Genomic DNA, 68,715 nt, shown 5'->3' with positions numbered 1-68,715 from the left:
TAAACCCTCAGCTGTCACTTCTGCCTTTTGTTGTTGTTCCCATAGTGTTATAGAGCCAATGCTGATGTACTGTATATAGTTTGATGTGTAATGTTGTTTACCATTTCTGAGACTATGATGTTTGAAAGCGCAACGGGACATGCCCACCACGTATGAATATATGAGCATTGCTGATTACGATTTCTCCAAAATTTTGTATCATTTCTATTTGCTCTCCTTGCCAGACACTGAGGGCCTTGCTAGACCAGGCGTTAGCGTGGTGTGAGGCCCGGTTTCCCTCCTGTGCATCCAGATGATGCACAGGGGAATCCGGGGTGAGGCCATGCTAAAACGTGCCTTAAGCTGGCATAAGCGAATTCGCTTATGGCCTGGCTTTTCTGCAGCCCCAGCCTCAGGCCAGGGCTGCGGAACATCTAGCAGGGTCCGTGGCTTTTTGCGGCTGCTCGCTTACTCGCAAGTAGCTGGGAAAAGCCACGGGCACAGCACAGCGCTCTTATGAGCGCTGTGCCCATCGGGCTGGGGGGGGGATCCCGGGGGGGAGAGAGGGGCAGGGGGGAAGGCCGGACCCGGCAGGAGAAAGGGGGGGGAGAAGGCCGGGCATCGGGGATGGGGGCGAGGGAAGGAGAGCCGGCGACGGGGGTGAGGGAAGGAGAGCTGGGCATCGGGGACGGGGGAGAGGGAAGGAGAGCCAGGTATCGGGGACGAGGGCAAGGGAAGGAGAGCTGGGGACAGGGGATGGGGGCGATGGAAGGAGAGCCGGGCATCGGGGATGGGGGCGAGGGAAGGAGAGCTGGGCATCTGGGACGGGGGCGAGGGAAGGAGAGCCAGGCATCGGGGACGGGGGCGAGGGAAGGTGAGCCAGGGACAGGGGATGGGAGCGAGGGAAGGAGAGCCGGGCATCGGGGACGGGGGCGAGGGAAGGAGAGCCAGGGACAGGGGATGGGGGCGAGGGAAGGAGAGCCGGGCATCAGGGACGGGGGGAGGATGGCCGAGCGGGCAGGAGGGGGATCAGGAATTGTGGGGGGGATCAGGGGCAGGCGGAGCGGGGGAGGCCTTTTTTTTTTTTTTTAAACCACTTACCTTCTCTGGCGGCTCTCCGGCGCACATGGCCCCTTTAAACAAACAAACAAACAAAAATGGCCGACACTACAGGGCTTCCCGTTGCCCCGTCGCGTCGTGCATCTAGAAGCCAGCGACGGCGTGTGCTAGCTCTAGCGCGCCGTCGCCCCTCCTCCCTGTCGGCTTATCCAGCAGGTCTAGCAAGGACCTGAGTCTGAGCCTAGCAGTTTCAGATTCAAGCTCCAAGAGTTTCAAGGAGATCAGCAGAAACAGTCATCAAGCAAAAGGCACGGTCTCAACACTCCAGGTCAAAGGCTTCCAGGCTCCAAGACAACAGAGCAGACAAGGAACAGGCAGAAGGAGAGTCTGAAGTACGCACACCAGGAACCAGTCAAGGAAGCACTCCGTAGCCAAGGGAAACTGGATTCAGGAAGGTTTGGGCCCTTTCTACACCTAAGGATTATCCCAGGAAAATGGAGGGATCATCCCTTCCTGCTCCCGGGATCCCCTGTGTGTTATTTGCATGCACAGGGATGACCTCGGGATGATCCCTGGAAAAAAGGCAGGTGTAGAAACGGCCTTGGTCTATGTTGCTCCCAGAAACTCTCCCAGACTTACCATACTGTTTTTATGCAGAGGCTGTCAGAGCCACACCGAAGCCCTATTTTGCCTAACCAATGGACAGTTGCCCTAGCATCGGTATCTGAAGCGTCTATGGACCTCAAGTTACATCTTATTCAGTGAAAAAAATTGTTTCGGGTCTATTGGACTCCACAATGCCTTTTCAATAAGGGTTTGTCTAACTTGCATAACTGTTGGAGATGTAATGCATCTAATGCTTCTTTAACTCATATGTTTTGGCAATGCCCCATAGTTGCCCCTTTGGGGGAGGAGGTTATAATAAGGATGAACTTTGTACTGAAGCAATCTATAATATGGGATAATGTGCATCTCCTCCTAAATTACCTACCAGCTTAGGCACTCCTAAAGTACCTACCAGCTTGGAAGTTAACTCCTGGTCAGAGCAGATGGATCTTCAGAGCCATTATGACAACCAAAAGACTCATATTATCACATTGGAAGGACAAATTCACACCTCCCATAATGCAATGGATCGAGGACCTAATAACGTTATCAACTTTTGAAAGTGTGTTATATAGATGCAACTTGCAAGTGGATAAACATACGGATATCTGGTCTGCTTGTCTTGAAACCTTTGTAAAATACAATGAAAATATAAAGGTTGATGCGTTTAGCAGGAACCACATGAAACCAAAGGAAGATTTCTTTCTGAGTACAAGAAATGACAATGGATAGATTCCAACACCTTGGATAGCTCCTTTAGACTTTTGGCTGGTTGTAACTAAAATCCAAAATGGACACTCCACTCCCCCAAACCTGGATCCACCCACCTCCCCTGGACATAAGCAGACACCAACAAGTGCTGGTCTAGGTCAAGAGTGGGCAATTCGTGGGCCCCCAGATCTTTTGGCCTACAACACCCATCATCCCTCACAGTTGGTGACTATGGAAGATAGGACTTGTCAGCCAAAACATCTGAAGGGCCACAAGTTGTCCCATTGTGGTCTCGATGATCTCCAAGATAAGAGGGAGAGAGGAAAAATCCAAGATGTGCTCAAAGATGACTCACAAAAAAAGGATAGACGCAACATTTTATTGTAATTTATATCTAATCTCCGAAGGACTCTCAAACATGATTTATAATAAAAACAACAACAAATAAACATATCATTACAATAAATTAAAACCTTGGACCAGAGAGATATCTATCAAAACATAACCTCAAAAAGACCAACCCAGACACACACACACAAAGAAGGGGAGTCTTACAGCTCATCTGAAAAGCACTGAAATAGTTGATAGGTAGAACAGCAAGTAGGTGGCCACTTACACATCACCAAAAAAGAGGAAATCCAAAAAAGTAAAGAAAAAAACAGGACAAAAGAGAACACCAATTTGCGTAAAATTAGCATATGTTCATTTATATGTGTAGATGTAAATGTGGAAAAATTACTATATTTTCAATAGAAATACAATCTATCTCACCATAGAGGGGAAGAATGTGACTAGTAAGTGTAAGGTGATGCACGTTGGGGCAAAAAAAACCACCCCAACTTCAAGTATGACCTAATGGGATCTGACCTGGTGGTGACCACACGAGAAAGAGATCTTGGGGTTGTGGTGGACAGCTCGATGGAAATGTCCACCCAGTGTGCTTCTTCACACAGCACAGAGTTAAATTATGGAACTCACTACCACAAGATATAGTGATGGCCATCAGTTTGGATGGCTTTAAAAGGGGGTTGGATAAATTCCTGGAGCCAAAGGCTATCAAAGGCTACTAGCCCTGATGGCTGTATGCTATCTCCAGAATTCAAGGCAGTAAGCCTGTGTGGACCAGTTACTGGGGAGCATGGGTGGGAGGGTGGTGTTGCACCATGTCTTGCCTTCTTGGTCCCTGGCCGATGGCTGGTTGGCCACTGTGTGAACAGAGTGCTGGACTAGATGGACTCATGGTCTGATCCAGCATGGCCCTTCTTCTCTAAATGAACTATTTAGAGCATGCACGTGATTGGCTACTCACAGAAGTTCATGGGCCCATTACACATCAGCATCCCCTTGAGATCGCAGGTTCAAATAAACAGAGATAATATGGGAATATCCGGGAAATTGCATGATCTCCCAGTGTGTAATCTCGGCATTGCACTATAATTTTATTCATTTTATGATATTTATACACTGCTCCCCATCCAAAGATTTCAGAGTGGTGAACAAATGGAATAAAATCAGAATAGAACAAAATAAAAACACATTAAAAATTACATTTAAAAGGAAAAAAAAGTTCATTCAGGGAAAGCCAGTAGATGGCGCTGTCTCATTGGAAGTGAATGGAGCAGGCAGAGAGAGGAAGTATTCAATTTCCAACCCTGTGGCTGCCTGTGTAATGCCGCTGATCATAATCCCATAAAGAAACTGGATTCAGAAAGCCATGGTAAGGCAGCGCGGGTTTTTTTTTTAATGTAGAGATACTCTAGGTGACCCATGTGACTGCTCAGTCTGCTGTCCAGGTGCAAAGTAAACTGTTGATGGGCACCTTCAAGGGCCCTCCTTTCCCTTCGTATATGTATTTATCATCAAACTGGGCTAGGACTGGACAGTCCTCCAAATAGAGGACTGCCCCCAGTACAGCAGAACATACATCTACCCCAACAGCAAGGGTTTTAATGCAGTGATGATCATTCAGGCTCTAAGTGCAGAGCAGGGGTAAAAATCAAGAAAATGATTACAGGGAGCAAATAATTGCAAAAGGAGAACACAAATGAAACAGTCGAGACACTCAGAATTGGCAAGATCTCTTTTTTTAGAAACATTTTCAGCATGCTTATGATGATCCAAATTCTATTTCTACAGCATGTAAAAAAAAAAAAAAAAAGTAAAGGAACCTCTCGTGCAAGCACTGAGTCATTACTGACTCTTGGAGGGACGCCAGCTTTTGCTGACGTTTTCTTGGCAGGCCTTATAGCGGGGTGGTTTGCCGTTGCCTTCCCCGGCCATGATTACCTTTCCCCCAGCTAACTGGGTACTCATTTTACCGACCTCGGGAGGATGGAAGGCTGAGTCGACCCGAGGCGGCTGCCTGAAACCAGCTTCCGCTGGGATCGAACTCAGGCCGTGGGGAGAGTTTCGGCTGCAGAAACTGCTGCTTTACTGCTCTGCGCCACACGAGGCTCTACAGCATGTAAAGGAGGACCTTAAAAATATGAGCTGACGTGTAAACTACAAACATGGTTTCTTTGAAAACTCTGTGTGGAAAGTGGGCTACAAAAATCAGTTTCACATTCATTGTTTAACATTAGACTTAGGCCTTAGCTAGACCTAAGGTTTATCCTGGGATCATCCCGGGGTCACCCCTGTTCATGTAATAAAATAACACCCAGGATATCCCAGGAGCAGGCAGGGACAACCCCGGGATGATCCCAGGATAAATCTTAGGTCTAGCTAAGGCCTAGGTAAAACTGATGTACTGGCACCAGATGGACATTAGTTGCAGAAAAACTGATAATGGCAAGATCTACATGATTGCTTTATAATGGTTTATAATGGTATTGACAACTGTTGGAGCCCAGGACACATCCTATCTACCGTTTTCAAACCATTTTCATAGGGTGACCATATGGAAAGGAGGACAGGGCTCCTGTATCTTTAACAGTTGTATTGAAAAGGGAATTTCAGCAGGTGTTATTTGTATATATGGAGAACCTGGGAAAATTCCATCTTCATTACAACAGTTAAAGCTGAAGGAGCCCTGCCCTCGTTTATATCTGGTCACTCTCATATAGCTCCTGCAGCTTTAACTGCTGTGATGAAGAGGGAATTTCACCAGGTTCACCATATATACAAATGACACCTGCTGAAATTCCCTTTTCTATGCAACTGTTAAAGATACAGGAGCCCTGTCCTCCTTTTCATATGGCCATCCTAATTTTCAAAGTCTTATATTCTACTAGTTGTAGATATTGGTAGTGTGAATTTGATATGCAAGAAGAGTAGGTGTAGCTTTATGATTGATATTTATAGCTTCTAACCAGGAAATAACTTTTCCAGGGTTCTCCTTCTTCCATTTACAAAGATTTTTGGAAGGATGTAGATGTCAACTGAGTAGGAAACGTAAAGGAAAGCCTCAAATTATTATTATTATTATTATTATTATTATTATTATTATTATTATTATTATTATTATTATTACTATGAGCCTCGTGTGGCAGAGTGGTAAGCGGCAGTTACTGCAGCCGAAACTCTCCCCACGGCCTGAGTTTGATCCCAGCGGAAGCTGGTTCTCAGGCAGCCAGCTCAGGTCGACTCAGCCTTCCATCCTTCTGAGGTCGGTAAAATGAGAACCCAGCTAGCTGGGGGAAAGGTAACTGCGACTGGGGAAGGCAATGGCAAACCAGCCCACTACAAAGCCTGCCAAGAAAACGTCAGCGAAAGCAGGCGTCCTTCTAGGAGTCAGTAGTGCTTGCACGAGAGGTTCCTTTCCTTTCCCTATTATTATTATTTATTCATAACTCCCTAAACCCTGTTCCTAACTGAATTTTGTGAGATATTTGTCTTGGGTAACACTTACGATGCATTCTGTTTTCATACACATTGAGCAAAAAACTGCAGGAGTGGAAGTGAATTCCTCCCCTGCTAATATTAAAAAAACAACAACTCCATGCCCCCTTGCACCTCACTTTTGAAATTGAGTTATTTACCCAAGGGCACCTCTAAGATTTTACTACATTGGTTCAACATAGAAGTAAAATCAAATCCCTGAAATTTTTACATATTCCACTTGCACAAAAACACCACTCCAAAATGTAGGATGTGCGGCATTCTTTCTCCCCACAGAAAGGCAACGATGCTTCCACATTTAATCATCTCCTGACTTGCTGACTATAATGGTCTCATGTCCCATTATAGTCTATGTAGCCTTCTGATTTTCTGAGGAGAGATGAGGTTCCAGATTCCAGAGATATAAAGTAGAATCTCACACAAATTTTGTTTTCAGCTCACAAGTCTAATAAGTCTGAATCTCATTAAGATTCAGGTTGTGATAAAGTGAGGTTGTAACTCTTTTATTTTGAATGTCCTGTGGCTGTTCCAGCTTCATCAAGCAGTTGTCATCATCAACTAGTTTTGGGGTGTGATGTATTTGGTGGGAAGAGATTTGTTAGAATAGCATACAAATGTGTTCACTCTCAAGGCATATGTTACCACCATGGTGATAACATATGCCTTGAGAGTGAGCATGAAATGAACATAAAATCATGCGCCATCTTACAGTTTCAATGTTAGATTCTTAGGGTGACCATATGAAAAGGCAGACAGGGCTCCTGTATCTTTAACAGTTGCATAGAAAAGGGAATTTCAGCAGGTGTCATTTGCATATATGGAGAACCTGGTGAAATTCCCTCTTCATCACAACAGTTAAAGTGCAAGAGCTATACTAGAGTGACCAGATTTAAAAGAGGGCAGGGCACCTGCAGCTTTAACTGTTGCAATGAAAAGGAAATTTCACCAGGTTCCCCATATATACAAATGACATCTGCTTAAATTCTCTTTTCAATACAACTGTTAAAGATACAGGAGCCCTGTCCTTTTCATATGGTCAGCCTACATTAGATGCTCTTTGTTATTCAGATCTGGCCTCAGTACAATAATGTAGCATTTGGGAATGAAGATGCAAACCAATAAGCCCAGACAGGAAGCCAAGATAGAGAAGACCTGCACAGCTACCATGTATTTCCCTTTGGTGCTCAGGTAGGCCGGCACAAAGGACACCCAAACACTGCAAAACACCAACATGCTGAAGGTGATCAGCTTGGCTTCATTGAAGGCCCCGGGCAGCTTCCTGGCTAGGAAGGCCACCATGAAACAGATGGCAGCCAGGAAGCCCATGTAGCCAAAGGCAGTATAAAACATGACCGCAGACCCTTCGTTACATTGCAGGATGATCTGACCAGGCTGGGAATGCATGTCAGAGTCTGGGAATGGAGGAAAGATTCCCAGCCAGAGAATGGAGATGCCCACCTGGACACTGGAACAAGAAATCACAATGGAGTTGGCCACACTCTTCCCCAGCCACTTCCTCATCCGGTTCCCTGGCTTTGTGGCCATAAATGCCACCACCACCATGACAGTTTTGGCCAACAAAGAAGAGATGGCAACTGAGAAAATGATGCTGAAGGCGGTTTGTCGGAGAAGGCAGGTCACTTTCCGGGGTCGTCCGATGAAGAGAAAGGAGGACAGGAAGGAAAGCAGGAGGGAGATGAGGAGGACGTAGGTGAGGTCCCGGTTGTTGGCTTTGACCAATGGAGTTTCTCGGTGTTTAATGAAGATGCCTAAGAGAAGGCCAGTGGTTAGGGACAACATTGGGGCAAATAAAGCTAGGGTGATTCCCAGAGTTTCTTCGTAGGAGAGGAAGCTGATAAGCTTCAAAACACATTGATCTCGGTCCTTGTTTGGATGCTGGTCATCCGGACACTTGGTGCAATGGTCTGCATCTGAAAAGTACAACAGCAGCAGCAGCATTTACGTAAACTGCTTTCCACCAATTATAGTCTGTGGTTTATTACATTCCCTAAAAGAGGTGTGGTGCTCCTCTGACCCACTGTGGTTTCTGCAGGCCCCACTTTGTCTCCGAAACCGGGGAAAGCACTTATCTTTTGGAAGTCGATAAATAGCCACTGAAACTGCATTCCATCTATGCACTTGCCAAAAATGTCACCACTACTGATTAAGACTAATCAGACGTAAGCCGGAGTCAATCACTCAGCAGGACTTTCCAATAACATCTCAAATACCAAGCTGTTTGCATGCCTGCTCAGAAGTAAACAAGAGCAGCATGTCCACCCGTACATCAGCAGATCAAGCCTTTGCATTTCTACTCACATGTAAGCAGGGCAGGTCTCTGCAGGATAAGCCTCAGACATAAGCAGGACTGGATCCCTTGCTTATTGAGTTATGTGGGGCAGCATTCAATATTACCTAGGGTGACCATATGAAAAGTCGGACAGGGCTTCTGTATCTTTAACAGTTGCATAGAAAAGGGATTTTCAGCAGGTGTCATTTGTATATATGGAGAACCTGGTGAAATTCCCTCTTCATCACAACAGTTAAAGGTGCAGGAGCTATACTAGAGTGACCCGATTTAAAAGAGGGCAGGGCACCTGCAGCTTTAACTGTAGGGTGACCATATTTTGGAAACCAAAAAGGAGGACAACATGGTCCGTGTCCAGTACCAAGGGGGCGTGCCCACCCAAACATAGCCTTGGTCACATGTCTGATTTTACAGCACACATTTAAGACAAATCTGTTCTACATAACATCTTAATGTTAAAATCACTGAAATAAAGAACAAGTGAGAGATTCAATGTATCTGAAATTAACTTCACTCAGTCCTACTTTTGTAGGTTTTGCTGTACTTTGAAGCTTTTGCTATACTCTGTGTGTTACATTCTCCCCTTCCCTCAAATATCTTTTCTGACTGTATCTTCACTCATTGCAAGCTGCTGTTGTTGTTAACAGGGTTTGCTACTGGCCCCAGATCGATTTCAAATTTGGTATGGCTAAAGCGCTACCTAAAAGCTATCATGGTGCCAACTTTCAGTTCTTTATCTTTAAAAATGACAGTTTTAAAAATAATAATTTTAAAACCTCATTTTTAAAAAAATTCCTAAAAAAATCAATGGATGAACGGATCTGTTTCAAATTTGGTGTGGCTAAAGTGCTACCTAAATCCTATCATGGTACAAAGTTTCATCTCTTTAACTTTAAAAATGACAATTTTAAAAATAATAATTTTAAAATCTCAATTTTTTAAAGATTCCTAAAAAATCAATGGATGAACGGATCTGTTTCAAATTTGGTAAGACTAAAGCCCTTCTTAAGAGCTACCATTGTGCCAAGTTTCATGTCTTTATCTTAAAAATGACGGCATTATAAGCATTTTTGTTAATTCCCATTTAAGCTGCTCTTTGAGAAAAAAATCCGGATTTCCCCTCCCCCCTCCCGGATTTGCCATCAAAAAACCAGACAAATCCGGGCAAATCCGGTCATATGGTCACCCTATTTTACTGTTGTGATAAAGAGGGCATTTTACCAGGTGCTGCATGCATACCAATGATAGGGTGACCCTATGAAAAGGAAGACAGGGCTCCTGTAACTTTAACAGTTGTATTGAAAGGGGAATTTCAGCAGGTGTCATTTGTATATTTGGAGAACCTGGGGAAATCCCCTCTTCATCACCACGGTTAAAGCTGCAGGTGCCCTGCCCTCTTTTATATCTGGTCACTCTCGTATAGCTCCTAGCCACATGCGAGTGGGTGTTTGTTCTATTTCTCAAGGGCAGCTCCTTGCTCTGGAGTCTCTTACCTTCCTGGGAGGAGATGTCTCCTTCAGGACATGGGACACAATCGTAGCAGCAGATGGGTTCCCCTTCCCTAATTGTCTTGGTGTATCCAGGCAGGCAACTTCTAGTACATCTAGAAAAAGGGACTGTCTAACCATATAAAGAGAAGGTGCATCAAGCATAACGTTGTGGAACGGGGGCTTTATTTACAATTGAAAATGATTTATATCATGGAGGTGACCCTATGGAAGGCAGGACAGGGCTCCTGTGTCTTTAACAGTTGTATTTAAAAGGGAATTTCAGCAGGTGTCATTTGCATGCATGTAGCACCTGGTGAAGCACCCTCTTCATCACAACAGTTAAAGCTGAAGGAGCCCTGCCTAGTGTGACAAGATACAAAAGAGGGCATATTACAGGAAGCTGTTTACCATAGGGGCAAATGGTTTATACATGCCACCATTTATTAATTTGTTTTATTCATTTAAAACATTTCTTGGTCATCTTTCATCGTGGAAACCCTTGCAAGGTGGCTTACACCAATACTGTTCTTTCTATCTTTCATTTTATCTTTCATTCTAACTTTTATTCTATCTTTCAGAGTATATTGAAATTATATTTTTGAGGAGGTGGCTTTAAACATTAGGGGCAAATGGTTTATACATGCCACCATTTATTTATTTGTTTTATTCATTTAAAACATTTCTTGGTCATCTTTCAGGGTGGAAGCCCTTGCAAGGCAGCTTACACCAACACTGTTCTGGTATGCCATTTAAGCCCACCTACTTAATAATGCACTTTCATTCTATCTTTCAAAGTATATTGAAATTATATTTTTGAGGAGGTGGCTTTAAAGACTGTACCAGTACCAGAACACATGAAGACCTCCCGCCACCCTCCCCACGGGAAGATCACTAGTAAAACTGACAGGGGGCATAATTAGGGTGACCTACTATTAGGATATCCCTGGATTTTTCCTGCTTTTTGTTCTATCCTGGGAATTAGGGGGATTTTCTGTAATTTTCTATAATATCCTGGAATGTCATGCTTTCCCCTTTAAGGCTGCCATTAGCAGGAGAGAGTTTCTTGATGAAGTTATTTACCTTTGAGCCTCATTAGTTTACCTTCTGTGAAATTGGTGTTCATGCAGAAACGAGTCAGTTTAAAAGAGTGGCAGTTTAAAGGAGATAGTGACAATTTAATGAGGTGTTGTGCCCAGTAACGAATGTGCAATAAAATGCTCATCTGATGGAGCGCTCAGTGAGGCCTACCTGTGAGTAGAAATGGCTAAGATGGCTAGATATGAAAGGGAGCAAAGGAAACGAGTGGTTTCCCCTACCTGGTTAAACGTTCTGGGCCACGTAATGGCATTCTGATCAATGGCGAACTTTATCTCAGAGGAGGACAGTCTCTCTATACTGCCAACGTTCACTCCAGCAGTGGACTTGTTGGGAAACATCACCCAGTTCATGATATCAAAGTTGGCTGCCAGATCTCCATTTTCATCCAAATAAGCTCCGTCCATGGAAGTATTATAAAGCTGAAAGTTTCTCAGGAAAGAGTGAAGCTAGAGTGACCAAAAAAAAATAGAGGTGGGGAAGAAGTTGTTATACTGCAAGTCCCATCAGCTCAAGCCAGCATAACCAATGGTGGGGATGATGGGAGTTACAGTCCTACAACATCTACAGAGCCACATGCTACCCAGCCCTGTCACAGAGAAGCACGTGCATTTAGGAAACATCTCAGCCTGACTCATTAGGAGGTCTCATCACAACCAGTTCTTCCAAGCTCATAGTGGCTATGAATTTTGTTTTCATTATTTATGTTTACAATGCACCTGAGATCCCTTTCTAAATTTCCTTTTTCTGTTTTGCCATTTTGGGGAGGTAATAAAAATGTTCTATAAGCCTTATTTGGCATCCTAAGGAGAGTTCTGACACCAGGGGCTGGTCCTATTATTAGGAAAAATGGGGTAAGTTTATAAAGCCATCAAGGCAGAGATTTATCAATGACTGACCAACCGCATTCCATACCTCCATCCCCAGATTATCAGCATCCCATCCAGGGCAAAAGAAGGAGAACCAGAGTGTGTCCTCCTGCTATGTAAGTAAGTCTGATATCATTTGGGACAGTCCACCGAGGCCATGAAGTCCTGGGCCACTCCCAACAGGGCAACCTGTTCAAAAATTTTAAAGTGACCCAACCCAATCCATTTAGGAGGCTGCAATACGAACCCATCTCAGACCACACCAGCTAGTTGAGGTAATCAGGTTGTTGAGGGGAGGACCGAGAGCATCCTCATACTGTCCCAGCTGCCTTGCCCCATTCTGCTGGGCAACTCAAACCTGGATTGCTCATTTGGGCACCTCACAGACCCCCGCAACTCTGCCACATCTGCCTCTCCTGATGCCTCTGCCTAGAACAAAGCCATTAATTAGGTCTGTGCACTGCCTTGCATCCAAATTTGGATCCTGTACCTAAGCAGGCCAATTCGGCCCTCCTCAGTCTATATCTGGATTGGGCTGCAGTGGAGGGGACCAGGCCTGAGGAGCTTCTGGAAATGGCCCTTTACAGCTGCTGTAGTTTGAAATTAGATCTAGGAAATGGATGAGCTGCCATCTTTCTTAAAAATGGCAGCTCTCATTGAAGACAGGCAGCTTCCAGATGGGTCAGATAAGTCTCATGGGAGGAGAGATGCAAAGGCTCTCTCGGTTCAGGAGGCGAACATAGAGGGGGGAATGAGGAGCAGGAGCATCATAGAATCATAGAATAGCAGAGTTGGAAGGGGCCTACAAGGCCATCAAGTCCAACCCCCTGCTCAATGCAGGAATCCACCCTAAAGCATCCCTGACAAATGGTTGCCCAGCTGCCTCTTGAATGCCTCTAGTGTGAGAGAGCCCACAACCTCCCTAGGTAACTGATTCCATTGTCGCACTGCTCAAACAGTCAGGAAGTTTTTCCTGATGTCCAGCTGGAATCTGGCTTCCTTTAACTTGAACCTGTTATTCTGTGTCCTGCACTCTGGGAGGATTGAGAAGAGATCCTAGCCCTCCTCTGTGTTACAACTTATCAAGTATTTGAAGAGTGCTATCATGTCTCCCCTCAATCTTCTCTTCTCCAGGCTAAACATGCCCAGTTCTTTCAGTCTCTCTTCATAGGGCTTTGTTTCCAGACCCCTGATCCCCTGATGAGTGGGGAGAAAGGCAAACATGGAGTCCAATGGAGTCCTGGTCGGCCTTGTGCCTGGGAACACACAACATCTGACCTGCTTCAGATGTTCGGATCTCACTTCAGCTCAGGAACTGAAGTGGGTCGCACTGGGACATAAGCTGCTCGAGGTAGATTGGGACTGATTTGGAACCTCCAACGCAGCCTCTGAAGAAATCAGGAAGTCTCTGCACAGCCCTATAATGAATGGTGATTTACAAAGGAACTCTCTGTGAAGGAGAAGGAATACTGTACCCTTTGAAGACCCAGCCGGTCTCCACCCACCATCCCCATCCGGTTCAAATGGGATGAGTACGCAGCATGTAAGGTCCAGGCCACAGCCTGGATGGAATTGTAAATACTGTAGGTGTCTTGAGAGAGGATACTTTCAATCACATCCTGGGGCAGGTTGTCCCAATTCTCTTTTTCTCTGCATCTTTTCCAGACTTTCACAGACAACATGTCTCTTGAATAGAAACAATGAAATGCTTTCGTGCCAAACTGCTGGATAGCCAAGAGAAGTGCATCAAAATTATCGTGTCGTGTCCTTTTGTGTGTCTTGATTAAGAAGGACAAAGAAACATGAGTGTGCTGGAGATCAATCATCCTGTAAAACATTCTCACGCTGAGGTCCTGCAAAGTTGTTGTAATACATACTTTTCCTACAGTTGATTTTTTCACCTTTTCAATATTTTGCATGATTAGTGCTAGAATTAAGATGGCATTGGTGTCCACTTGACAAACAACTACATTAACTTGAGTGTCCAGCAAATATAATATCAGGTTGAAATGTCTTTCCCATTTCAGTGTCGCTGGGATACTTTTGGAATAGGCAACGCAAATACCACTGTTTATGACCACTGGCATGAAGGTGCTCATGAATCTTTCTCCACTGTCATTCTCTGGAGCAACAAGACCAATCCACGTCCATCTGAAATGGCGGAGCAGTTTAACAATCCCCAGGTAATGAGGTTCTGATTTTGGGATCATCCGGTAGATAAAAGGAAACTGTTGCTTGTCCTTAGGGATTTGACTAACAAAACCATAACTGACCTATTAAAAAGTGAAAGAGATAAGTGTTTGTCTGGCTTTTAAGGACAACACTCAATTGTTTACTAATCTAAAATATCAGTAACAGCCATAAATTGCCACTTAGATACTGTAAAATAATAATCCTTCCTGCATTTTAAAATGCTTCGAAGGTTTGTTTCTCCCACCTTGTAAGTCATTTGCAGGCCCGTTTTATAGCACTTTGCCCACACATTATCTCCTCATTTAAAAAAAAAACCCCTGGGTATTCCTACCCCACAGCAGACCCATCCCATCCGGCCTTTTCTATCTGAGTTACTATATTTGATAACTGAGTTACGTACACAAGATTACATCTTCCAAATGTAAAGGATAAAGGACATTTTTAATATAACTCATATGATAGGGTGACCCTATGAAAAGGAGGACAGGGCTCCTATATCTTTAACAGTTGTATTGAAAAGGAAATTTCAGCAGGTGCCATTTGTATATATGGGGAACCTGGTAAAATTTCCTCTTCATCACAACAGTTAAAGCTGCAGGTGCCCTGCCCTCTTTTAAATCTGGTCACTCTAGTATAGCTCCTGCAGCTTTAACTGTTGTGATGAAGAGGGAATTTCACCAGGTGCTGCATGCATACAAATGACACCTGCTGAAATTCGTTTTTCTACATAACTGTTAAAGATACTGGAGCCCTGTCCTCTTTTTCATACGGTCACCCTATATGTCATATGAGGTATGCTCATTTAATATTTCCAATTGACATATTCGTGAACATAAGTTTTGCAGCCCATTGAGACCCTCCAGAAGTCTCAGTGCAGTGGAGCGTGCTTCTTGCTGACTTATTTCAAAGGTAGGGAACCTTTTTCAGTCCAAGTGCTGAATTCCAATCTGGGAAAGGTCTCGGGGCCAGTTGGAGAAAATACATCTACTGGTGTGTTGACTCGTAGGCAATTCTGATGGTGCCCAGAATTCTTTATTTTTTTTATTATTTATTATTATTTATTTATATAGCACCATCAATGTACATGGTGCTGTACAGAGTAAAACAGTAAATAGCAAGACTCTGCCGCATAGGCTTACAATCTAATACTTTATATTCTTGGGAATAATTATTTCCAGTCTTATATCTCAATTTATTAAACTAAATTTGAATAAGTTGATTAATATGATTGCATAAGATATAGATAGATGGTCATCATTAAAACTGAGTTTGTGGGGCATGGTATTAACACTAAAAATGAATACCATGTCTCTGTTTATGTTATATATGGGATTACTTTATTAATATCTGGCAAATATTTCCATAAACTCAATGCTTTGCTTCATACATTTCGTGTGTTTGTGTTGTGGGGGTGCTCTCCACCACAAATATCTCTGAAACAGATGCAACTTCCAATTGAGGACCTTGCTTTATACCATCAGGCTTATTTGTTTACCTCTACTAGTTTTTGGTCTTTTCCAGTTCATTTCGATTTTCCACCCTAATCAGTTCTGGAATCTTTCTGTTTGGACCCTCTTCCCAAATGGATGGCCCTAGGTTCCCAACATATTCGAATGGACGAAGCACCTCCCACAATTCTGGCTGTTAGAGAGGCATGGCATGGAATATCACCTCCATTACAATTCGACCCATTTTCTCATGCCCAATTGTCTTTATGGGAAAATCCTGATTTAAAAATTGGAAAGGAAATGCTTCTGTGGCAGACTTGGCTGGATGATGATTTTTACCCTGATCAATTATTGGGTTTGGACTACGAGTTTCTGTCATTTTCTGATTTATAAAAGAATGAGGACAACACCCATACAAATATGGTAGAAATTCAGGATAAAACAATACAATGCAATTTCTTGTTCTAACAGCCAATTTTTATGCATAGAGCAAGAAATTGCATTGTATTGTTTTATCCTGAATTTCTATCGTATTTGTATGGGTGTTGTCCTCATTCTTTTATACTAAATAATGGATTTGCAATTTATTTGTTTTAGCTCCTGAGGAAGGATTCCTTTGAATCCGAAACGTTGAGCCATTTTAAATTTGGAAACAATAAAACGTTCATTGTATATCAACCACAGCACCAGAGCCTGTCTCTCCTTTCTCTCCAACTTCCATTGGTGCGATTCCCTCTCACCCTGCCACAAAAGCATATGCCATGATGAATCTAACGTGCAGAATGGAGAACCCACTCCAACAGGTTGCTGTCATTCGAGAGAATAGTTGACTGCAATTTGAAAACAGAGATCTCTAGTAATAATGCATGCACTCGGTCCTTGTTTACGTCTACTTACATTTGAAATTTTATATCCCACCCTTCAGTTTTATAGCTTCCAGGATGGCTTACATTAGTCTTGGTACATTAGTACATTAGAGGTTGTATTGCCATTAAAAAGTTAAGTCATGGTTACAATGGGACTTAGGTGTGATAGTTTGGGTCTGGATATAATTCAATATCGAAAGCTATATCATACCCGAAATCCCCATGCAGAGCTGACAGAAGAGCCTGTATATTCTAGGGGAAGTTAAACCTCTCTCAAACCATATTCAGCTCTTTTGAGAAGTGCTGCCTTTCTCTGGCCTTACTTGGTGATGTCCACCCAGGGCCACCTTCTGGACTCTTCTGGAAAGATTGCAAAGTGGCAGCAGACTCAGTCTACATCCCCCACCCACCCCGTTCCTACCTGTGGGATTTTGTAGATGCCCAGCATGGTTGAAATCTGGTTGGAGAGTTCAAAGTTGGCCCCTTCAAGGACCGCCAAGAGTTTATTCTGTCCTCCACATCTGTAGTTTGGAACATGCTGCTGCCCAAGAGACATCAGGTCTACCGTGGCCTCGTAAGTCATTCTTGGGTTGAAATAGTTCTCATAGATGTTGTAGCCCAGGGTGATATTGGGCAAGAGCCTTGGATTCTGGTTGATCTCATGAATGGCAAACAAGAAGGGAAGGATGTGCCACTGATGCATACCTTTTGCACTGCAACAAAAACGGATGCCATCAGATTTTTATCCTTCATTCCATAAAAACAGATAACAATTCCTGCAACACTTATTAAAGTAGAAATCTCTTAGAACCATACTCCTATTCAACTGATGTGAATGGGAATTTTCTTCCCACTGCAAATCACAGGGTTAGGGCAGCAACGTTTGTCAACACCATGGCAGGGAGGAAAAGGGTTCAATTCCCCCTCCCCTCTCCAAACCAAGGAGTTTTGAGCCTGATTGTCAACACTTCCCAGCATCTGTTTGTTTGGGTTTTTTAAATGAACCCATTAAATGCGGTGGGGGGGGGGGACACACATTTTGTGTAATGTTTGGTTTAGCCTTCATGCTAAATCAATCTGAGAGCATAAAGCGTCAGAGCTGATCCCAACATTATTGGTTGTGCCTAATGGAGAACCGCCTGCAACAAGGCCCTCATCTATACGACTTCGATAATGCTGCACACTGCGGCATGAGCTGGGGCACAGCTGCATTGACACTCCTTCCCAGCATCTACATGGGAAGGAGCGCAGTTGAGGGTTTCCAGGCACTGCTGGTGATGCACCCACCCACCCAAGTGCTCCCGAGGCTAGTCAGGGGGTGCCTGGGAGCATCCGTGCTGGTTAGTGGGGGGTTTAATGGGAAAATGGGGCTGACATGGGGGCTTGGGGGGCAGGTTAGCTGTAAATCTGAAGGATTACATTTACAGCTAACTGGGTGGAACAAGGGGGGAGGAATGGGATGCGCTCTCCCTGGCAGGATTTCCAACCCCCCTTTAAAGTTTATTTATTTTTCCTTAACAAGGCTCTGCAGAGGCGCGAAAGCCTTGCTCTGATCTAAAAAAGTCAGGGTAAATCTCTGACTTCTTTAGTGAGGAGCTTCGGGGCTTTGCCCCTGGATTGATTCGGAGTGGCGGCTGCATCATGTCGACAGCGTGCCGCCACGCTGAAGCAATCCAGGGGCAAAGCGCCTGTGTGGACAAGTCCAAGGTGTTGTCATAACCATTTGCCTCTTACCACAAGAGCAAGCTATACACCTGGAGAGGGCAACCATGTGGACTATCATGGAAAACTTCCCCTCCTCTTGCTGCTTGTAGACCTGAAGGAGACACATGGTATAGGACCCTCTACTTCTTCACACTATAGAAAGTTTAACTATGTTGCAGATGTAGTGATGCCCACTGATTTGGATGGCTTTAAAATTAGACAAATTTGATGTGGCAGATTGTGCACTGGCTAAATGGTGTCTCAGCATTTCTGCATCCTCCCCGGGAGCAGCTTCCACAAAAGAGAGATTCGGTGTCCCTGCTTAAAGACGAAGAAGAAAAAGCGACACCTGGAAAGCATGAATTCAGAGTCAGTCGGGCACCTGAACACTTACAACTTAAAACTGTTAGAAGGAGGCTTGAAGAAAACATATGGCTTAAATACTGTATTTGTGGTAGATATAATTCCACTGATCAGGTAGTCTCCTAGCCTGTAATAATTAAATGGATCGTTCCGGTCACTTCTCACATGCAGTGGGCATTTGGTTTTTCTCATTCCACAGGCAGGGCAGGGCAGCAGCAGCAGCAGCACAAAAATTAACAGCAGCCACCGTATCATGCTGGAGAATCTCTCTCTGTTTGTGCGTGTCTCTCTCTCCTACACCTACACACAAACACACCCTTGTGACTAGTCTCGGAGACCGCTAATTGGAAGCCAACTCCTTTCACAAGAGCACAGCTGCAGAGACTTTGCTAAAAAGAAAGAAAGATGGAGTTCAGCCATGGTCTCAGATCTGAAGGGGGGTGATATTAAACCTCACACTGGCAGAGCCCCGGCCTTCCCTAAATCTCACCCCAGGCTCTCAGGGGCACAGCAGGTATTTATGCCCTAGCTTTCCTGTCTTTGTATATGAGGAATGGCCAAGCATTGCTCTTGGTTTGTGATTGCTTGCATCACTTTCAAAAGTCATCTTGAGGGGAATCCTTTGAGCTTTGGTGAGAACTCAAGTAAATCATCATGATTTTGATAATTATAAGGGAGCAAGGATCACTCCTGCAATGGCACTGATTATCTGCGTTGTTCCATGCGCAGGTGTGCAGCTGGAGAAAACATGTTGACATGACTCACTCGTGCAGCACTAGTTCAGGGTCAGTGAGGGGGCAGTCCAGCAAAGTTCAACTGACCTTCAGCGCAGAAAAAAAATCTCGATGTATTAAAGGTTACAATACAACACTAAAAACTGTAGAGTTCCCAAAGTCCTCTCCAGACATGTGAACAGATGTTCCGAGGTACACCTATCTAAGGTGACTTTCAACTTGATTATAGCACTCCTTCGCAGAGGGGACCCAGTGACCCACTCATACACAGGTCCGAGTCAGATCGGGGGAGATAGGAATTGATATGAGGCAGTTCAGATCAGTCCGAATTGATTTGGATCGATTTGGAAATTCGTACATTTTTTTCAAAGACTACGTATGGGAATTTACAAAAATGCATTCATCTCCATCATTTTTAAAGGTAAAGACATGAAATTTGGCAACATAATAGCACTTAAGCAGGGCTTTAGGCATGCCAAGATCGAAGCACATTGGTTCTACCCTTGATTTTTAGGATTTTTTTTTAAAGTTTGAGATTTAAAAATTATTATTTTTAAATACGCTATCATTTTAAAAGTTAAAGAAATGTAACTTGGCAACATACTAGCACCTTCATAGGGCTTTAGGCATGCCAAATTTGAAGCACATTGGTTCATCCCCTCATTTTTAGGATTTTAAAAAATATTTCCCCTCAATTATTACTCTCCACATTTACAAAAATGCATTCATCTCTGTCATTTTTAAAGATAAAGAGAGGAAACTTAGCACCATGATAGCTTCTAAATAGAGATTTAGGCATGCCAAGTTTAAAGCACATTGGTTCGTTTTTAAAGGTAGAGACATGTAACTTGGCAACATGATAGCACCTACATAGGGCTTTAGGCATGCCAAGTTTGAAGCACATCAGTTCAACCCTGATTTTTAGAAATTTTTAAAAGATTTTCCCTTCAACCATTCCTCTCCCCATATTGCTGCAAGCTAGGTAATGTGTGTATTGCAGAATGGGAAGGGCTGGATGTGTTAATAGCTTCAGAATACACAAGACTCAAGTAGGGGAGATTTGCACTTCAAAAGACACAGAGATTAGGAAGGGACAGTGTGTGCTGATTCTTGATTAGATAAGACACCTTTTGAAATTGCTCCTTGCGAGTGGCTGCTTTGTTTCCTTGAAAAATCACATTTTAAAAAATGTTTGACCAAACTGCTGCATGGGTCTGTCTAAAAATTTACACACATGACAAGAATGATGCCATCTGATACCTCAACAAGTTTTATGTTTCTATCTTGAAAAATAATAAAAGTTATAGGTGTTTATTTCTCCCAATGCAAGGCTATGGGGAAAATGTGTCATCCAAATCACAATTTGGACCTCCGAATCTCGTTTCGGATTCAGATCCAAACCAAATTAGGGGAGGTCCAAATCAATCTGAACCAAATCGGGCCTGGTTCGGAAGGTCCGAATCAGGCTCTGAAGCAGATCAGGGGGTCCATGCAGAGCCCTACAAACTGAGACAGCCCTATGGTTGTCATGGAGGCCATAAAGTCACCAGCTGGAGCTCCAGAAAAAGCCTCAGCATGAAATTTGAAGTCGCCCAGAAACACCGTCCTCGGTTCCTCCAACACCACACTTGAGACTGCCTCTGCCAGCTCGGTCAGAGAGGATGCTGGGCAGCAGGGTGTGTTAGCAGAACCACCTCCATTTTTAACAGGAAACTGTATAGTATCCATTGCACACCAAGCAAAATGTCATAATGCCCTGTATGAGAATGTCTCCTTGTGTGCGTCCTTGCATCCTTGATTACTAATATAAACAAGAGTCCTGGCTCCAGCTGTCTGTGTCGAAGTTAACTCTCTGTAACTTACTGTCAGGCCAAAGGTATTGTTTACAGGACTGTTTAGCATAATTAGCTATGCCTCAGTGTTATGTTCTGATTGGTTAATGCTGCTACTGGGCCCTGCCCCTTGAAAGCTTTAATACTGTACCATATTCCCTATGTCTTTTGTCTGATTGCTCCCTTTGAAGAGACCAGGCCTTGATTACTAATCAATAAAGCGCTTTTGAACCCTCTGTCGCTGGAATGGTGGAGTCGTGCTTAAGGGCTGTTTGGATCTCGTCCTTGGGTGAAAAGAACATTGATCTAACAAATGGCGCCTGACTCAGATCTACCCCAAGACGGATTCATGCCTGCCAGTGGAACCTAGATTGAGGAGCGATCGCCAAGAGAGATTTCTCTTGCCTCTAGTAGGTTGACATGCACTGTGCAGACATGGAGACCGAATTGACGGGACCATTCGAGCCAAGGTTACAAAATCGACTCCACCCGACAGATGGAAGGGAACAGGCAACAACAATTTGCAATCAGACGTGATTAGAAAGGGCGAAGACGGGAGACGGCTATTTGGTGAGTGAAACCTTTAATCCCATGGACCCTGACGGGAAATGGAGGGAGTGGGTGTTCACAATTGACCTCAGAAATGGGAAGCTTATAGTTCGTATTGGAAAAGTCCCCGAGCCCATTGGTAAAGTTGTTGTCTTTGGAAAAGCTTTCAGTGAAATTGAAAAAGGGATTTTGAAACTGTAACAGTGTAACAATGAGTTAAAAATGTTTGTGACTGTGAATGGATGTCTTTTTTATGTTAGATTGCCCCTTGTGGATTTTTTGAACTTGATCCAAAGTTAATTTCAGCTGTGTCATTGGAATCAATTTGTAAACATAGAAATGTAATTGAGTAAATGTACCTCTCAAAGGATCGCTCTTTAGTGTTGGAATGTGAATTACAGAAAAGTTGGTGTTGTGTTAAAGTGAAAGGAAAAAAATTGTCAGTTTGTGTTTTCCACCCAGCCCAAGTGAAAGAAATTTGAAGTTTTTGTTTCCCTTCTCCTCCCTAGTGTTTTTTTGCTTCTCCTATGCTTAGCAGCTAGAAATAAGCAGTTTTATTTTCAGTGAAAGTTTTTGTTTTAGATTTTGAAGACTTTGTGTATTTTGTCTTTCACAAACCTCAGATAATTAGAAAATGTAGAACCCCATTTTCACGGAAGAAATGTCTTCCATAGCTTTGAAGATTCACTGCCTGAGTTGAAAAGCTCAAGTCCTTGTACAAATAGTTTTGCCAACCGTTTTGCCAAAATGAGAGAAAGGAAAAGTATGTTGCTGAAAGTGGGGAGAGAGAGAGAGAGAGAGAGAGAAGGCTGTGCAGAAGAGATAGTTTGAAAGACTTTTAAAAAGGTTGTTTTGGTTGTTTTGAAAAGATGTTGATTTGAAGTGAAGTTGATTTGAAGAAGAGTAAAGTATGTGAATAGCAGAAGTGAAGAAGATTAGAAATTGAAATGTAGTGAAAAAGGAAAGTGTTTGAAGGTTAGTGTACGTGGCATGGTTTTTGACCAGAAGGAAAAGGGGGGTGAAGAAGCCCTACCTTGAAAAAGTTAGTGAATGGACAATCTTGTGTCCTCTGCTGATGAAGATTGGAAATACTGAATTGCTATATTTTTGTGTGTGTTTTGAACGTTGTGTTCTGAAAATTGCCCAGTGGTTCTTTTTTGGGGGGCAGAGATATTCTAACTTTGGCCTAATAGAACTTTTGAAATGCTTTGAGTCCTGAGCCTGAGCCCTAAATGCAACTACAATTGAAGCCTAAAAGCACCCCTGTGTTCTTGCATCAGTATCCTTTGAAATTAGAAGCCAGAAGAAGAATACAGCTATTGCTTTTTAAAAATGGACTTGTGAAATGATTAAAGCAATTAAAAACTCCAGCTTGCATTACTGTGTTTGCACTACCAGTCTCAAGTGTGCTGTGCTAAAAACGTGGCACAGACCAGTGGAGTACAGTGGAAGAAGCTAACACCTGAACCCTGCCTGCCAGTCCAGATGTGAGATCAACCTCCTCGTGGACCCAAGGCTTGCCTCATTGAATCCTGCCACGTTGATACCTGAACTACAAAGAAAAGAAGTTCCAGAGCATGAATGCCTTGAAGTCTTGCAACTTGGCACCAAACCTCGCCCAGACCTATATGATGACCTCGAGTTGTTTACTGATGGATCCAGCTACAATTGTACAACAAGCAGCTGAACTCGTAGTATGCACAGAAGCCCTGATGCTTGTTTCAGGCAAAAGACTATATTTACTGATTCAAAATATCACATGGACAGATTTGGAAAGAAAGAAGATTTGTGACTGCCCATGGAGCAGTGACCCATGGAGAATTAACAGTTGATCTGTTAAAAGCCCTGATGTTGCCAAAAGAATTGGCTAATTTGTCTACAAGCGAGCTGCCATAATTGGAGCTAGCCCATTTCTCAGTATTTGAATCCACCTTATGAAAAAGGAGACTTGGAATTAGCACAATAACTCAAAGTTTTCAAGAATCCAGAAAGATGGGATTTGTTACCCCTGATGTGCCAAGAATCATCATGACCTCCCTGTCATGACCTCCCTGAATCAGCCAAAGAATATAAATGCACAGTGAATTGTTTTTACTGGCTTCATTTGTAAATGCATCAAAAGAAAAGCCCCTGCAGACATGGACTTGTTATCTTTTTTTTAAGAATCCAGATTGACTTTGTTGAAATGTAAAAGTTTTTTTTTGAACGCCTACTTGTTTTTGTTCAGGTTTTTTCTGAACACCTACTGTTTTGTTCAGGCCTGAAACCATAAAATCAGATCTAGAAAGCTATTTTACTTCTTAGGTAGTGTAGAACATGGCACTTTTGTCCTAAAAATAGGCTGGCATCTCATGAAGATTCCAGTCTGGAAGGCAGATAGAGTTAATAGGACCCTGAAAAGAGACCCTAGCAAAAATTAAAATTAGAAATTTCCTTGAAATGGGTGGATGTATTTCCAATTGCATTGTTAAAGTCAGAAAAAGTCTTAAATTGTTTTCTTTTGAGCTAATGTTTGGCTTTTCCTCTCAGGTTTTAGTGGGGGAACAAGAAAAAAAAATTAAATAGGAATTGGGGAATGTTTTATTCCAAGAATATGTAATTGCCCTGCAGTTTTCTCTTTTCCAGCTCCATCGTTACCTGCACCTTTCCAGAGATTGTCATTAGAAGAACCCTGCTTGTTCCAGCCTACCTGCTTAAAAGTAGGACCCCAGGATTGAGAAAGCCCTTGCTGCTTTGTACTTGTAAGTGAAATTATTATAGACACATAAATGGAAACATTGTTCTAGAATAAAACATTTTCATCAACCTCTGCCTCCCCTGAGTAGCCGGAGCTCAGAGGACACAGGCAACGATTATCTGCCTTCTGGTGCACCGGAAGCCACCAGCAACATAGGCGAAGAAACCAGCACGGAGCAACCTAGGTACTCAACCCAACATTTAAAAGACACTAAAGTTATCTTACATGTGTGTGAAGATTATGTAGCTGTAATTTTGATAATTGTTACTTTAGTAGTTCCAAGTGTTTCTTTAATTGCCATAGCAAATGTTTTTAAGAAAGGATTTGTGCCTTTTACCACTCGTAAGTGACTTGGCTTCGTTCCACAATTGCCAAATGTTCTTTGCAAAACGCTTATCTTCCTGCCCTGCAAAAGCTTGTGATCACCACACAAGCCAAAACATAAGATAATTAAAGATTCAGAATTGTGTACACATATTATGATTCTACCCAAGGACTTTTAGAGCCCCACGTTAGTTGTAAAAGAAAGTTAACAAAGAATCATAGAATAGCAGAGTTGGAAGGGGCCTACAAGACCATCGAGTCCAACCCCCTGCTTAATGCAGGAATCCACCCTAAAGCATCTCTGACAGTTAGTTGTCCAGCTGCCTCTTGAATGCCTCTAGTGTGGGAGAGCCCACAACCTCCCTAGGTAACTGATTCCACTGTCGCACTGCTCTAACAGTTAGGAAGTTTTTCCTGATGTCCAGCCGGAATCTGGCTTCTTTTAACTTGAGCCTGTTATTTCGTGTCTTGCATTCTGAGAAGAGATCCTGGCCCTCCTCTGTGTGACAACCTTTTAAGTATTTGAAGAGTGCTATCATGTCTCCCCTCAATCTTCTCTTCTCCAGGCTAAACATGCCCAGTTCTTTCAGTCTCTCTTCATAGGGCTTTGTTTCTAGACCTCTGATCATCCTGGTTGCCCTTTTCTGAACACGCTCCAGCTTGTTTGTGTCCTTCTTGAATTGTGGAGCCCAGAACTGGACGCAGTACTCTAGGTGAGGCCTAACCAGGGCCAAATAGAGAGGAACCAGTACCTCACGTGATTTGGAAGCTATACTTCTCTTAATGCAGCCCAAAATAGCATTTGCCTTTCTTGCAGCCGTGTTGCACTGTTGGCTCATATTCAGCTTGTGATCTACAACAATTCTCGTTTGTAGTATTGCTGAGCCAAGTGTCCCCCATCTTGTAACTGTGCATTTAGTTTCTATTCCCTAAATGTAGAACTTGGCATTTATTCCTATTAAGTTTCATTCTGTTGTTTTCAGCCCAGCACTCCAGCCTCTCAAGATCACTTTGAAGTTTGTTTCTGTCTTCCAGAGTATTAGCTATCCTACCCAATTTTGTGTCATCTGCAAATTTGATCAGCGTTCCCTACACCTCCTGACAAATCCATGTTGGCTTCTAGTAATCACTGCATTGATTTCAAGGTGTTTACAGATTGACTTCTTTATAATCTGCTCCTTTATAATCATTCCCAGGAATGGATGTCAGACTGACTGGTCTGTAGTTCCCAGGTTCCCAGGTTCCTTTTTGCCCTTTTTGAAGATAAGGACAACGTTAGCCCTCCTCCAGTCGTCCGGCACCTCACCCGTCTTCCATGATTTTGCAAAGATAATAGACAAGGGTTCTGAGAGTTCTTCTGCTAGCTCCTTCATTACTCTTAGATACAGTTCATCGGGCCCTAGAGATTTAAACTCATTCAGGGAAATTAGGTGTTCTTTGACCATTTCTTTATCAATCTCAAACTGCAATCCTGCCTTCTCAACTTCTGCTTCACTTTTTCCAGGAAGGAGTCATAGACCCGCTTTTAGGAGAAGACCGAGGCAAAGTAGGAATTAAGCACTTCAGCCTTTTCTTTGTTGTCTGTTATCAATTTGCCTTCCTCATTAAGCAGTTGAACCACCCACTGATGATCTATTTAGATGGCTCACTAGTTATCCAATATGGAGTAGTTAAAAGAGGGATTTCTTGCATTGTATTTTGTTCCATTGTAATGATTTTTGTTTATCCTTGCTTTTTGCCTTCCCTGTGTTTTGTCTTTTGTGAAAAGTCTTGCAAAGTCTGTAATCCACCAGCAAATGTATTTGTATTGTGAAGCCTTAGCCACAGATGATCTAAAAGAAGCTAGCAAGCTTGAGTTTTGTATTGCTTTAAAGGGGGGAAATTGTTAGCAGAACCACCTCCATTTTTAACAGGAAACTGTATAGTATCCATTGCACACCAAGCAAAATGTCATAATGCCCTGTATGAGAATGTCTCCTTGTGTGCGTCCTTGCATCCTTGATTACTAATATAAACAAGAGTCCTGGCTCCAGCTGTCTGTGTCGAAGTTAACTCTCTGTAACTTACTGTCAGGCCAAAGGTATTGTTTACAGGACTGTTTAGCATAATTAGCTATGCCCCAGTGTTATGTTCTGATTGGTTAATGCTGCTACTGGGCCCTGCCCCTTGAAAGCTTTAATACTGTACCATATTCCCTATGTCTTTTGTCTGATTGCTCCCTTTGAAGAGACCAGGCCTTGATTACTAATCAATAAAGCGCTTTTGAACCCTCTGTCGCTGGAATGGTGGAGTCGTGCTTAAGGGCTGTTTGGATCTCGTCCTTGGGTGAAAAGAACATTGATCTAACAGGTGGGTGGTACACCAACAACATCCCCAATCTGTCTCTACAGCCCAACACCAGACACAACCCCTCAAGGCCTGCTCCATGGTGGAGTGGTTTCCTGGTGATAGAGATGGAGGTTCTGTGAATCATGGCGACTCCCCCACCCCGATCCTCTGATCTGATGCTGCACTGAATACCCAGGTGGGCAGAGCTGAGTCAGGTCCACCCCACCCAGCTCACCCACCCAAGTCACAGTAATGCACACCAGGTCAGCCCTCTCACCCATGATTAAATCATGAATAAGAGCGGTCTTATTGTGGACTGACCTGGCATTAAAGAGCAGCACCGCAAGGAATGAGGGCACAGCAGATGAGCTACCAGGTACATGAGAGCTAGAGGAGGGGGTGGTAGAAGAGGGACAGAGTGTAGACATCTGTAACCCATTAATTGTTAAAACAGTAGACAATAAAACCAAAGCAAGTGAGGATGGCCCATGTCAATCACAATGTCCTTCAACCACAAGAACCAATGAACTGGAGGGGGAGGAAACTGGGCCGGGTGGAGTGAACGCAGTGGCAATACCAGGAAATGCGAGCTGGCGCAGGTGAAAAGGTAAACAAGCTGTAATAGCTCAAGAGTGCACGCACATGAGAGTGACCAGCACTTGACCCACTGACGAAACGGAGGTGGAAATTGCAGATGCATGTTTTTGTGGTGGACTTGGACAGACAGAATATTTTTACCCTAGATCAATTATTGGGTGCAGATGTTGAGTTTTTGTTATTTTCAGCTTTGTGAGTTAAATTCGAATTACCTGCCACAACTGAATGGCAGTATTTGCAACTGCAACATTTGTTAGAATCTAGATTTGGCCCTGCGGCTTTTACAGCTTCAGAATCTCCCTTGCCAATGGAAGCACTTATTGAGGCTGACTGGGTAAATCAACCCACGATTCATGTTTATAAATGCTTATTATTAGTGAATAATTATGATACATTGGGACTTCCGCAGGAATGGAGCAGGGAATTAGAATGTCCTATTTTATCGAATAATGGTCCACTTTTTTGGCATCAGTAACTGATATGTCAATGGATCTCCGGTTACATCTTAGTCAGCAAAAAATATTGCTTCAGGTCTATTGGATGCCACCGCATCTATTTAATAAAAGTTTCTCCAAATTGACTAATTGTTGGAGGAGTCATATAGCTAATGCTTCTTTTGTTCATATATTCTGGAAATGTCCAATAGTCACTTTCTTTTGGGAGGAAAAGGCAATTATAAGACACATCAATTTTGTATTAGAAAGCTCTTTAATATTTTCGGATGTACATGTCACCCTAAATTACTTACCGGCTTCTTGGAAAATAACACACGGTCAACGTAAATGGATTTTTCGTGCCCACTTGACTGCCAAAAGACAGATTCTACAATATTGGAAAGATAAAACCTCACTGCCTATAATGCAATGGATTGAAGACTTAACATTAGCAACAGGCGTCATTTATGAATGGTTTTATGCTCAGACATTTGGTCTGTCTTCACAGATGTTGATGTGTAATTTATGCTATTTTCCCTTCCTTGCTTTTTAAATTTAAAACGTTGTGATGTTTGAAATCGAGGCTTTTGAAGTATGTAATTGCATATGTCTATTTTTTCTTCTTCTTTTTTCTTTTATGATTTTTATTTGGGGGGGGAAATGATTTTAAAAAGTACAATCTGATTGGTAACACTGATATTTGGTGGTGTTACAAAGTAGCTTCTGTGAGCGGTACTGACTTCATTTTGAAGCAGCCAAAACCCCACCTGTAGCAAGAATGAGACTGAGAGCATTCACACAAGGATAGATCATGTAATCATTTTCTGATAGACTTCGTCAAACGCATTCCCCAGAGACAAAGGTGGAGGTAAAATTAAGCAGAATATGAATTCTGGATGGCAAGGGTGATAGCTGGTCATGGACATGCTAATACAGCCCTGTTGCTGAACCCAGCCTGATCACATGGCTTTAAAGCAATCATTATTGAGCCTCGTATGGTGCAGAGCGGTAAAGCAGCAGTTTCTGCAGCTGAAACTCTCCCCATTGCCTGAGTTTGATGCTTTTTTTAGATCGTATAAAACCCCTCAGGTTTTAGAGAAGGGGGGCTGGCTCGTTCTCTCTTTTACCAGAAGCACAGGGCCATACTACCGAATCCTGCTTGCAAGAGCAAGCTACCATTGGTGAGTACTTTGCCTCCCCTATCCAAGGCTCCCTGTATTCTTTTCCTCTTCTCCTGAGACCAGGAGTTGCAATGCTCACCAGTTCATGTCTACAGGAAAGGGCTCCAGCCCAAGGAAAGATATATTGCCTTTAAGGATTCCTTCTACTCTTTCCCTTGCTGTGTGTGTATTTTCTTAAGTCTCAGAAAGTCTATTGAAACTATTTCTAAGCCTCCACTTGCTTAGCTAATTTCCCCAAAACTAGCTTGTGCATTTGTATCTGTTTCAGCCTCAATAAATCTGCCATTGTGGCATTATCCTCTTCAATGGTGTATATTTCTTGAGTAAGAATACCTTACTTAGCCACAGACGCTCTATTGCCAATGTCAAAAAAATCCTTATAAGCGGGTGTAAGTCTCGTTAGAACGTGTGCAAGTTTGTACACGGGTCTAATGTGAGTACAATACGTAACAGTCGAATGACACTCATGATTGGACTACAGCCATTGAAGGGTATTCCTTGTTCAAAAGTAATAGACCCAACAAGAAGGAAGGGAGAGAAATGTTATATGTAAGGAATATAAACACCTGCGTCGAAATTCATGTTTCTGTTGAAAACATTTGGGTAAAGGCAGAGCAAAGTTGAAAGAAGAGCGCTATTTTCGAAACACTTTACTACAGACTGCCCAGCCAAATCCTTGAAATTTTGCAGATTACTTACTTAGGGACACCTCTGTGATGTATGCTATTTCTGTACAAATGGCCCCAAAAACTGTTGAGGCAATAAGAGATAGTATTCCTTTGTACCACCAACCCTCCCTCAATGGATACTCTTCTTCTACAAATCCTGTAAACTTGTCTTTCTCATATTTGCCATATTTCATCCCCTCAGGAGGGCCTACTACGCTGGAATACTTCATTCATTCATGTCAGAAAGTAAAAACATTATAACTGTTTGTTTATATTCCCATAATATTAAATGGGCTTTGGATCTGAGACAAAACAACCTGCTTTCTGAGTTACCAAAGTGAGATCTGAACCAAATCTTCTTTAATACTATTTCGGATTCTACTTGGCACTGAGCCCACAACAAAGTGAGAAATGACCATTTGTAAAGAGAATGGTTTCAGGTTTCAACTGGTACAAAACAGAGCAGCACACTTACTAACAGGGACTGGCCGACGAGACCACATTACACCAGTCCTTTTCCAGCTTCATTGGCTGCCAGTCCAGGCCCGGGCCCGATTCAAAGTGCTGGTATTGACATTTAAAGCCCTAAACGGCTTGGGGCCAGGTTATCTGAAGGAACGCCTTCTCCCATATGTACCTGCCCAGACCCTAAGGTCATCCTCAGGGGTCCTTCTCCACGAGCCCCTGCCAAAGGAAGTGAGGCAGGTGGCTACCAGGAGGGCCTTCTCTGCTGTGGCACCCCAGCTGTGGAATGAGCTACCTAAGGAGGTTCGCTTGGCATCTACATTATATGCTTTTAGACGCCAGGTGAAGACCTTTTTATTCTCCCAACATTTTAACAATCTATAAATACATTTTAACATTGTGTTTTAAATTTGTAATTTTGCATTGCTGCTGTTTTTATCTGGTTGAGCTTTTATATTGTATTTTATATTATGGTTTTATACTGTTGTTTTATACTTTGAATGGTTTTAATCTTTGTGAACCGCCCAGAGAGCTCTGGCTATTGGGCGGTATAGAAATGTAATAAATAAATAAATAAATAAATAAATAAATATTTGAAATTCAGGTTTAGTTCATTTTTGTTGGGATTTACCCAGTTCACACCTTCCAATCCAAACATGCACTCCAACACAATCTGCAGTCGAAATCCGAGTTTGCATGTCATGTACATACAGACCCAAAGGAAATGTGGTCAACAGTATGCGTACATTTGAAAAAATGTACATGAAAAATGAATTGCACCCAGGCTTTCAGCAGCAGGAGAAGAATCCATACATTTCAAAGATCTGCACAATTATTGTATACACTTGGGGAAATATGGATGAAAAAATGCACAAATGTTCATGTGAAAAGAACAGAGATCACAATCTGTTATGAACATGAGATGGAACAAGCTTCAAGGTGAAATTTGGATAACTTTGGGCTCATCTACACCAAACAGGACATTCCACTATGAAAGCGGTATATAAAAGGCAGGAGCCACACTACTGTAGCCTGTCTACACTTGTCTAGATGAAACGTAACAAGTTGGCAGAGATGACGTCAGCAGTCACGTGATGCTGTTGTTGTTACGTTTCTTCTGACTTTTAAAACCGTTCCACTTTCTGTTAAAATCGTTTTAAAACTAACAATGTGCCCCAACCTTTCGTTGTATTCAATGCCGTCTTTCAAAGTCATGTCTCGTGACCATGGTCTTTGCTTCCTGATTAGGACAAGTGAGGGCTTTTCTAGGGGAGGGAGAGCTGGCACAACGCGACGAGGGGGAGGGGGAGGCGGAGGGAGGGCGGTGAAAGAGGGGACAGAGGCTTAATTTTTTAAAAAAACTGCTCATCTTTCAGGGCGCACGTGGCCCCTTTAAGACGCTGCAGGGCTTCCCTTGTCCCTACACGTCGCCCCGCCTCCCTGCCGGCTTATCCCGGCAGGTCTAGCTCAGAGTCACCGGAAGAAGGAGGTTTACTTCAGAGCCGGTATGAGCATAATGAAGAACGTTCTAAAGAAGAGTGTGCCGGGGTAAAACGATAGAAGAAAAGGTATTTCGATTGACTGGGCTCAAGTTGCATTTTGTAACGTAGCAAGGGAGGATGCAACAATGCACTTAAACAACGGTGTAATGAATAGTGTAGATCCTGCCCTGCTTTATAGTGATATTGATGTGCACTGCAGGATCTACACTACTGCTTTATAGTGGTAATGAAGTGCACTGACAACTGTTGGGGCCCATTAACACATCTACATCAAGCAGGATGTAACACTATAAAAGTGGTATGAAAGCAGTATATGGTATGTATCATGGGTCCCAACAGTTGTCAGTGCACTTCAATACCACTATAAAGCACTAGTGTGGCTCCTGCCTTTTATATACCACTTTCATTGTGGAATATCTGCTTGGTGTGGATGAGCCCTTAGACAAATTCAAGTTTTACTTGTGCAAACATCCCTACCTGAGGCCTTTTGGGGTTCCTTATTCATTCATCATTAAAATAAGTCTGTTTTGTTTTTACATGGAGAGAAGAGAAATTATTTGAAATAATATAAAAAAGAAGTTCACTCCCACATTGGTTTTAGTATTTTTGCTGGACAAAAAAAAATATGTACGGTACTAAAAGATCAGATGCCATCTTTAGATTTCATCATTAGATGCTCTTTGCTATTTAGATCTGGCCTCAATATGATAATGTAGCTTTTGGGGATGAAGATGCAAACCAATAAACCCAAACTGGAAGCCAAGATAGAGAAGACCTGCACAGCTACCATGTATTTCCCTTTGGTGCTCAGGTAGGCCGGCACAAAGGACACCCAAACACTGGAAAAGACCAACATGCTGAAGGTGATCAGCTTGGCTTCGTTGAATGCCCCGGGCAGCTTCCTGGCTAGGAAGGCCACCGTGAAACAGATGGCAGCCAGGAAGCCCATGTAGCCAAGGGCAGTATAAAACATGACTGCAGACCCTTCGTTACATTGCAGGACGACCTGCCCAGGCTGGGAATGCATGTCAGAGTCTGGGAATGGGGGAAAGATTCCCAGCCAGATCATGCAGATGCCCACTTGGACACTGGAACAAGAAATTACAATGGAGTTGGCCAAACTCTTCCCTAGCCATTTCCTCATCCTGTTCCCTGGCTTTGTAGCCATAAATGCCACCACCACCATGACAGTTTTTGCCAACAAGGAAGAGACGGCAACTGAGAAGATGATGCTGAAGGTGGTTTGTTGGAGAAGGCAGGTCACCTTCTGGGGCCGTCCGATGAATAAGAAGGAGGACAAGAAGGAAAGCAGGAGGGAGACGAGGAGTATGTAGGTGAGATCTCGGTTGTTGGCTTTGACCACTGGAGTTTCCCGGTGTTTAATGAAGATACCTAAAAGTAGACCAGTGGTTAGGGACAAGATTAGGGCAAATAAAGCTAGGATGATTCCCAGAGTTTCTTCATAGGAGAGGAAGCTGATAAGCTTTAGAACACATTGATCTCGGGCCTTGTTAGGATGCTGGTCATCCGGACACTTGGTGCAATGGTCTGCGTCTGAAAATAACAAGATCAACAGCAGCATTTATGTAAACTGTTTTCCACCAATCATAGTCTGTGGTTTATTGCATTCCCTAAAAGGTGTATAGTGCTCCTCTGACCCACTGTTGTTTCTGCAGGCCCCACCCTGTCTCTGAAACCAGTAAAAGCACTTATTGTCCAGTATAGGATTTCCATTCTCCACAGTTTTAGGTTTGCCCACTAGTTGAGAAGATTCTTTAAGAGACTATTAAAGGTCAAGGCCAGCCATCTGGACTTGGGCAGGGCATTTTGAAAAAAATCCTAGTGGGATGACTTGACTGCCAATAAGTGGCTTAATTGTCTGTACAGATAACGTGTTGTATATATATGCCTAGTGGATGGGTGTTTCCTTCCTTCTCTCCTGTATATGCTGTTACGCTGTGTGAGTATCCATGTGTTATGATACTTTATGTGCCACGTACGCTGTAAATATATTTATCAAAAACAAGTTAAGCCTCAGTAAATGTTATTGATGAAACTCAAGTGTCTGTGGTCTCTGGTTATCCTACTGTGTCTTCGCACACTAAAAAGCTTCCAGCTATTCTCTTCTCTTACAAGAGAAACATAACCATCTCGACAGGGTTATGGGCCCAGACAGAGACCAGTGAGTGCCCAGACAGAGACCAGAAAGAGACTAGTGAGACCAGTAATGCCAGCTTGGACGGACCGTGGACTGACTGTAACCCTGGAGCGACTGGTTGAGTCGTTGGGAAGGCAAGGGAGGCTGCTTCGTGAGCCATTTGTCTTGGAGGTCAGTGCGGGAATCTGGAACACTGGAGGAAGAGGCAGAGTTTGCTGACTCTGACGCCGAGGTTTCTGACAAAAGGAGCTAGTCAGACGAGGAGGAATCGACCAAAGGAAAGGTTGGAATTCAGCTTGGGACGATGGCACAGGTCCAAATGGGTACGCATGTTCCCATGGAACAGCTAACAGACTGTAACTATTTATCTTGGTCATTTAAAATGGAGATGAGTTTGAGTAAGGACGGCTTGTGGCATGCAGTAGCTAATCCATGGCTGGGGATGCTTGAACCAGCTCAGCAGCATGAGTGGGATCTTCAAGCAGAGCATGCAAAAGCTTTAGTTGTGCTTTGTATGCAAAATGAACAGCTGTCTTACAGACGCACCAAATGTGATTTGGAATAAGTTGCAGAGAGTGTATGTACGGGACACTGCTGGGGCATGCATAAATATTACCAGGCAGATTTATCGCACCAGAACGCAAGAAGGTGGGAGTGTTTCCAAGCATCTTCAGTTTCTGCCTGAGTGTTTTAGCCAGCTGAATGCTGCTGGCATGGCTATGTCTGAAGAAAACAAAAGTTATATTGTTTTATCCAGTTACCAGCTTCTTTTGATGTGCTAGCAACAACTCTTGAAAGTACGCCTGTGCAGGACTTGACTCTGAACTTTATTTCTGGTTGATTGCTCGCTGAGGAACAGAAACGGCTTGAAAGAAAAGCCACTGCAGTTGTCCAGGAATGGAAGCCTGCTGGTGGGGAAAGAGTTAAAAGTTTACTGCAAGGAGCTGAAGGCGAAACTGCTTGTGCTGCTGCCAGGAGACCGAAGCAGAAATGTTTTCAATGTGGCAAGCCAGGGCATTTCAAGAGAGATTGCCGAGTTCGTTTGCAATCTGACACCGTCCGTGCCAAAAATGCTCAGTCTGAGAAAGGAAAGTCCGGGCAAGCATTCTTTGTTTCAGCTGCGGTTCAGTGTGAGAGAGACGGAGTTTGGCTTATCGACTCAGCGTGCAGCCGCACTATCAGCAACCAGAAGGATTTGTTTGTCGGCCTGGAGAGGTCTACGCTGAAGGAAGTCAGTTTGGCAGATAGCAGTATGGCGAGAGTTGCTGGCCAAGGCGTTTGCTCAGTATCCTCTTTAAATATGAAACTGCATGATGTTTTGTTCGTACCAAATCTTAAATATTGTTTATTAGGAGTAGCACCGCTGACAGAACTTGTCGAGAACAGATGTTTTGTGGAACGAGATGGACAAATACATGGGACAGCTTTCCTGAAGGATGGACTATTTTTCATGGAATCCAAAGCTGAAGGGGAAAAGCCATGTGTGGCTCAAACAGGTTGTATGGCTAACAATATTCCTCCACATAACAATTGTGTGCATTTATTCCACAGGAGGATGGGTCATGCTAACTTCAAAGTGTTAGGAAAAACTGTTGAGTGCTGTGAAGGTGTAAAACTGAAAAGCTGTAGCAAATACCTTGATTGTTCAGTTTGTAAATTTTCAAAATCCAGAATTGCTAACATTCCTTCGACCAGGGAGTGGAGAGCAAAGCAGAGCTTGGATTTGGTTCATTTGGATCTCTGCGGCCCTTTTCAAAAAAGTATAGGGGGCGCAAAATACGCTCTGGTTCTGTTGGACGACAGTACCAGATTCTCATGGGTTTATGTACTCAAACGCAAGAGTGAAGACTTTAAATCCTGGTTAGCATAGGTGGAAAGGTTTTTCCAAAAACAGGTGAAAGCTATCCAGAGTGACAGAGGAGGAGAGTTTGTGAATGCAGAATTCCAGAAGTTCTGCACAAGGCTTGGCATAAGCCACAAACTAATTGACCCAAAAGCACCATGGCAGAATAGTTCTGTTGAAAGGAGGATTGGGTTCTTGCAAAGCATTAAAGATTCTTTAATGATTGTTGAGGATTGGCATAAAGAGATTTGGGATATTGCTATAAATGATAAATTGACATGTAATATAAAAATAAGAAAAGGGATAACAAAAACAAATGATTTTGAGGGAATTTGGAATCAGTTCCTAGAATATGTATTATCTAGGGGGAGTGGAAGACCACCTCCAGAAGAATCAATGAGATTTTGGAAACAGGAATAGATCCCAGGGTGGGGGGTGGGGTGCACTTCATGTTATGTAATGATGTAAAAATATCAATTAGAAATGTTATAAGGATAATCAAGTTATGTAATATTTTTTGTTGCTGTCTTGTGTTGTGAATATTGTAGTATTGTATTAGTGTATTGTTAATCAATAAAATATTTTTTTAAAAAAAGATTCTTTAATGATTGGTGCAAGGGTTGAAAAAAGCCTTTGGACTGAAGCTTTTAGAGCTGGAAATGTGCTGTGCAACTTGATGTGGTCTAGCGTGATAAACAACACCTCATATTACTTGTTGTATGGGCGAAAACCAAGTTTAAAACATCTCAGAACCTGGGGCAGCTACACAGTTGTAAATATTCCTCTTTGCCAAAGGCGAAAGGGGGTGGGGGCTAGAGCTGTAAGATTAAGGTTCGTAGGTTACCAAGGTACAAGCTGGAGATTTCTGTTGAACAATGGTAAAATTTTGATCTCAAAATCTGCACAATTTGAGGAACAGAATTGGGCCAAAATCCATGGAATTTCTGATGTTTTATTGGAGCTTAGCAGTAGCAATGAGAGAAACCTGGTACCTGAGGGGTTAACGGAAATTCCTATGAAAACTGAACCTCTAGTTAGTCAGGAGCAGGAATCTGCCACGGGGGGGGGGGGGGCGGGCAGAACAGGAGGAAAGGCCATTGCCAAGAAGATCTGATAGATCCACAAAAGGAATTCCGCCTGCTTGTTTTGCAGACGAGGCTTTTCATGTAGGCAGTGAACCTCAGTCTTATACTGAGATTATGTCTTTGAATGCCCAAGAAAGGCAACTTTGACAGAAAGCTATGCAAGCGGAGCTTGATAGTTTCAAACAGAATCACGTGTATGTGGAAACGCAGGTGGAAAACGAGCCGTTACTTGCAGATGGGTGTTTAAACAAAAACATCTAGAGTCAGGGCAGGAAAAGTTCAAAGCGTGTTTGGTTGCCAGGGGTTTCAATCAGGTAAAGAGGGACAATTACGATGAAACATTTTCTCCAACATGCAAAGCTGAATCTTTGAGGATGTTGCTAACAGTTGCTGCCAAACGTAAAATGAAGGTTCAACGTTTCGATTTTGAAACAGCTTACTTAAATTCAGAGTTACAGGAGGAGATCTATATGAAACAGCCAGAAGGGTTTAAGGGTCAACCCGGAAAGGTGTGGCTTCTAAAAAGGGCTGTGTATGGTCTCAAACAGTCAGCTCAGTGTTGGCATGAATGCCTGAATTCCACATTGGTTGGTGAGCTAGGGTTCAAGAGAAGCATGGCTGATCCATGTTTGTACACTAGAGGTAAAGGGAAGGTTTACACATTGATCTTAGCCTTCGTGGATGACCTTCTAGTGGCAGGGAGTACCACTGGTGAAATTCACAAAATTTCTAATCAGTTAGAGAAACGGTACAAGCTCAAATCTGCTGGATTCTTGTGGAATGAAGGATTGCAAAAGTGTAAAAAGTCCTCTGTTGATGTCAGAAAGAATCTTCAGGGGGGAGTTTTAGTGACCCAGATCTTTACCACTCAGTGGTGGGAACGTTACTCTAATTAGCTTTTTGGTCACGCCCAGATCTTACGAACGCAATCTCAATTCTTAGCAGGTTTGTTGCAGCACCAACTATCCCAGCATGGCAAGCCATCAAGTGAGTGCTAAGGTACTTGAAGGGGACACAAGATTTTTGTTTAGCAATGTCAGCAGCGCAGAATGAAGAAATACAGCGTTTTTCAGACAGTGATTGGGCAGGTTGTGTTGATGATCGCAAGTCAACAACAGGTTTAGTGGTGCTGTATGGTAATTCTCTGATCACCTGGAGAGCCAGGAAACAAGCCTTTATTTCCACTTCCTCATGCGAAGCGGAATACGCGGCCTTGTCAGAGCTCTGTGGTGAACTGACATGGTTTTTACAGCTATTAAAGGACTTTGATATTTCTTTTTCACTACCAATTCCTGTTCACTGTGATTCTCAGTCCTGCATTGCTCTGGCAAAAACTGATATATTCAAATCTAGAACCAAACACATAGCTATCAAGTATCAAAATGTGAAGGAACATATAAAAAATAAAACCATCAGGCTGGTGTATTGTGAGAAAAGAATAATGTCGCTGATTTGTTCACAAAGCCATTAGGGATGGTAAGACATTTAGAGATATGTGAAACATTAGGTTTCAAGGAGCCATGTCAGAATTTATCTGTACAATGTTGTAACTAAATCTGTTGGAAAATGTAAATGAAGGGGTGTCCAGTATAGGACTTCCATTCTCCACAGTTTTAGGTTTGCCCACTAGTTGAGAAGATTCTTCAAGACACTATTAAATGTCAAGGCCAGCCCTCTGGACTTGGTCAGGACATTTTGAAAAAAAATCCTAATGGGGTGACTAGATCGCCAATAAGTGGCTTAATTGTCTGTACAGATAATGTGTTGTATATATATGCCTAGTGCATGAGTGTTCCCTTCCTTCTCTCCAGTATATGCTGTTACGCTGTGTGAGTATCCATGTGTTATGATACTTTATGTGCCATGTACGCTGTAAATATATTTATCAAAAACAAGTTAAGCCTCAGTAAATGTTATTGATGAAACTCAAGTCTCTGTGGTCTCTGGTTATCCTATTGTGTCTTCACACACTAAAAAGCTTCCAGCTATTCTCTTCTCTTACAAGAGAAAAATAGCCATCTTGATACTTACCTTGTGGAAGCTGATAAATAGCCATTGAAATTGCATTCCATCTAAGCACTTGCCAAAAATGTCATCATTACTGATTAAGATTAATCAGATGTAAGCAGTTCTCAAATAACATCATCATTACCAAGCTATCTGCATCTCTACTCAGAAGTAAACTAGAGCAGCATGTCTAATCATATGTCAGCACATCAAAAAATTGCATGTCTACTCACATGTAAGCAGGGCAGGTCTCTGCAGGACAAGCCTCAGAAGTAAGCAGGACTGGATCCCTTGCTTATTGAGATGTGTGGGGCAGCATTCGATATTGCCTATCTGTGAGCTGGCTCCACCACTGCTTCCATTTTGCAAGCTGCAAGCCCCACTGATTTCGTTCCGTAAGTGCTGCCCACCCCTTGTAGAACTGAAATGAGCAAAAGGCTCATATCTACAACAGGGCAGCTCTCCAGAGCAACCTTATGTGAGCTTTGCCAGCCTGGTCCATTCCAGAAACTAATGTTTATGCTTGTTTGGGGTTGCCCCCAATACCACTAAATCTAGGGTGATGCCACGACACAGGCTCTGAACAACAGACCAGGCCGTGGCTGCTCCCTGCTCAAGCCAAGCACCACCGCTTGATACGCCTGAGGCGAGGGACAAACACCGCCTTTCTCCAAATTATGTGGAGAAAGGGGTTAAATGGAGAAAGATTTCAATGTATAAAATAATACGCTGTGAGTTATATGTGCTGAGGTGAATTATTGTCAGAGTGGGTGCTAAATGTATAAACTTTAGATGATAAATGCCAAACAGACATGTGGGATTTTTGTGGTAGTTAAAAACAAAATAATTAAAATTTATTTTAAAAGTAAATCTTTGTTTCAAAATAAAACATTTAAAAACCTTTTTGAAACCTTTCATCCAATCCTTTCACCCATTCACATACACGCTTTCCTTTCTCTCACACAATCACTCTTGAGCTTTTTTTATTGTCAGTATTGTTTAATATACATCAACTATGTGCACACCACACTCCAAAGACACCACTCTCTACACTGAACCTCAAATTCTCCAGACCCAAGTACTCTAAACACCAAGAGCTAATACACAGAGAGCCCTAAGATTACCTAAAAAGTCTCTCCAATCCCCTCAGTCATTCCCTTATATATCACTCTTCCCCCCTCCCCAGACATTCTAACTCCATCCACTCAGGCCAACATTCTAAAACCCACAGACTTACAAACTGCAGACATACATTTGGGAACTGACTTGTGGGGTGGAACGCCACATATTCCCCCCCCTTTTTTAAAAAAAACCCAAGTATGGGGCTGGTTTAATACCTGGATCTGTACATAGGGTTTGGGAAATAAAATGGTTAAACATTTATACATAACAATTAATAACACCAACAATATATATACATACAAACCTCTTGAAAAATCAAACAAAGTATAAGAACCACATTTTTACTAGTCCACTTTTTGGCTCCAATTTTAAAGTCCAGGAGCATCATAATGTCTACAACAAAGTCTCACGTTACTGGTGAATTGGACGATTCCTGGTGAGACAGTCCGTCTGCGCTGATGTTCTCTTGACCTGCCACATGCTGGATCTCCGTGTTGAAGTCCTGGATCCGCCACAACCACTGCTGCAAAAGTTGGTTGTGGCTTTCCATGGATTGCAGCCACAACAGCGCTTGAAGATCTGCTTGCTGGATAAACCACACGCACGACTTGACTTCGTCCATAGCCCAAACGATAGCTAGACACTTCTTTTGCACAGTAGAACAGTTTTTTTCTCTCTCCGTCAATTTTCTTCGGCAATATGCCACGGGATGGATCATATAGTCCACTGTCTGCATCAGCATCGCTCCAGTTCTGACCTCCAAAGCGTCTGAGGCTAGAAAAAACTTTTTTTTTTTTTTACTGCTTCTGGTATTCTTCCATTCACCCTATAAGTAGACAACTTAACAGGGAGATGGGCTCCAGTCTTGATCTCTTGTTTTATAATGTCTGTTTGCCATGGTCTGCAGCTGAACAGGTGGGAATATTGCTCTAAAACTCTCCAAATGGCCTCCTTCACCACTGGAGAGGTGTCACTACACTTTTCAACTAGCCCATTTGTTTGGGGGTGGGAAGCAGTAGATGTTATATGTTTGACACTGCAACACTTCCACAAACATCTCATTTCATCAGAGAGAAAAGCTGAGCCTTGATCACTCAAAATTTTATGGAGGAAACTCCAGCAACAAAAGATTTTTGATAGGGCTTCTGCTACTGACAAGGCATCAACATTTCGAAGGGCTTCAGCATCCGGGAACCTTGTGGCAAAGTCTATAAAGGTCAAGAGAAACATTTTTCCTGTCTGTGTAGGTCTACGGAAGGGTCTTACTAGGTCCAGTCCTATCCTAAAAAAGGATTGGCTGATAAGTGGTAGGGGATTTAGGGGAGCCTTGACCTTGTCCCCACTTTTCCCCAACCTCTGGCAACTCTCACAGGACTTGCAAAACTCTGTGACCTCCCTAGAAATGTTTGGCCAGTAATAATTAGTCATCAACCTTTTCCGGGTTTTACCTATCCCCATGTGGCCTGCCAAAAAGGAGTCGTGAGCCAATTTCAGCAGCTGGTCCCTATATGGTTTTGGTACCACAAGCTGCTTTTCAGCCCCACAACTTCCTTGTTTCTTCCTGAGCAACCACTTTCGGTATAGGAGTCCTCGATTCCAGAAAACCTGCTCTTTCTGAGCGTCACTAAAAGAGGTTTCTTGTGCTTCAGCTTTGGATCTTAAAATTTCCAAGCTGGGATCATTTCCTGTGTGTAAAGCAAACGTGGTATCAGTTTTTACAACAATGTTTCTTAGCTCAGCAGTTCCTTCAGCTGGGTTGCTAGGCAACTGCAGAGGCATGCCTTCAGCATCTCCAGATTTGCTACAATTGCCTGACAAGCCCTCCACTGCTGCTTGTGAGCATGTAATAATAAAAACTTTTCCACCTTCTAACCCCATGATATCAGTACCTAGAATTAGAGGTTCTTCCTGACAAGAATTAACACCCAAAATACATTTCCCTGTGACTCTCCTCCATGTAACTTCCATCTCGGCTACAGGAATTTCAATTATGGGCCCTGTCACAGGTTTGATGTTAATTTTTCTGTGAGGAATAATCTCACTCATTACAAGATCTGCTCTAATTAGAGATAAACGAGCTCCAGTATCCAGAATAGCTTTATGCTTTCTTCCATTTATTAGAACATCTTCCCACAAAGATTGGTCTGATTCTTTCATTTCTCTCCACACCAATGTATAACACTGAGAACTTTGGGTATGTTCAGCATCTTTATTTATATCTACTCTCCTCACTGAGGTACTTTTCTCTTTCTCTTCTCTCAGCCTGGGACATTGTGGTCTAATATGCCCCACCAACCCACAATGGTGACATGTGAGGTCTGCTTTTCCAAACAGAGGTTTGGTAGTGTTTCCCGCCTTTTCTGTTGGCAACTGACTTTTATTTACCTCAGCTTCTTTTTTACCCCCATTAAGTTTATACCCTGGTTTAATATTATTTTCTTTTGCTGGTCATATGATAGCCCCGATTTAAGGAAAATTGATTAGCCAGGGAAGCTGCATCTTGATAAGTTTTTGGGTCTCTATCTCTCACCAGCAATCTTATATCCTGAGGGATTTGAAAAATTAATTGATCTTTAATCATCAGATCAACTAAATCTTGTTTGGTTTTCACCTCAGCACAGGTGATCCATTTCTCAAAATGTTCCGCTAACTTGTGTCCCAACTCCACAAAAGATTTGGATGACACAGCATTAAGGCTTCTAAATTTCTTCCGGAATTATTCAGGCCATAGTGAAATCTTTTATAAACTGTCTTAAATGAGGCAAAATCTAAAGCTTCCCCCACAGGAAAACTGTTATAAATTTCAGCCAGGTCTCCCTTGATCAAGTTAGGGATAAATTTCATGTAATCTTGTGGCTTTACTTCCCACATCATGGCTGCTGAGATACATAATTCTGTATCTCTTTGTCTTATTCTTTCTAATTCAAGTTCTCTGTGCAGTTTTAATTTCTCTCTTTCTAGCTCAATGTATTGAGGAGACATTTCTACAGGCACTTGCCTCAGAGGATTTACCTCAGTTTCAGCTGCAGCATGAACTCTGTAATATTCTATAAGAGCCCATTTCATTTCATCAACTGACTTTCCTTCAGTTGGCAAATTTAAACATTTACATCTGTCTGTCAGGGCTTCCTTCTTTAACCCTAAAAACTCCATAGTTATCAGACAGAGACTTAACCTTAATAAATAAAATGGTACTGGGAATTATCAATTGAGGTCAGGCATGTTAAACTTGATATTGTATAATATGTATCTCACCACAGACAAAAATATTAGGGGTGTGCACGGACCCCCCGCTCCGCTTCACTTGCAGATCTGCCATTTCCCGGATCGGGCCGCTCCGCCCTGCCCCCGCTCCACCCACTTCTGCTCCGCTCCGCTCGGAGCTCTGGATCCGGATCGGAGCTCCGTTTTCCCCCCCATAGGGTTGCATTGAAAGCTAAAAAATTATACAACTTTTTTTCTGTTCAAGTTAGAAACCTCACGTTTGGCACCATGACACCTCATGGGGGTATACACACGCATGCCAAGTTTCAAAGCAATCCCATCATCCCCTGATTTTTGGGGAATTTTTGAAAATCGGGCACCCCATTCACACCCCTTTCCATAGCTCCGTCAATTTGCACGTTAGAAACCTCAAACACGCCACCATGAAAGCTTATCCAGGGATACATACGCACGCCGAGACTCAAGGCAGTCCCATCATCCCCTGATTTTTGGGGAATTTATGAAAATCCAACACCCCTTTCCATAGCTCCGTCAATTTTGCACGAGAGCTCTAAGAAGCAAACGCTCACTTCAACTCATAACAGGCATCGCTCCACCACTAAGAAATGAACACTCACTTTGACTCATGATAGGCATTGCTCCACCGTTTTACTCTCTTTGGAAGGCTCTAATGGCCTTCCAGTGCAGGAGAGAGTGGGGGCACGTCCACGATGAGATGCCCTAGGGGAGCTCATCCCCTTGCACCACATCTTTTCAGTTGTTCCCCAAAGTTAGGGTGGGGAGCAGTGCTGTGTTTCTATCTCTTATTCTTGGCTTAGTATATGATTTCAGGTTGTGTTTGTGCATTTGGTGGGGCTACTGTGTTAAAAAACACTGGGAAAAGTCCGTTCAGATGAAGAAAGAGAAGTTTCCCAGAATCCCAAGTTACCCATTTTGCCTATGCCCTCCTCTAACTTTGGGATCATGTGATCATGACCGGGAGCTGACTCTGCCCCTCAGCCCTTTGAAAAAGGTATTTTTCCCGCCGATTTTTAAAAAAATTCTAGCGCGCGACCCGCACGACGCAGAGAGGTGAGAGTAGTCTCAAAATGACCCCCATCCACGACTCTCTGTGCACAAGAATTTTCAGAACGATAGCTTAAAAACCAACCCAGTTATGCCCGAGTCTTTCCCGCAATGCAATCCTATGGGCGAAAAGCCAAAAACGCCGTTTGAGCCGCGCAGTTGACCCGATTTTCAAAAAAATATAGCACGCGACCCGCACGACGCAGAGAGGTGAGAGTGGTCTCAAAATGACCCCCATCCACGACTCTCTGAGCACAAGAATTTCCAGAACGATAGCTTCAAAAAGAATGTAGTTATCCGCGATTATTTGCCGCAATGCAATCCTATGGCGAAATATTTTCAAGATGGCGATCGGAGCGCTCCGTGGAAACCGGAGTGCTCCGAAAATGGCCGCTTCTCTTCGACTTGCTTCTAGGGGTCCGCGGTCCGCTCCTACTCTGCCTCTGGGTAAGGCGGAGCAGGCCAATCCGCTACTGCTTCTACACTCCTAATCGGAGCGGATCACACCCCTAAAAAATATCCTGTCAGAGAATTGTTTCAGCTCAACCTCTGACTTCAATATTATGTAACTTTCACAGCTAAGGACTTCAGAGGTGCTTCTCAGTAACCACCCTCTGCCCTGTTCACAAATAAAATCCTTTTTGACTTCTGTCACTATAAATGAACAGAATCTAGTTCGGATCCCAGCACTGCCACCACTTACTTTGCCATGACACAGGCTCTGAACAACAGACCCGGCCGTGGCTACTCCCTGCTCAAGCTAAGCACCACTGCTTGATACACCTGAGGCGAGGGTTAACTATGTGGAGAAAGGGTTAAATGGAGAAGGATTTCAATAATAAAATAATGTGCTGTGAATTATATGTGCTGAGGTGAATTATTGTCAGAGTGGGTGCTAAATGTATAAACTTCAGATGATAAATGCCAAACAGACACATGGGATTTTTGTGGTAGTTAAAAACAAAATAATTAAAATTTATTTTAAAAGTTCACAATCTTTGTTTCAAAATAAAACATTTTAAAACCTTTTTGAAACCTTTCATCCAATCCTTTCACCCATTCACATACGTGCTTTCCTTTCTCTCACACAATCACTCTTGAGCTTTCTTTATTGTCAGTATTGTTTAATATACATCAACTATGTGCACACCACACTCCAAAGACACCACTCTCTACACTGAACCTCAAATTCTCCAGACCCAAGTACTCTAAACACCAAGAGCTAACACAGAGAGAGCCCTAAGAGTACCTAAAAAATCTCACTCAATCCCCTCAGTCATTCCCTTATATATCACTCCTCCCCCTCCCCAGTCATTCTAACTCCACCCACTCAGGCCAACAGTCTAAAAAAACCCCACAGACTTACAAACTACAGACATACATTTGGGAACTGACTTGTGGGGTATAACACCACAGGTGACCCTATGAAAAGGAGGACATGGCTCCTGCATCTTTAAAAATTGTATAAAAAAAGGAAACTTCATCAAGTGTCATTTGTATGCATGCAGCACCTGTGAAATTCCCTCTTCCTAAAAACAGACATTAGAAGAAGATATTGTTGGCACTCTACATTGCATTCTGTGAATGAGATAGAGCAATTGTTCAATGAAAAACTCATATGGTAGCCCACTAAGTTATTTTCACTCAATTTGTGGAATTAAATAGCAAATATAGGGTGACCATATGAAAAGGAGGACAGGGCTCCTGTATCTTTAACAGTTGTATTGAAAAGGGAATTTCAGCAGGTGCCATTTGTATATATGGGGAACCTGGTGAAATTTCCTCTTCATCACAACTGTTAAAGCTGAAGGTGCCCTGCCCTCTTTTGAACTTGGTCACTCTAGTATAGCTCCTGCAGCTTTAACTGTTGTGATGAAGAGGGAATTTCACCAGGTTCTCCATATATTCAAATGACACCTGCTGAAATTCCCCTTTCTATGCTACTGTTAAAGATACAGGAGCCCTGTCCTCCTTTTCATATGGTCACCCTAAGCAAATACACTAATAATTAGCTATACGCAAAGCAAGAAAGAAATCAAGTTCAGTTTAAAATAATAATAAAAAAAACCCTCTCTTGCCACGTGCGAGTGGGTGTTTGTTCTCTTTCTCAAGGGCAGCGCCTTGCTCTGGAGTCTCTTACCTTCCTGGGAGGAGATGGTTCCTTCAGGACATGGGACACAATCGTAGCAGCAGATGGGTTCCCCTTCCCTAATCGTCTTGGCATATCCAGGCAGGCAACTTCTAGTACATCTAGAAAAAGGGACTGTCTAACCATATAAAGAGAAGGTGCGTCAAGCATAGCATTGTGGAAAGGGGGCTTTATTTACAATTGGAAACTAATCATACCATGGAGGTGATGCTATGGAAGGCAGGACATGGCTCCTGTGTCTTTAACAATTGTATTGAAGGGGCGGAGCTTGGCAGCCATGAAGCTGGTAAGAGTTTCTTAGAGTTCCCTCACCGGCCATGCCGGAAAAGTCAATTATCTCTTTTAAAAGGGCATAAATCTTAAATGAGTATGTTGGAAAAAGACTATAAATACTAACTGTTGGTGTTGTTGACATTTCCGAAGCTGGAAATGAGATAAGAAGTGTTGAAATCGGTCTTGGCTGTGGGACAGCATCTCATGCACTGGAAAGTGAAAGTAACTGTCTGTGTGCCGGGACTGTAAAAGCTTTTTGTTATAGAGATTACACAGCGAATGTTGATTTATGGTGAATCTCACTCTTTATTGGAGAAGAATAAGTTTGTTAATAAAAGCACCCCGGCAGGATTGATAGACTGTGTTGACTACTGAGAGATAGGGGGGGAAGTGGACTGCAGCATTTGGAGCACTTGCAGCATTTGGAGGGGAAACGACTGTTTGATACTGTTGGGACTGTGTTTATGGTTGTTTCGATCTCCCCCAGTGAATGCTGTCTTGATATATGGTGAAATTCCCCCCCCCCAGAGAAGAAAAAGTTATTAAGTATTGAAAAGCACAGAGAGATAAAAATAGCCTGGGCAAGAAGGGGAGCCGGGATTTAAGAAGGAGATTTATGCCCTATGTCGAATATAAAAAGAAAGTTTAAAAAGGAAATTGCAAAAGTTACGTGGTCAAGGAAATGACCCAGTAACCACAACCTCCCCCATCTGGAAAAATTGGCTTCAGAAGAAGAGCAGGGAGATACAGACACAGCAGCAGAAGCTACTAAAATGGCGGAAGGTGGAAAATCAGCTGGCAGCCAGCCAGCCACCTTAGCTGAAATTAAGAGTGTTATTGCAGAAAACAATGTAATCATTTTTTTAAAAATGGACCAGCAAATGGAAAAATTGGATAAGCGGATGATTGTGTTGGCAGATAAGATAGCACAGAACGTTAAGAGTATAAAGGATTTGGAGGCAGGAGCAGACCTGATCGAGAAGAGACAGGAGGCTTTCGAAAAATCGTCTAATGTGCAATTCCAGGACCACGAATTAAGGCTGATAGCCTTAGAAGATCAAAATCGTCATTCATCACTTCGTATAAAACATTTAATTCAAGTACAAGGAGAAAATTTGTGAGAAATAATTGTGCAGTGGTTTAAAGAGATGATGCCTGATTTGGAATTAGAGGACTGTGAATTGGACCGAGTCCACAGAGTGGGGGAGGGGGCAAAATTACAAAGAAGCTACTAGAGATATTTTGGTGAAATTTGGCAATTAATAAAAAAAAGAGCAAGTTATGAAGAAACTGAGATCCATGGCCCTGCTACAGTATAAAGGCAAATCAGTGCAAATTTATAATGATCTTTGTCAGCACACATTGAATTGGAGACGCAGTGTCAAGCCAATAACTGAAATATTAGTGGAAAAAAAACATTAGATATGCTTGGGGTTATCCTGTTTTTTTAAGATTTACATATGGTAGCGGAGAGCACAGAGTAACTTCTTTGGATCAGGGTAAGGAGTTGCTGAAGAGCTTGGGTCTGTATGAGGAAGCAAGTGTGACTGAAACAGGCAGGGGGGAGATGAGGCTGGGGCATCTGGGGTTTAATAGAATTGTTAACTGTATTATGAGATAATTGTAGATAGAAATGTTAAACAGAGACCTTGCCGGCCAGGCACAGCACTGCCTCCCCCTCCCCCTAAAGTAGATGGCTGGAGTGTTAGACTTACGGGGATTTGGGGGGGGAAGAGGTGGGGGGAGGGTGGGGGGAAGGGGGGATGGTATGGGTTAGAGTAAGGGGATTGAGGGTTTTGTTATGGTGTTTGTGTTTTTATGTATGTGAATTTGAGTTACAGAGCACAAGGGATTGGAAGAGACATCAGAAGGGTGAATATGGATAAAAAAATAAAAGTATCAACACAATGTTAAAGGTTGATTGAAAAGGAGTAGAATAGAACAAATGTTTAATAAGGAAGGATCTGACATTATTATGATGCAAGAAACACATCAAGGGTTCAAGAATGCAAATATGATAAGGACAAAGTGGTTAGCTTATTATGAAAAGTCATTGGGGACTTCAAAAAAAATTGGAGTGGCCACTTTGATTTTTAAAAAAAGTGGATTTATATTAGAAACCATAAAAAAGGATGATAGTGGTAGATATCTTATGATAAAAGGTAAAATTGAAGGAAAGGTATATACATTAATTAATGTTTATGCCCCAAATGAGAGACATAGAGAGTTTTTTATAAAATTATTTAAAGAAATAGAAGAATTCAAGGAGGGGTATGTTATCTTAGCTGGGGATTTTAATATGGTTATGGATAATAGTTGGGACAGGTCAAACCCCACTAATGTTGAAAAGAGGAATGATATTACTATATTGAATAAATTAGTAAAAGAAAATGATTATGTGGATTCTTGGTGCCTACTTAATGGGGCTAAGCCTGGGTTTTCATATTACTCCCCAGTTCATCATACATACTCCAGGATAGATCATATATTTGTCTCAAAAGATTTTGCAACTAAGATTTGTAAAATGGAAATGGGGGTAATAAAGGTAACAGACCACACATTGTTAAGTTTAGAATTTGCAATTAAGAAGAATTACAAAGAAGCGTACAGGTGGAAAATGAACACAAAAATATTGAAATATAATAAAGTTGTAGAAAAATTCAGAGGGAATTGTCAGAGTCCTGGGAAATTAATGAAAAGGGAGGAACAGCTGGGTCAGTCGTTTGGGACACCATGAAGGCTGTAGTAAGAGGAATCTGTATTAGAGAAATGTGCAACTTAAAAAGACAACAGCATGCAGAGCAGGAGAAGCTAGAGATAGAAATTAGAAGTTTGGAGGAAGAATATTGGCAGGGTAAAAATAAATATAAATTAATAGAAATACAAACTAAGAAGAAACAATTAGAAAATTTAAATTTAGAGGAAGTTCAAAAAAATTTAATGTATATGAAAAGGGAGTATTTTGAAAATAGCAATAAGAATTCTAGATTGTTTGCCAGACTCACACAAAAGGAAAAAGCGAGAAATGGGATAGGAGCATTGAAGGATAATCAAGGGAATTATTGTCATACAATGAAGGATAAAATAAAAAATTTTCAGAAATTTTATCAGGAATTATATAATGGTAAAGAAATTCAAAAAAGAAGTTGGAGGATTATATAGGAAGGTATATAAAGAAGGGAATAAAAATAGTACATAAAGAGCAAATGGAGAAGGTAATAACTCAAAGAGAAGTTGAAGGTGTAATTGATAATTTGAAAGTGGGTAAATCACCGGGAGCAGATGGCTTAGGATCAGAATACTATAAGGTTTTTAAGGAGTTTTTAGTTCCGAAATTATTGAAACTTTACAATGCTATATTACAAGGAGAGAAGATACCAGAATCATGGGAACACTCATTGATAATATTAATTCCAAAACCAGACAAAGATTTGACTATCCCTGATTCATATAGACCTATTTCATTAATAAATCAAGATGCTAAAATTTTTTCATCTATTTTGGCGAAACGGTTAAATAAATTTATATCAGAATATATAGGAGAAGATCAATGTGGATTTGTGGTGGGGAGACAGATGCATAGTTTAGTGGGAAGAGTTTTAAATGTAATACACTCGATAAAAAATCAAAGATCAAGGCAGGAATTTTGGCATTGGATATTTTTAAGGCTTTTGATTGTGTGAGCTGGCAGGCATTAAAGATTATTTTAGATAAAATGGGATTTGGAAATAAATTTAAAACTATAATAGAACAGTTATATTCCCAAAATACAGCTGTAGTGGTGGTAAACGATGGACTCACTGAAAAGATACGACTAGCCAGAGGTACAAGACAAGGATGTCCGCTCTCGCCGGTCCTGTTTGTAATGGTTATGGAAGTATTGGTGAACGCAATAAGAGATGATGGAGAGATAGAAGGAATTGGAGATGTAAGGAAAATAAAATTGAATATGTTTGCGGATGATACCCTATTGACTATTAAGAATCCAATAAGAAAAATAGATAGAATTAAACAACAATTGAGAGAATTTGAAGAAGCTACAGGATTAAGAATAAATTGGTCCAAATCAGAGATGATTTTGTTTAATCATACTAAGAAGGAAGAAAAGGAATGGGAACGTAAGGGAATAGAAATGAGAGTTAAGGAACAGATTAGATATTTGGGAATTAAAATTACAAAAAACTTAGATAATTTAGAAAAGGAGAATTTAACGAGGTTAAAAAAAGAGGTATTAGAAAAATTGGAAAAATATAAAAGATTAAATCTATCTTGGTTTGGAAGAATAGCATTAATAAAAATGAAGATTTTAGCAATGATTAATTTTGTGTTTAGGATGTTACCAATAAAAATTTCAGAAGTTGAGATAAAAAGTTGGCAAAATATTATTAACAAATATTGTAATGGAGATAAGAAAGCGAGGGTAAATAAGAATAAATGGTATTTAAGCCAAAAAAAGGGAGGATTGGGTCTCCCAAATATAAAATTATACTATGTAGCAAACAGGTTAAGACATATTGTAGAAGCAATTATAGGAGTAGGAGATTTAGATTGGATGGAGGATAAAACTACATGTAATGTAGAGATGAGTTTGGAAAATGTTTTTTTTAAGGAAGGAGAGAGAAAGTGGGTTGGAAGTATAGATAATCCACTCCTGAGGTCTCAATGGGAAATTTGGAGTAAATTTAAAGGGAAGCTGCTTCCGAGCAACTCTCCCTTGTCACCGGTAATAATGTTAAAGAATTTCCCAGAGGAACTGAAGGGTAGATTAAGTAAAATATTAAAAGAGAAAAATAAAATGAAATTAAAGGATTGGTTAAGAGATATAAATACAAGAGAAGATATGGAAGAGCTGTTAAAGGAGAAAAAATTATCTTGGTTAGAGTATAGGCAATTAGAACAGTGGAATAAAAAGTGGATTAAAGAAAATAGAGTTTGTAGAGAAATGACGAAGTTTGAGGAGTTAATAGTTAAAAAGGAAAAATGTAAAGGAGGAAGTTTAGTCTTAAAAGGGTTAATGAGCGAAATATATAAAATATTGTTAGAAAAAGGGCTAATGGATAGTTCAGGAAAAATGGTATGGGAGACAGATTTGAAGGTACAAATAGGGCGACAGAGCTGGGAGGGACTGTGGAAACAAAGAGTGTTGAGAAGTATGTCAGTGAGAATAAAAGAGAATTACTTTAAAATTTTGTGGAGGTGGTACCTAACCCCGATTAGATTGAATAAGATAAATAATCAGCATTCAGCAAATTGTTGGAGAGGTTGTGGGGAAAAAGGAACGTATTTACATATGTGGTGGGAATGCAAATATGTACAAAGATTATGGAAGATGGTGTTTGTTGAAATTGAAGAAATAGTGGGAATGAAAATAGAACAAACACCAAAAATTGCATTACTGTCACTATTTGAAGATTTAAAATGTGGAAAAGAAATTAAAGAATTGATATCGAGTTTGCTGACTGCAGCACGATTGATGGTAGCTAGGAACTGGAAGATTCAGGGGGAATATTCTATTGAAGAATGTTATAGAGAAGTTTGGGATATAGCTATTAATGATAAATTGACTTGTAATATTAAGTGGAGGAAAGGTATAACTAAAATAAATGAGTTTGAAGGAATTTGGAAACAGTTCCTAATATTTGTGTTTTCTAAGGGAAGTGGGAAACCGCCAGCAGAAGAAAGTATGAGATTTTGGAAGCAGGAATAGATCCCGAGGTGGGGGGTGCACTTATATGTTAAGAATGATTATATAGTTATGATAGGATAGGTTATAGTTAATATTTACTCAATATATATGTATTCAACATTTATTCAAATGTATGTAGTATGTTGTGTTGTTGTTTCGTTTTTGTAAGATGTTTTAATTTGTGGTAAATAATTTTTTTAAAAAAAACACACAAAAAACAATTGTATTGAAAAGGGAATTTCAGCAGGTGTCATTTATATGCATGCAGCACCTGGTGAAACACCCTCTTCATCACAACAGTTAAAGCTGCAGGAGCCCTGCCTAGTGTGACAAGATACAAAAGAGTGGATGTTACAGGAGGCAGTTTGCATTGGGGGAAATTGTTTAAACACGCCACCAATTATTTATTTGTTTGTTTTATTCATTAAAAACATTTCTTGGTCATCTTTCAGGGTGGAAGCCCTTGCAAGGTGGCTTACACCAATACTATTCTGGTATACCATTTAAGCCCACTTACTTAATAATAAACTTTCATTCTATCTTTCAAAGTATATTGAAATTATATTTTTGAGGAGGTGGCTTTAGACATTGCACCCAAACCAGAACAAATGAAGACCTCCTGCCACCCTCCCAATGGGAAGACCACTAATTGAACTGACAGGGGACATAATTAGGGTGACCTACTGTCAGGGTTTCCCTGGATTTGTCCTGCTTTTTGTTCAATCCTGGGAGTTAGGGGGATTTTCTGTATTTTTCTATAATGTCCTGGAATGTCATGCTTTCACCTTTAAGGCTGCCATTAGCGTGGCAGAGGGAAGGATGTGCTTTCTGGAGGTGTGTCATTCCCCTCCCCACTGCTCCAAACGGGCCCTTAAAGTTGAAAGCATTTCATTCCCAGATATTATAGAAAAGGATGCAATTGGAGCAGGGGACGGAGCAGGAATGACATTTGTATGCATGTAGCACCTGGTGAAACACCCTCTTCATCACAACAGTTAAAGCTGCAGGAGCCCTGCCTAGTGTGACAAGTTACAAAAGAGGGCATATTACAGGAAGCTGTTTACCATAGGGGCAAATTGTTTATACAAGCCACCATTTATTTATTTGTTTTATTCATTTAAAACATTTCTTGGTCATCTTTCATTGTGGAAGCCCTTGCAAGGCGACTTACACCAATACTGTTCTTCCTATCTTTCATTCGATCTTTCATTCTAACTTTCAAAGTATATTGAAATTATATTTTTGAGGAGGTGGCTTTAAACATTGTACCCAAACCAGAACACATGAAGACCTCCCCCGACCCTTCCCATGGGAAGACCACTAGTTCAACTGGCAGGGGGCGTATTTAGGGTGACCTACTGTCAGGGTTTCCCTGGATTTTTCCAGCTTTTTGTTCTGTCCTGGGAGTTAGGGGGATTTTCTGTAATTTTCTATAATGTCCTGGAATGTCATGCTTTCCCCTTTAAGGTTCTATTAGCATGGCAGAGGGAAGGATGCACTTTCTGGAGGTGTGTTATTCCCCTCCCCACTGCTCCAATCGGGGCCTTAAAAGGGAAAGCGTGTCATTCCCAGATATTATAGAAAAGGATGCAATTGGAACAGGGGGCGGGGCAGGAATGACACGCTTTTCCCTTCTCCTCTCCGGTCGGGGCCTTTAAGGTGGCAGGGGGGATGGCGTGCTTTTCAGAGGCCCTAGAAAGCGGCTTCCCCACCCGTCCCACATTGAGTGTCCTCTTTTTTGGTTTCCCAAATATGGTCACCCTATGCATAATCTCAAAGAAAGGTAACTTGTCCAAAACCCTACATTCAAGACAGAAATGAGATTTGAGCTCCAATCATGAAACTGCTTCTTTTAAACTGATTGGTTTCTGCATGAACACCAATTTCACAGAAGGTAAACTAATGAGGCTCACAGATAAATAACTTCATCAAGAAACTGTGGTCAAGGCAGAGACAGGATCCAAACCCAAGATGCTGAATCACATATTTGTGTCCACAAAGTAGGGGTGTGCACGGACCCCCCGCTCCGCTTCACTTGCAGATCTGCCATTTCCCGGATCGGGCCACTCCGCCCCGCCCCCGCTCCGCCCACTTCCGCTCCGCTCCGCTCAGAGCTCCGGATCCGGATCCGGAGCTCCGTTTTTTCCCCCCATAGGGTTGCATTGGAAGCTAAAAAATTATACAACTTTTTTTCTGTTCAAGTTAGAAACCTCACGTTTGGCACCATGACACCTCATGGGGGTATACACACGCATGCCAAGTTTCAAAGCAATCCCATCATCCCCTGATTTTTGGGGAATTTTTGAAAATCGGGCACCCCATTCACACCCCTTTCCATAGCACCGTCAATTTGCACGTTAGAAACCTCAAACACGCCACCATGAAAGCTTATCCAGGGATACATACGCACGCCGAGACTCAAGGCAGTCCCATCATCCCCTGATTTTTGGGGAATTTATGAAAATCCAACACCCCTTTCCATAGCTCCGTCAATTTTGCACGAGAGCTCTAAGAAGCAAACGCTCACTTCAACTCATAACAGGCATCGCTCCATCACTAAGAAATGAACACTCACTTTGACTCATGATAGGCATTGCTCCACCGTTTTACTCTCTTTGGAAGGCTCTAATGGCCTTCCAGTGCAGGAGAGAGTGGGGGCACGTCCACGATGAGATGCCCTAGGGGAGCTCATCCCCTTGCACCACATCTTTTCAGTTGTTCCCCAAAGTTAGGGTGGGGAGCAGTGCTGTGTTTCTATCTCTTATTCTTGGCTTAGTATATGATTTCAGGTTGTGTTTGTGCATTTGGTGGGGCTACTGTGTTAAAAAACACTGGGAAAAGTCCGTTCAGATGAAGAAAGAGAAGTTTCCCAGAATCCCAAGTTACCCGTTTTGCCTATGCCCTCCTCTAACTTTGGGATCATGTGATCATGACCGGGAGCTGACTCTGCCCCTCAGCCCTTTGAAAAAGGTATTTTTCCCGCCGATTTTTTTAAAAATTCTAGCGCGCGACCCGCACGACGCAGAGAGGTGAGAGTGGTCTCAAAATGACCCCCATCCACGACTCTCTGTGCACAAGAATTTTCAGAACAATAGCTTAAAAACCAACCCAGTTATGCCCGAGTCTTTCCCGCAATGCAATCCTATGGGCGAAAAGCCGAAAACGCCGTTTGAGCAGCGCGGTTGACCCGATTTTCAAAAAAATATAGCACGCGACCCGCACGATGCAGAGAGGTGAGAGTGGTCTCAAAATGACCCCCATCCACGACTCTCTGAGCACAAGAATTTCCAGAATGATAGCTTCAAAAAGAATGTAGTTATCCGCGATTATTTGCCGCAATGCAATCCTATGGCGAAATGTTTTCAAGATGGCAATCGGAGCGCTCCGCGGAATCCGGAGCGCTCCGAAAATGGCCGCTTCTCTTCGCCTTGCTTCTAGGGGTCCGCAGTCCGCTCCTACTCCGCCTCTGGGTAAGGCGGAGCAGGCCAATCTGCTACTGCTTCTACGCTCCTAATCGGAGCGGATCACACCCCTACCACAAAGTGCAACAAAATACCCACTTCCCCAGTGCTCAGGAAACACAGCCAGCCTGCCACACAGGCAAGACACACAGGCAAGACTCCCAGCCAAATCCCAGAGCCAGACAGCCCCCAAGAAACCAAGGTAAAACCGAAACTACACATCCAAACAAAATATAAGCAGAGAATCACATTTTCACGTAAAACACTGCAGTGCACTACACAAAAACTAGGGATGTGCTCCGCTCCGATTAGGAGCGTAGAAGCAGTAGCGGATTGGCCTGCTCCGCCTTACCCAGAGGCGGAGTAGGAGCGGACCGCGGACCCCCTAGAAGCAAGGCGAAGAGAAGCGACCATTTTTCGGAGCTCCGAGTTCAGGCGGAGCGCTCCGGTCGCCATCTTGAAAACATTTCGCCATAGGATTGCATTGCGGCAAATAATCGCGCATAACTAGGTTGTTTTTGAAGCTATCGTTCTGGAAATTCTTGTGCTCAGAGAGTCGTGGATGGGGGTCATTTTGAGACCACTCTCACCTCTCTGCGTGCTGTGGTTCACGTGCAATATTTTTTTAAAAATCGGGTCAACCGCGCGGCTCAAACTGCGTTTCGGCTTTTCGCCCATAGGATTGCATTGAGGGAAAGAATCGGGGATAACTGGGGGGGGTTTTAAGCTATCGTTCTGAAAATTCTTGTGCACAGAGAGTCGTGGATGGGGGTCATTTTGAGACCACTCTCAACTTTCTGCGTGCTGTGGTTCACGTGCAATATTTTTTTAAAAATCGGGTCAACCGCGCGGCTCAAACTGCGTTTCGGCTTTTCGCCCATAGGATTGCATTGAGGGAAAGAATCGGGGATAACTGGGGGGGGGGTTAAGCTATCGTTCTGAAAATTCTTGTGCACAGAGAGTCGTGGATGGGGGTCATTTTGAGACCACTCTCAACTTTCTGCGTGCTGTGGTTCACGTGCAATATTTTTTTAAAAATCGGGTCAACCGCGCGGCTCAAACTGCGTTTCGGCTTTTCGCCCATAGGATTGCATTGAGGGAAAGAATCGGGGATAACTGGGGGGGGGGTTAAGCTATCGTTCTGAAAATTCTTGTGCACAGAGAGTCGTGGATGGGGGTCATTTTGAGACCACTCTAAACTTTCTGCATCGTACGGGTCACGGGCTAGACGTTTTTTAAAAATCGGCGGGAAAAATACCTTTTTCAAAGGGCTGAGGGGCAGAGTCAGCTCCCGGTCATGATGATCCCAAAGTTGGAGGAGGGCATAGGCAAAACAGGTAACTTGGGATTCTGGGAAACTTCTCTTTCTTCATCTGAACGGGCTTTTCCCCGTGTTTTTTAACACAGTAGCCCCACCAAATGCACAAACACAACCTGAAATCATATACTAAGCCAAGAATAAGAGATAGAAAAACACAGCACTGCTCCCCACCCTAACCTTGGGGAACAACTGAATCGATGTGGTGCAAGGGGATGAGCTCCCCTGGGGCATCTCATCGTGGACGTGCCCCCACTCTCTCTTGCACTGGAAGGCCATAGAGCCTTCCAAAGAGAGTAAAACGGTGGAGCAATGCCTCTCATGAGTTGAAGTGAATGGTCACTTTTCAGTGGTGGAGCAATGCCTGTTCTGAGTCGAAGTGAGCATTTTACTTCTTCTCGGAGCTGTGGCTGTCAGTGTCTTGAACTGGCAGCTACTTCCCCCTCCCCCGGGCACGTCCCCCTATTGCTGGTAAAAGACAGATATAGCCTTTTAAAAAAAGTTCTTCTTGTTGTTTATTGAGCAACACTGCTGCTTTTAATTCCACCCCTCCTTTGTTTATTGATTGATTTATTCCATTTTCTATGCATTACTGGCTTATCCTTGGCTCACTTCCTTATGCCCCCAGAAATGCCAGCTGCATGCCTGCCTGCCTTCCCTCCCTCCTCCCCTGCCCACCTCGCAGGGATGTTGTGTGTGGGGTGCCCGATTTTCAAAAATTCGCCAAAAATCAGGGGATGATGGGATTGCTTTGAAACTTGGCATGCGTGTGTATATCCCCATGAGGTGTCATGGTGCCAAACATGAGGTTTCTAACTTGAACAGAAAAAAAGTTGTATAATTTTTTAGCTTTCAATGCAAGCCTATGGGGGGGGGGAAACGGAGCTCCGGATCCGGATCCGGAGCTCTGGGCGGAGCGGAGCGGAAGTGGGCGGAGCGGGGGCGGGGCGGAGCGGCCCGATCCGGAAAATGGCGGATCTGCAAGTGAAGCGGAGCGGGGGGTCTGTGCACACCCCTAACAAAAACAATCTTAATACACACACATTGCACATAATTTTTTTTGAACCGCTCAGAGAGCTTTGGCTATTGGGCGGTATAAAAATGTAATAAATAAATAAAATAAAATAAAATAAATAAATAAATAACGCAGCCAAACTGCTCCCTCACTCTTCACCACCCCCTCTAGAGCTCTCTCTAAAACCACCCTACTTTGATGGTGCTTTGGACACATTTTCTGAGATGAACCCTCTGCCCAAGCTGAGGAGGATGTGAGCAATTTTATCATGGGCTCGATTAGTTATCTCCACAGCAGGCCTCTGAGGGTTCTTTAAAATCACACAATGGCCATTTCTACACCACCCCAGTGTAGAGGGAAGGAGGGGGGAGGATCTCACAATATCCTGATCATGAGATTCTCCCCATAGTCTAAATGCAGGCGCGACATTGCGGGAGGAAGGAGGGTGTCTCACCCACCATTTTTTTTAAAGGAGCTGAGCATATGTGTGCTCCAATGAAAAGTGAGTTGTTGTTGTTGTTTTTTAAAAAGCCCCCCCACTCCCCCCCTCTAATTCCTCCCGGTCCAGTTCCTTCCCTCTACTGATGCCCGCTACACTCAGGGAGGAGGGAAGAAGCTGGGACAGGCAGCCACACCTCCCGCGGTCTTGGGATGATCCCGGGACCATGGGAAGAATTGGATTTTCCCAGGGAGTACTTATCCTCCCGGGCATCCCTGTGTGTCATTTGGATGCACAGGGACTTGGCCGTGACCAGCCCACATTTTCAGGCTGGTGTAGAAATGGCCTATGATACGGGTGGGGAACCTCAGGCCTGGAGGCAGAATCCAGCCCTCCTGAGGTTCCAATCGTCCCCTGGCCAACCTCATTAAATGGTGTCCTAGCCCTCGTGCATTTCTCCCACTTCTTCTGAGGATTAATTAAAGGCAGGAAGAGCTTAATCTACACTATGCTGGTATGTTTTGTGTTTTGCCCTAACTCCCTTTGACTTCAGCCCCAACCACCACTGGTATATGAGCCCTTAGAACTCCTCTGAAACTGAAAGAGGTCCCCACACGTGCACTAAACCCTCTCCGTGCATAAAACAATGGGACAGAAAACTGAGAACATCATTCCATAGAGGAAAATGGTGTTTGCTTACCGTCGCTTCTCTGCCCTTGCGTTTGTCCCTTATTACTTCCTCTTTTGAAATAGGAAGTAAACAACATGCCAGTGGTCCATTCAATGGGCCGTTATTATTGCGATGGTTCTCCTGCACACAGCAGGAGATAGTGGCAATTTACTGAAGTGTTGTTGTTTTGTGGCATGAAGAAAGCTAGAAGGGGCGTGAGGCATGCAGGAGGCAGGCAACATTTTGAGAGGGGACCTGCAAAAATCTGTGAGTACCCAGAAACGAATGTGCAATAAAACGCTCATCTGATGGAGCTCTCAGTGAGGCGCTCCTGTGAGTAGAAATGGCTAATTTGGCTAGATATGAAAGGGAGCAAAGGAAACGAGTGGTTTCCCCTACCTGGTTAAATGTTCTGGGCCACGTAATGGCATTCTGATCAATGGTGAACTTTATCTCAGAGGAGGACATTCTCTCTATACTGCCAACATTCATTCCAGCAGTGGACTTGTTGGGAAACATCACCCAGTTCATGATATCAAAGTTGGCTGCCAGATCTCCATTTTCATCCAAATAAGTTCCATCCGTTGAAGTATTATAAAGCTGAAAGTTTCTCAGGAAAGGGTGAAGCTAGAATGACAAAAAACAGAGGAGGGGAAGAAGTTCTTATACTGCTATTCCCATCAGCTCTAGACAGCATAACGAAGGGTGAGGCATGATGGCAGTTACAGTCCTACAACCAAAGGAAGTGAGGCAGGTGGCTTCCATGAGGAGGGCCTTCTCTGCTGTGGCACCCCAGCTGTGGAATGAGGTCCCTAAGGAGGTTGCTTGGCACCTACATTATATTCTTTTAGACGCCAGGTGAGACCTTTTTATTCTCCCAGTATTTTAACAGTCTATAAATTAATTTTAGCTTTGTTGTTTTAAATTTGTATTTTAAATTTGTATTTTTGCATTGCTGCTGTTTTTATCTTGGCTGTGCTTTTATATTGTATTTTATATTATGGATTTATACAGTTGTTTTATACTTTGAATTGTCTTAATTTTGTAAACCGCCCAGAGAGCTCCGGCTTTTGGGCGGTATAGAAATGCAATAATAAATAAATAAATAAATAAATAAATAAATAAATACAACATCCCCAGGGCCACATGCTACCCAGCCCTGTCACAGAAAACTTAGGAAACAGAAAATCCCATTCTACATCTCAGCCTGACTCATTAGGAGGTCACATCACAACCAGTTCTTCCAAGCTCATAGTGGCTATGAATTTTGTTTTCATTATTTATGTTTACAATGCACCTGAGATCCCTTTCTAAATTTCCTTTTTCTGTTTTGCCATTTTGGGGAGGTAAATGTTCTATAAGCCTTGTTTGGCATCCTAGGGAGAGTTCTGACACCAGGGGCTGTCCTATTATTAGGAAAAGTGGGGTAAGTTAATAAACCCATCAAGGCAGAGATTTATCAATGACTGACCAACCACATTCTATACCTCCATTCCTAGATTATCATCATCCCATCCAGGACAAAAGAAGGAGAACCTGGGTGTGTCCTCCTGCTATGTAAGGAAGCCTGATATCATTTGGGACAGTCCACCGAGGCCATGACGTCCTGGGCCACTCCCAACAGGGCAACCTGTTCAAAATGTTGAAGTGACCCAACCCAATCCATTTAGGAGACTGCAATACGAACACATCTCAGACCACACCAGCTAGCTGAGGTAATCAGTTTGTTGAGGGGAGGACCGAGAGCATCCTCATACTGTCCCAGCTGCCTTGCCCCATTCTGCTGGGCAACTCAAACCTGGATTGCTCATTTGGGCACCTCATAGACCCCCGCAACTCTGCCACATCTGCCCCTCCTGATGCCTCTGCCTAGAATGGAGCCATTAATTAGGTCTGTGCACTGCCTCGGATCCAAATTTGGATCCTGTACCTAAGCAGGCCAATTGGGCCCTCCTCAGTCTATATCTGGATTAGGCTGCAGTGGCCTGAAGAGCTTCTTAAAATGTCCCTTTCCGGCTGCTGTAGTTTGAAATTAGATCTAGGAAATGGATGAGCTGCCATCTTCCTTAAAAATGGCAGCTCTCATTGAAGACAGGCGGCTTCCAGATGGGTCAGATAAGTCCCATTGGAGGGGAGAAGCAAAGATTCTCTCAGTTCAGGAGGCGAGCATAGAGGGAGGAATGAGGAGCAGGAGGATGAGTGGGGAGGAAGGCAAACATGGAGTCCAGTGCATTCCTGGCCAGCCTCATGCCTGGGAACACACAACATCTGACCCGCTTCAGATGTTCGGATCTCACTTCGGCTCAGGAACCGAAGTGGGTTGCACTGGGACATAAGTTGATCGAGGCAGATCGGGGTTGATTTGGAACCTCCAACGCAGCCTCTGAAGAAATCAGGAAATCTCTGCACAGACCTATAATGAATGGTGATTTACAAAGGAACTCTCTGTAAAGGAGAAGGAATACTGTACCCTTTGAAGACCCAGCCGGTCTCCACCCACCATCCCCATCCGGTTCAAATGGGATGAGTACGCAGCATGTAAGGTCCAGGCCACAGCCTGGATGGAATTGTAAATACTGTAGGTGTCTTGAGAGAGGATACTTTCAATCACATCCTGGGGCAGGTTGTCCCAATTCTCTTTTTCTCTGCATCTTTCCCAGACTTTCACAGACAACATGTCTCTTGAATAGAAACAATGAAATGCTTTCGTCCCAAACTGCTTGATGGCCAAGAGAAGTGCGTCAAAATTATCATGTCGTGTCCTTTTGTGCGTCTTGATTAAGAAGGACAAAGAAACATGGGTGTGCTGGAGATCAATCATACTGTAAAATATTCTCACGCTGAGGTCCTGCAAAGTTGTTGTAATACATACTTTTCCTACAGTCGAATGTTTGATCTTTTCAATTATTTGCATGGCTGCTGCTAGAATTAAGATGGCATTGGTGTCCACTTGACAAACAACTACATTAACTTGAGTGTCCAGCAAATGTAATATCAGGTTGAAATGTCTTTCCCCTTTCACTATCATTGGGATACTTTTGGAATAGGCAACGCAAATACCATTGTTCATGACCACTGGCATGAAGGTGCTCATGAATCTTTCTCCACTGTCATTCTCTGGAGCAACGAGACCAATCCACGTCCATCTGAAATGCCGGAGCAGTTTAACAATCCCCAGGTAATTCGGTTCTGATTTTGGGACCATCCGGTAGATAAAAGGAAACTGATGTTTGTCCTTAGGGACTTGACTAACAAAACCATAACTGACCTATTAAAAAGTGAAAGAGATAAGTGTTTGACTTGCTTTTAAGGACAAAACTCAGGCTGTTGCTAAACGAGGACTTAGGCCGGTGTGAGGCCCGGGCTCCCTGCTGCGCATCCAGATGACGCACAGGGGATCCCGGGGTCAGGCCGGGCTAAGTCCTCCCTTGACCCGAGATAAGCGGGTCCGCTTATGGCCGGCTTTTCCGCAGCCCCGGGCTGAGGCCGGGGCAGTGGAAAGCCTAGCAACTTCCGTGGCTTTTCCCAGCTGCTCGCTTACTCGCGAGTAGCCGGGAGAAGCCACACACTGGGCACAGCATTCCACAGGAGCGCTGTGCCCGGGCCGCGGGGTAAATCACGGGGGGGAGATTGGGGCCAGGAGAAAGAGCGGACCAGGCAGAGAGATGGGAGGGAGAAGAATGGGTACGGGCATGGCAGATGGGGACAGGGCATGGCGGATGGGGGGGGAAGAAGAATGGGGACAGGCATGGCGGATGGGGTGAAGAAGAACGAGGACAGGCATGGCGGACGGGGACAGGGCATGGCAGATGGGGGAAGAAGAACGGGGACGGGCATGGTGGACGGGGTGAAGAAGAATGGGGACGGGCATGGCGGACGGGGACAGGGCATGGCGGACGGGGAAGAAGAACGGGGATGGGCATGGCGGACGGGGCAGGGCATGGCAGACGGGGGGAAGAAGAACGGGGACGGGCATGGCGGACGGGGAGAGGGCATGGCAAATGGGGGGAAGAAGAACGGGGACAGGCATGGCAGACGGGGTGAAGAAGAAATAGGACAGGCATGGCGGATGGGGACAGGGCATGGCGGAAGGGGAAGAAGAATGGGGACGGGCATGGCGGACGGGGACAGGGCATGGCAGACGGGGGGAAGAAGAACGGGGATGGGCATGGCGGACGGGGGAAGAAGAACGGGGACGGGCATGGCGGACGGGGATGGGCATGGCGGAAAAGGGGGAAAAGAATGGGGACGGGCATGGCGGATGGGGACAGGGCATGGCGGATGCGGGAAGAACAGGGACAAGCATGGCAGATGGGGACAGGGCATGGCGAACGGGGGGAGAAGAAGAACGGGGACAGGGCATGGCAGATGGGGACAGGGCATGGCGTTCGGGGGAGAAGAAGAACGGTGACGGACATGGCGGACGGGGACAGGGCATGGCGGATGGGGGGAAGAAGAACGGAGACAGGCATGGCGGACGGGGAGAAGAAGAACAGAGACGGGCATGGCGGACGGGGACATGGCATGGCGGACGGGGGAAGAAGGACGGGGACAGGGCATGGCGGACGGGGGGAAGAAGAACGGGGATGGGCATGGCGGACGGGGACAGGGCATGGCGGACGGGGGAGAAGAAGAACGGGGATGGGCATGGCGGACGGGGACAGGGCATGGCGGACGGGGGGAAGAAGGACGGGGACAGGGCATGGCGGACGGGGGGAAGAAGAACGGGGATGGGCATGGCGGACGGGAGAAGAAGAACGGGGACAGGGCACGGCGGACAGGGGGGAAGAAGAACGGGGACAGGGCATGGCGGACGGGGGGAAGAACGGGGACAGGGCACGGCATACAGGAGGGAAGAAGAACAGGGACGGGCATGGCAGATGGGGACAGGGCATGGCGGATGAGGGGAAGAAGAATGGGGACTGGCATGGCGAGTGGGGACAGGCATGGCGAGCTGGGACAGGCATGGTGAGCGGGGGACGGGCATGGTGAACGGGGGGAGGACCGGCAAGCAAGCGGGCAGGGGGGGCATCAGGCATTGTGGTAGGTGGAAATCAGGGACAGGGGGAGTGGGGAACCCTTTATTTTTTAAAAAAAAAACACTTACTGTTCCGTTGGTGTGCTCCTGCACACATGGCCCTTTAAGGCAAAAAAAATGGCAGATGCGACGGGGCTTCCCTCGGCCCTGTCACGTCTCACGTGTGGACAGACCTACAGGCCACGCTACTTCTAGCGTGGCCTGACCCCTCCTCCCTCACGGATTATCAGGTAGGTCTAGCAAGGCCCTCAGTTGTTTGTTAATCTAAAATATACCAGTAAAATATCAATTGCCACTTAGATACTGTAAAATAATAAACCTTCCTGCATTTAAAAATACTTTGAAGGTTTATTTCTCTCACCTTGTAAGTCAGGCCAGATCTACACTACTGCTTTAAAGTGCTTTAAAGTGCCTTATAACAGTTTTGACAACTGTATATGGAGTGTGTCCTGGGCCTCAACAGTTCTCAAAACTGTTTTAAAAACCCCCCTGTGTATTCCTTCCCCACAGCAGACCCATCCCATCTGTCCTTTTCTATCTGAGCTACTATATTGGATAACTGTGCTATGTAGACAAGATTTCATCTTCCGAAGCTAACTTAAAGTGGCCTCTATGATCCACAAAAACATATGCCGTGATAAATCTAATGTGCAGAATGGAGAACCCACTCCAACAGGTTGCTGTCATTGGAGAGAATAGTTGACAGCAATTTGAAAAGAGAGATCTCTGGTAATAATGCATGCACTCGGTCCTTGTTTACGTCTATTTATTTTATTTATTTATTGAAAACATTTATATCCTGCCCTATATCATTAAGATCTCAGAGCGGCATACAGATAAAAACATACAGTATAAAATAATAAATATACACAGTTAAAAACAAATTAAACTATGATCCAAGTTAAAACAATATATAATTTAAAAGCAATAAAAGCAGTTAAAAGCAGTCTACTTATATTTGAAATTTTTATATCCCACCCTGGATGGTTTACATTAGTCTTAGTACATTAGTACATTAGAGGTTTTATTGCCGTTGAAAAGTAAAGTCACGGTAACAATGGGACTCAGGTGTGATTGACTTGGTCTGGATTTAATTCAATATCAAAAGCTATATCATCCCCCAAATCACAAAAATCCCCATGCAGACTTGACAGAAGAACCCATTTCTTCTAGGGAAAGTTAAACCTCTCTCAAACCATATTCAGCTCTTTTGAGAAGTGCTGCCTTTCTCTGGCCTTACTTGGTGATGTCCACCCAGGGCCACCTTCTGGACTCTTCTGGAAAGATTGCAAAGTGGAAGCAGACTCAGTCTACATCCCCCACCCACCCCATTCCTACCTGTGGGATTTTGTAGATGCCCAGCATGGTTGAAATCTGGTTGGAGAGTTCAAAGTTGGCCCCTTCAAGGACCGCCAAGAGCTTATTCTGCCCTCCACATCTGTAGTTTGGAACATGCTGCTGCCCAAGAGACATCAGGTCTACCAAGGCCTCGTAAGTCATTCTTGGGTTGAAATAGTTCTCATAGATGTTGTAGCCCAGGGTGATATTGGGCAAGAGCCTCGGATTCTGGTTGATCTCATGAATGGCAAACAAGAAGGGAAGGATGTGCCACTGGCTCATACCTTTTACACTGCAACAAAAACAGATGCCATCAGATTTTTATCCTTCATTCCATAAAAACAGAAAGCAATTCCTGCAACACTTAGTAAAGAAGAAATCTCTTAGAACCATACTCCCATTCAACTGATGCGAATGGGAATTTTCTTCCCAATGCAAATCTCAGGGTTAGGGCAGCAACGTTTGTCAACACCATGGCAGGGAGGAAAAGGGCTCAATTCCCCCTCCCCTCTCCAACCCAAGGAGTTTTGAGCCTGATTGTCGACACTTCGCAGCATCCGTTTGTCTGGTTTTTTAAAATGAACCGATTAAATGGAAAAACATATTTTTTGTCATGTTTAGTTTAGCCTTCATGCTAAATCAATCTGAGAGCATAAAGCATCAGAGCTGATCCCAACATTATTGGTTGTGCCTAATGGAGAACCGCCTGCAACAAGGCCCTCGTCTATACGACTTCGATAATTCTGCACCCGGCGGCATGAGCTGGGGCGCAGCCGCATTGATGCTCCTTCGCAGCGTCTTAATTTCCCCTTAATCTAAAGAAAGCCCTACTCACACTGAGCACACGCTAAGATACAAAAAAGTGCAGGAAAGGGCAACCCAAATGACCTATGGGCTGGATCAAGTCCCCTATGGGGAGAGGTTGCAATGTCTGGGATTATTTAGCTCAGAAATAAGGTGATTAAGGGAGACATGTTTCCCCCTGATGCATGGTGTGGAGAAAGCATATAGGGAGACATGTTTCTCCCTCACTCAAAAGACTAGGACCCCATGGGGTCACCCCATGAAGCTGATTGGTGGGAGATTCAGGACAGATAAAAGGAAGGACTCCTTTACACAGTGCATAGTTAAACCATACAATTATAGCTTACCTATGTACAGATGTAGTGATATCCACTGGTTTTAATGGCTTTAAAGGGGAATTAGACAAATTCATGGAGGATAAAGCCAACGATGGCTACTAGAATCAGAGAATCTTGGAATAGTAGTTGGAAGAGGCCTACAAGGCCATCGAGACCAACCCCCTGCTCAGTGCACGAATCCACCTTAAGGCATCCCTATGTATCATCACAATTCTTTTTAACTGAGGGACAGTATATAGGTGAGCTAGTTCGGGAGTTGAAGGGTTTCTGGTTGAAATGCTTCTTTGGCTCTGCCAAACCTGTGATGCATTTACCTATGTTTGGAGAGTGGGTGTGTTGAAGTGGACAGTGGTTACAAGCGCTGAGGCTAGGACTTGGAGACTTGGGTTCACAGTCGCCACTCAGCCATTTAGTTTATTGGGTGAACTTGGGCCCCTCTCACTCTCTCAGTCTAACGTACCTCACTGGGATCTCATCTATGCCAAGTAGGATATTGCAGTATGAAAGCGGTATATAAAAGGCAGGAGCCACACCAAGCAGGATATAGCACAATGAAAGTGGTATATGGTACATGTCAATGGGCCCCAACAGTTGTCAATGCACTTCAATACCATTATAAAGCAGTAGTGTGGCTCCTGCCTCTTATATACAGCTTTCATACTGCATTATCCCGCTTGGTGTAGATGAGGCCATGGTTAATATAACATAGGAAGAACCCTGTTGGATCAGACCAAGGGTTCATCTAGCATTCTGTTCACACAGTGGCTGACCAGCTGCCTGTGGACAACCTACATGTGCAAGACATGTGTGCAGTAGCATCCTCCTGGTCATGTCCCCCAACCACCAGGATACATAGCCATATAGCCTCTGAAACTGGGCAAAATATATAGCCATCAGGTCTATGCTTTAAGGTGGATTCCTGCAATGAGCAGGGGGTTGGACTCAATGGCCTTGTAGGCCGCTTCCAACTGTACTATTCTATGATTCTAGGGGACCTGTTGCTAGTGGAAGACAGAACCGAGTCCAAGGGCAAGAGCTGAGGAAAGCTTGTCGAACTCCCCCGCAAATGGATTCTTCTGACATCCCTAAACTGCACCACGGCTAACAGCTGCCCAATGACTGAAGACCTCAAAAATAAACCACACAAGTTGGAAAGCTTGATATGGCAGGTTGTGCACTGACTAAACAGTGTCTCAGCATTTCTGCATCTGCCCCAAGCATTTTCCCACCCACCCTCTGAAGCAAAGTTGGACAAAACAGAATCATGATTTACATGATTTATGAGGAGCAGCTTCCACAAAAGAGAGATTCTCTGTCCCTGCTTAAAGAGGAAAAAAAAGCGACCCCTGGAAAGTATGAATTCAGAGTCAGTTGAGCACCTGATCACTTACGAGGTAAAACTGTTAGAAGGAGGCTTGAAGGAAACATATGGATTAAATACTGTATTTGTGGTAGATATAATTCCACTAATCAGGTAGTCTCCTAGCCTGTAATAATTAAATGGATATTTCCGGTCACTTCTCTCATTCAATGGGCATTTGGTTTTTCTTGTTCCACAGGTGGGGCAGGGCAGCAGCAGCATAAAACTTAGCAGCAGCCACCATATCATGCTGGAGAATCTCTCTCTCTCTCTCTCTCTCTCTCTCTCTCTCTCTCTCTCTCGTACGTACACACACACCCACACACCCACACACCCTTGTGACTAGTCTCAGAGACAGCTAATTGGAAGCCAACCCCTTTCACAAAAGCACAGTGGCAGAGACTTTGCTAAAAAAAAAAAGATGGAGCCCAGCCACGGT

At 43.4% G+C, this 68,715-nt stretch overlaps 2 protein-coding genes across 2 annotated transcripts; both read right to left on the bottom strand.

Annotated features, from left to right (window-relative positions):
• Positions 1-7,236: 7,236 nt before the first annotated feature.
• Positions 7,237-17,167, bottom strand: LOC134395546 (vomeronasal type-2 receptor 26-like). The gene is made up of 5 exons (XM_063121709.1): positions 16,886-17,167; positions 13,433-14,230; positions 11,310-11,537; positions 9,997-10,123; positions 7,237-8,126 (listed from the first exon to the last, which is right to left on the bottom strand). Exons 1-5 carry the CDS (start codon positions 17,165-17,167, stop codon positions 7,237-7,239), a joined length of 2,325 nt encoding a protein of 774 aa, XP_062977779.1.
• Positions 17,168-32,525: 15,358 nt separating this feature from the next.
• On the bottom strand, positions 32,526-66,056 carry LOC134395545 (vomeronasal type-2 receptor 26-like). Its single transcript, XM_063121708.1, has 5 exons — positions 65,775-66,056; positions 61,869-62,666; positions 59,798-60,025; positions 46,528-46,654; positions 32,526-33,436 (listed from the first exon to the last, which is right to left on the bottom strand). Exons 1-5 carry the CDS (start codon positions 66,054-66,056, stop codon positions 32,526-32,528), a joined length of 2,346 nt encoding a protein of 781 aa, XP_062977778.1.
• Between the last annotated feature and the right edge of the window lie 2,659 nt (positions 66,057-68,715).

This window comes from Elgaria multicarinata, chromosome 3 (assembly GCF_023053635.1).
Source record: "Elgaria multicarinata webbii isolate HBS135686 ecotype San Diego chromosome 3, rElgMul1.1.pri, whole genome shotgun sequence".
NCBI lineage: Eukaryota > Metazoa > Chordata > Lepidosauria > Squamata > Anguidae > Elgaria > Elgaria multicarinata.
Note: the sequence above shows the minus strand (reverse complement) of the source record. Positions and strands in the feature narration are given on the sequence as shown.

Bases quoted from the DNA above. Each gene is read 5' to 3' on its own strand.
- LOC134395546 (XM_063121709.1), bottom strand. From the start codon at position 17,167: ATGCATCAGTGGCACATCCTTCCCTTCTTGTTTGCCATTCATGAGATC. The intron at 11,538-13,432 runs GTACAGTATTCC...TGGTCACTCTAG, and splicing joins ACCGGCTGGGTCTTCAAAGG to CTTCACTCTTTCCTGAGAAA. The intron at 10,124-11,309 runs GTAGGGGAAACC...TTATATGGTTAG, and splicing joins GGCCCAGAACGTTTAACCAG to ACAGTCCCTTTTTCTAGATG.
- LOC134395545 (XM_063121708.1), bottom strand. From the start codon at position 66,056: ATGAGCCAGTGGCACATCCTTCCCTTCTTGTTTGCCATTCATGAGATC. The intron at 60,026-61,868 runs GTACAGTATTCC...TTGTCATTCTAG, and splicing joins ACCGGCTGGGTCTTCAAAGG to CTTCACCCTTTCCTGAGAAA. The intron at 46,655-59,797 runs GTAGGGGAAACC...TTATATGGTTAG, and splicing joins GGCCCAGAACATTTAACCAG to ACAGTCCCTTTTTCTAGATG.